This window comes from Polyodon spathula, chromosome 22 (genome assembly GCF_017654505.1).
Source record: "Polyodon spathula isolate WHYD16114869_AA chromosome 22, ASM1765450v1, whole genome shotgun sequence".
Classification (NCBI taxonomy): Eukaryota; Metazoa; Chordata; class Actinopteri; order Acipenseriformes; family Polyodontidae; genus Polyodon; species Polyodon spathula.
In genome coordinates this window covers 3,574,370-3,645,741 of record NC_054555.1, presented here as the reverse complement: position 1 = coordinate 3,645,741, position 71,372 = coordinate 3,574,370, and the positions used below count along the sequence as shown (strand labels likewise).

Below are 71,372 nucleotides of genomic sequence, written 5' to 3'. Positions count from 1 at the left end.
TTTTATTTCAGTAAAACTAAGTGGTTGCTTTTAAGCTGAGCTCTCACTGCTGTCTGAAGAACTGCTGTTAAGAGCAGTCTGCTTTCTGCTTGCCATGCTGATTCACAGCCCTCAGACCACATGACAAGATGGCTTCCATCTCCACCACTGTCAACAAACACTTTTTTGTTTCTAGCTTACAGCTTGATAACGATTGACAGCAGACAAACACAAGGCATCTAGCCCAATGAACTGCAGTCTCCCCTTGGTTTGTTTTATGCTCCACTATTGACTCTGAGACAATAAATTAAGCCTCAACTTAATACCTTAAGAAAATATTTCCTCTGACAGATTTATGCACCATGGTCCAAGGCATATGACTGGAGGGCTGGAAATAATTAGGAGTAAGAGAAGATTAATTTTATACCCAATTCATCCTAAGTAATGTGTGATCAGCATGCATTGAAACAAAGTGATTGCCATTTATTTAGTTCAGAGTCACGTTTTCAACATGTGATGATCATGTGAGGTAGGGTGGATAGGATAAGAACGAGGGTATTGTATGACCAGGGGACTTAGTTATGGGCAAACACACAATACAATATGAGGACTCATGTTATTTCATTCAATCACATTTCCAGACATATGAAGACACGTTGTGAACAGATCCCTATAATAATACAAAATTTAAAAAATTCAACTGATTATGTTTACATTGGATAAGCTCTTAATTGATCACACATGTATTGATTGAATATATACAGTACACAGAACAGGGGAAAAGAACTAGTCATAAAAAATGCAGCTAAATTTTTCAATTGAATTAGCCTTAAATTCTATCAGATTTACATTTTTAGCAGTAGTTTGTAAAAAGCATGTTTGATATTATTGGCACAGCCCTGAACTTTTACACAAATGAAGTAACAGTCTGATTTCAGTAGAAAATCCTTGACTATCCTCTGAGAACAGGAAACGGAGGTTCTAGGAGGTGCCAGTGTTAGCATCGTTGGATATTTGGCGCAGTGTCATTGTTAAGCTACATTAGTATGGAACACTCTGAGAAAGGAAGACGTCCACACCTTGTTTTAAAGAGGCCACAGTGATCTGTATACCCACATGTTTTTATAGAAATAGAAAAGAAAATTCTATTCCTTGTTAAGTTCTACTGCAGCTCAGTGACCACAAAACAACAAGAGCTAAGCCTAACCCTAACTCCAATCTTTTATGAAGTCGTGTTAATTTTGAAATATTTAAAATGTTTTATATTTTATTTTACAATTTGTAAGTACCTTAATCCCATTTAAATACCTTAAGAGCCCAGAGAATATATTTTCCCATTAAAAATGTAAATCCTCTGGGAGAGGAAAAAGAGGAGTCAGAAAGGACAAATTTTGTACTGTGACATTAAAATTACCTTCTCAGCTTGTCTTTGTTGTGAACACATGTAAGAGATGAGTGGTGATAGAAGACTGTGGAAGTGCCTGCAGGCTGATGAAATCATGTGTCTGTCTGAGACTCCTGGTAAAATGTCGGCATCACTAATGCTCAGCTCTTAATCATCACAACCCGGTCACTGACGTGTCATGCAAGGCCCATTCAGACATCAAAGATGTTTCTCATTGAATAGTAACACGTGAACTCAAGATACTAATGTCATGCACTGTCCACATGGTTTGCTTCTCTGGCTGGTAACCAAGTATTTGTTATCAGCTCTCCTCAGGCAGATTGACGTTATGATGATTTTGTACAGTGTTCGTGGATACGTAAGCCGACACAATCTTCCAGTTGATTAAATGGAACCCTGTTCCTAGCTGTCACATGATGGGATACATTTGAATGACTTGAACAGTATCTTAATGCTGCTGCTTTTTCACACTGTGTTAATCCTGCTAATGTTTTCCCCCAGGCCTGACCCACTTATTAACATTACATAATGTTACTACAAACAGTAAAAGCACACACTCAAAATCAGGTTTCTGTATTTTAGAGTGCCAGTATTAAGACCCCACTATCAGACAAACAGTTAACTCACTGCAGTGTTTTGGTATTTTTATGAGCCTACTCACTGTTTGCTGACTCATCTTTGGCAGGTAAATCAAGAGCACCCTAAGAAGTGATACTAACTAGTAAATAAGCAAAATGCATCATAAATTCCTTCCCTGGAAACCCCTAAGGGGTCCCACAGCATTCCAGTTCAATCGTTTTCTGTATACTGTTTTTCTTTACTCTCTCACTGGCCACTAAAAAGTATGAAACATAGTTTACTGTAGGCATACGTTCAACTTTCGTCTAATTTCAAGTCCAGTTATAGTGGCTTGCCAATGGTTCTTCAGAGACCACTTAATTTTTTATTATTTTTTTTAATAATGGTAATAAATTTTTTTATTTTTTTTTAATACGGATATTAATTTTTGTTTTACGAGTTTTATGCTGGTTTCTGTGCCCCTTCAAATACAATTTTCTGTGATTTACCCCCACAAAATGTTGGAAGTGTATCCTTTAAAAAAAAAAAAAAAATATATATATATATATATATATATATATATATATATATATATATATATATATATATATATATATATATCCATTTATAGTAAGTCTATTGAGAAAAACCACTGTAAGCTTTTACAAGCTGGAGTGAGGCCATTTTAATTATTAAAACACACAACACCACTCCTTATGCGATGGATACATTTTCATTTTATTTTATTAAACTCTGTGTGCTGTAAACACAAGCCAGTGAAAACAAATGGAAGAAAGTATCAACTACGGATATCTGTCAAATGAAATTAACCCTGAATGCAATTGGATTTTTTGGGGGGAGTTTGGTGTTTTTCCATAACGCACAAGGGCTCATATAAAATTAGTATTTTTTTTTTTCCTTTAGATAGGAATTCTCCATGAATTATTTGTTCTTTATTATATCCTCCAACAAAATCTTCAGTTCTGATTGCATTTTGACGGGCATCACAACTTAAATTATATGACCCCCAGTGACGTTGTGGGTATAATCAGTTCCTGCAATGACACGCTGGTTTCTAAATATAACATTATAAAAAAAACATTTAAAAAAGAGATGATTACCCAGGCATGGATAGCAATACATTGAGGAAGCCAGGGGGAGTAGTCTCACAGGAGGATCTGAATTGTCAGTCACTTAAAATGTTTACTCAATACCGGTGGTCTTTGACACAAGTTTCACTGTAGTTCATATGGTTAGGGTTCTTTGATAAGATGCATGCTCTGTGTCTTTCTGCAGATAATCAAATAGGGAAGGAGGTTCGGGTAGTGGCTGCCAGAAAAACAAAAGTGTAAAACAAGCCTCTGCTTTTGTTAGTATTGTTTTTTTGCACAGAGTTGTGCTGCACTTCAAGCCCATAGGACTAATTAGGCCGGTCTGTATCTCATTAACAACCCTCAGCTTGAGAACCTCATTTCAAATGCTATATGAGTGGCACTGCTTGTGTTGTAAGATGCAAAACACTGTGGCAATTATATCATCTTGCTCTAGGCTCTGGGGAACTTGGTGAGTGTGTTCCAAATGTTAAGATTTATTACACAATCAAAGATTTCCATTTTGGGAAATGATGCGGTTTAAAGTTGTATCACATGGTTACAATGGGGGGGGGTCCACACCCCCCCCCCAGCTAAGGATGGCTAAGGAGAGCCCCTAGCTATATAGAACAATGAGCCAAGGGGAGCTGAAACAACATTATAGGATAATGAAAAATGTGTGGAATAACTGCAATGAGGAGCGTTCAATTATACGTGAAAACTGTCCAGTTCAATTGTCATTGTGTGGGATAATCTTAACAACCACTATCTAAATAAAATAGGCTGCAAGTAAATCTTCCCGAACAATAGTCTTCTCCTTACCTCATATAAAAATAATTTGTAAAAATACAAAAGGATGGATTCCTAGATTACTCCACAAATCTAAAAAAAACTTCCAGAAAGACGTTCTTCTCTAATATGCTTAATAAAATATTTCACCAGGTAGTTGATAGTTGAAGTTTTCTAAGTTTTTTAAGCTTTGTGGTTAATGAAAATGGCCTTTGGGTAAAGCATGAGCAAAAAACAGTTGTCTTCCTACTGAAAAGACAGACTGAGCAGTCTGGCTTCTCTTGCAGACTTTGTGGTTTGAAGTATTTCCACTTGTTTCCATGCCTCCTGATGACTTCAGCACATGGCACAGGAAATATCTGATTCTATCGGTCCCTCACCATTTCTCATCATCCATTCTCCACGGAAGTGAATCTCAAGCATCCGGCATCAGTATTGCACAGCCCCCTGATCCAACACAAGCACAAATAGCTTACAGTTGGCTTGTCCTTTTATTTAACTGGCGCCAACTGCATAATGTTAGCCTCTAAATATAATAGTCCAGGTTTTGCTATGTGCCAGTGTAAGCATGACTTCGAGGTCACAGCAAAGTGGAACAAATTAGTCTCCAGCCTAACCCAAATAAATGCATTTACTTCCATCTAGAATGGTAATCGAAAAACACGAGGAGTTGAGACGAGTGCCATTAGCTGGATTCAGATATCACTGGGAGGAGAATTCATATCCCAGAGACCAAATCCCTAACTGACTGGACTTGAGCCAGACTTGAGGGCCTGTGCAGAACAGCTCTAACAACCATAGAACTACTACACCATATGCTGCAGATAATCATACAGAGTGTTTCCTGGAAGTATTGCACACAATGGGAAAGAAGTTAACTGCTTGCATGCCCTAAACCCTTTTCCTTTGGTGTGACATACTTGAAATATGGCTGTTAAAGTAATGCTGAACCCAAACAAATGACATACATAACAGACCCCAATCTTGGACTAGCTTTTCACTTTATTTAGTATTTCTTCCCCTTGCTGTTCTAGTTTCACATGTGCTTTGCAGACAGGAAGATGATGTCAGACCTCCTCTTCCACACTTCTTTGTGGTCAAGTCCACAGTTGTGGTCGTTTACCATGAAAACACAATGCGTCACCCTAGTTCTTACCAGGCTTTCACTTGTGAAGCGTATTGAAACCAGAACAGAGAATATACGACAATGCAGATATTAAAATTGGTTTTGGTGTGCCTCCTCTTTTAGATCAAATAGCTGATGGGAAAGAACAGAAATCCAATATAATAAGAGACTTTTCCAGCAAGTTTTTCAAGCGAATCTTCCACACTTTCTTCCCAGCAGCACATTGCTGATCTTCATTAGGCAGTTAATAGACAGTTATTAGTTAAGACAGTATAACATGGAAATATACAAAGAAGCATGAAACTGCAAAACTGGAATCATTTTGACCTCCTGTATAGTGAGTGCATGATTAACCAGGCACATCACAAGCAGGCATGCATATAAACTCCTGGATCGATGTGGACATCTGGAATGGATTTAATGAGTGGGTATAAGACTTATAGATCTCACTACATTCTGCAACAGGTTACCTGTAATCTACATGTGCATATGGTTTTGTTTTACCCAGTACTATGTTTCATTGTATCATATATTTTTTTATAACTAACTATTGTTAGTTGTTTTTCTTCGCTACAGTAATAAACCTCTTTAAATCTGTTTTGCACATTAAAGCATTGTCTTGTTAGCGGATGATCTCGGTCACTACAATTAAACATGAGTAGGCAGAGAACTGTGAACAGTAAGATAATAAATATTTCATTTGTATATCGGGTTCTACCTCATTGTTATAATACTGTGTATTGGATATACTGACCATAATATTTCAATTACGTTACTTTCATACAATTTAATTCTGTCATATTTCACACACACACACACATATATTGAGAGAGAAGAGATTTTAATTCATCGCAATGTCTCATTCTTTACTTTCTTCTGAACATTTTAAATAAAATAAAATGCTATTCCCTTTATTTAGAAGCACTTTCTGGTATTTCCTGAATATTATTTTAACCAGCAGTTGGTCTCAGTACAAGGCCTGACAGACCAGGATGTTAATTATGCTTGTCAGCTTAATTTAGGGCTGTTTTTTTGCAGTCTGCTCCAGTCTGGGGTGACCTTTAACTTCAGATCAGGGGTCACAGACTGCCACAGAACCAAATAACTTACAATGTGAATAATTAATAAAATGCAGAGCAGGAAAAAAGACCATTCCTTCCTTTAAATACAATGCTGGGTGGTTACAAGGGGTTACTTTATATACTAATACCAACACCAACACCAATTGATCCTAAAAAATGCAAATACAAATTCATAAAGAAAATGTTTATTCATAAAATATCAAACGTGACTCAAAATCACGTGTTTTGTTTTAATAATCAGGCACAAACAAGCATTTCTAAGTCCTTTCCCCTTATAAACCAGTCATGTTTATTTCCCTTTGAATGTGTCTAGAGCGCCCCCGGGTGGATTTTCTGTAAGTAATTATAACAAATACAAAACAGTTGTTTGTCGTAAAACCATTATGTTAATCATTATTCCTGAAACTATTCAGCTAAACCAAATGGGCAATGGTTTACCAGTAATTATGGTTGTGGTAAAGTGTTTACAAAGTAATTTTGTAATAATTCCCTAGCTATAGCTCTACACGGAACCTTGACCTAATCGCTATTAAGTTATTACTGGGAAAAAAGAGAAAATTGCATCAATTACTCAGTAGTTCCTGTTAAATATTAATTTAAACCATCGTGCTTCTCTTTAAAATGAGGTTACAGTTAGACTTCTGCTGAATTAAGTTCTTTTTTTTTTTTTTTTTATAAATACATTTTATACAGAGATTTGAACTTATTCGTTTTAAACCATAACAGTTTTACAAACCACCAGTGAATGTTGTGTCTCATGAATAAGGATCACATTCCCAGTTTGCAGCTGTGATATTTAAAATATATATCTGCAGAATAGTCAAGCTTATTTCTGAAAAGCTTTACTGATCTGTCTTGAAATCTGCTGGAAGAAGAAAACAGTTAGACAGTCATTGACAGTTATTGTAAAATGAATTCCAGACCTGAGCCTTTGCCATAATGGATATTTCAAGAAGTGATGAAGGGAACATGCTTTCCCCTATGCATACCGCACCCCATAAACCAGGGTGGGAGTTCCCCTATTTGGGGTCACCCCTAATTTCAGCCCCCTATCGAGGATAATGGAACTGTTACTGTGTCACATCTATATCTAAAGGAAGTGCATGGATAGTCAACGTTTTCCTTCAGATGATTCTGCTGTGCCATTATTGAATATTCTGTAAAAAATCAACGATTTAAGGGACGCATCACTTAAACAGATATATAAAAAGGTGCATTTTTTTCACTATAGAGCATGCAGTGATAGGCTCTTGAGTGGCATCGTGGACAAGCTGTCAAGACCGTATGCTGTGATTCAATGTGGTTAATGAAGAAGGCTTGGTTATGTAAGGCAAAGGGATGCGAGCGGGTTGTATTCCATATTGTGTTCCGTGTTGTGAGGCAGAAACTAAGAGATGTGAGATTTCGGGAAACAGTGACATCTAGTGGACACCTAATGCTTCCACGTCTCTTTCTTGAAGACCAAAGGGGTTTCAAAACTTTTATCATCACTGCCCCCTAGTCTGTATCAAATAATACAGCAACAGCATACATGTGCCATAGAGACCATGCTGGAGTAAGAAAAAGCAACTGAAAATATAGAAATAGCATTTCGAAATAAGTCGTTATAAGGATTTTTTTTTTTTTTTTTTTATGGTAGCAAATTTTCACTGGAGAGCTCATTTTGATGTTAACTAATAGTAATAGTGTGTACACTTCTGTATTCTATATTTGTATTTTCATTCATAAGAAAAAAAATGAAATACTGAAGTAGTAAACTGGGTAGACTAGACTAAAAAACACAGAGGTGCTATTATGATGCTTGTACTGGAGTCTGTCTCTTTAAAATTAAAATATAGGCGGTTGCTTACTTTAGCAACATATGGCTCCTGTCTGAGTTTCCAGCCCACTATATTAATAGATGTGGGAGTTCTGAATCTTCCAATCTGGTGCGAAACACTGTAAACGTGCAGACCAGCATGGTTCCGAGCGTTGAAAAGAGCCACTCCTCTCTTACCGTATATATCGTATTTTGTCTGAATTGAAAACCGTGGATTTATAGAAGTTAAGGGTGAACCTCCGCAGCCTAACAGAATAAAAAGAAACGGCACTGTCTCTTTCCACCCACGGCGGGCCGAGCGCTGGCGGGTCAGTTAAACACACCCTCCCCGCCCCCCAGACATTACACATAAATTGCGGGTTACTTTAGGGGGAAGTATTTCCCTGCGTGGCGAGTAGCAAAGAAATCAGTTAAAAAGCCGATATTACCAGAGAAAGTTCCAGCTACCAGTACCGTGCACTGGAAAGAGAGGGTAAGCGCGTCTTTCAGCCTCAGCTATCCCGGTTTAAGAAGGTACATGTTTAGGACTTGCATAGTGACCGGTTTTGGATTTGATGTGCACACAATCATAACCGATTCAGTAGAAAACTAGCATAGCACATGTGTTTTCATAAAGTAACTTAAAACATATTGTCGTTATTATAAACACCGTTATTATTATATACGTTTAATGCACGATATATTTAAATACACTTTCAGCTTTTTTTTTTTTTTTTTTTTTTTTTTGAAAGAGATTCACAAGTGAAAATGTACTTGTAACTTATAAAACATGGGGAATTCTCCGAGTGCATTCATTTATAAATTAAATGCGAGTACTGCTGGTTTTCTGATGGTACTGTATACAGATGAGGTCATTGCTTCATGATGTAAGTTCACATAGGGTTGCGTGTAAGTGAAGGTGTTTCTCATTGTGGAAATTTCTAGAGCGCTTATGCTGGTGATAGCTTCTTCATATGTGCATTGAACATGGTTCTCAGTGTAGTACTGTTGAAATATTGAAGGGTTAGTGTTCTTTTGAGTTGGGATTGGGATGTGGGTTCTGCTGCGAATGGGACTCGGCAGTCTTTACATCTGGGGTAGTGACAGTGGTCTTTAGAGGCATTCCTAATAATACTGTCATGTGCCGTGTGTAGTTCGTGTATGTTTTCAGTTGTGGGGAGTCTTACTGTGTTATAGCAGCATGTGGCGTTTATTAAAATATGCTACTAAAATATATATCTGCTTAAGAATACATGACAGAGTTACAGCTTTGCAATTGTAGGTACAGTACAGTCTGTTCTGTGGTTAACACTGTGTCTAGGGTCTTTGCCAGCGTTGCACTGCAGTAGCTCCTGCCTCGTGAAAAAAAAAAAAAAAATCCTTGCAAAATTGATCTCCTTAAGCAGTGCCCTTAATGTACAGCTTACAGCTTGAAATCAGATGCATGACTGCTTCAGCATTGCATTGTCTGTGGAAGTGCAGAAGGTGTGGCAAGTGTTCACACCAGCCATATTTAAGAGCTGTTTCAGGACCAAGGATAGGTAGATGGTGGCAATCTGTCCTTCTTTTGGTGCTCTTTATTTTTTTGTCATGTTCATTGAAGACGGAATCTGAATTCCTTCAAACAACGTGGTGTGATCTTTGAAGCTGCCCTACTCTTGTAAGTAATTACACAAATTTAATGTAGCTCTGTTACACGCCTGTGCCTTCAAGTTTAGCTGGGACGGTCTAGCACGATCTGAGGTTGTGGTTTGGTCTCCCATCTCCACTGCATGATCTGCTTATTTTTCATTACAAGTCATCATTTTGAATAACCCATTTTAAGCATAGTGTATACTGTATTAATGCTGCCAGGTATTTGTGATTGTAGTTAGAGATGTAGGCTTGGCTGAATGGTGAGGTCAGCATTCTCACTCAAGGCACGGCAGGTTGCAAGATGTAAAGATCAAAGCGTTTAAAAAATATACTAGATTATTTACTGCCCTCTGATAAAGATGTCATGGTATTCAATGAAAACAGAATAGGCGTACAGTATGGTAAGGGTTTGTTCTCACTTAATTAATCACAGTGAATGCCATAATAAATAGAAAAGGATTTCATTTATTTTAGCCGGGGGGGGGGGGGGGGGGGGGGGGGGATTGATGTGGGGGGGGGGGGGTGGGGGGGGTGGGGGGGGGGGGGGTGGGGGGGGGGGGGGGGGGGGGGGGGGGGGGGGGGGGGGAGGGGGGGGGGGTGGGGGCAACTACTAGGACACAGACAAATGTCATGGTCATCTAATCATTGAGATGACTAATATGGAATCTGAGCAGAAGCCCACTGTGAACCTCACAGAGGTGGGGCGATTCTTAATGAGATGACTTTTGTGAGACTTGATTTTATTTATTTTTTTTAATAGCATGCATCGTGAAGTATGCTGTGCAGTGTCCAGTACTTCAGCGCAGGCATGTGATCTCTGATAATGAGTTAGAGCTCACGCGACACAATCCTGAATCGTTCCCTGTGCTGGGGATTATGACTGGGGCTTGCGTTTGCTCTGGAGGTGATGCTGGTGCTGGTGCAGTGTAAATCAGCAGCAAACACCTGTCCCAGGTACTGCATCGGGTGCGATCTCTGATTTAAAAATGAAGATTTCAAATTTAAATAAAAAATGGGATCAATATGCAACTATTTTCAAATCTGGTTCAGCGTGTCAGATACCTTGCCTTCCTCTGCAATATGTTTATAATTAAACTGCTTTCTGGCAGAGATGGGGGTCGTAAAGCTGTTTTAATTGATGACAAAGATTCATTTTCAGCAATAAGCGAAGTTTCTGGAAGGCTTGTGTTTTCATGAGCAGCAACATCTCTTCCCCTCCAAAGATGAAGTTTCCAAAAACTCGGAGACAGATACACAACACAGATGCAGATATCCGGGACGTTCAGCTTCTTTCAGAGTCTTGAAGGAGCAACCATGGCTCAAGAATTCTATATACAAACATGATTTGGTGTTTATGCATCTGCTGTAAAATGCATCAGTCATGCTGGGGAGAGAAATGCAGTTCGAATATAAAACAGGAATGTGAAATGCTGAGGATTGTAGTTTACACTTGACAAACTACACTAATTAGATAATGTGCCCTTTTCTCATTTCAAGGCCATTGTCACTATTGACTTGACCATCTGGTGTGGTTGTAAATTAAGCAAAGATTGAAGGGTGCTGTGAACAGTTCACAGCTGTTTCTGCATCTTAACAGCAGGCAAGATTTGATAGCTATTATCTATCAGGCTGTTTGACGCCTGTGTTCTGACTCATTGTGCAGAATGCATTGTCAAAGTCTCTATACACCGCATCAGTGAACTGGAAACGTTTGGTTTAATTCTCTGACACGCTGGATAACAATGCAGTGATTCTGCAGAAATGCCGTTCCAGTATGCAGTGCAATGTGTGGGCAGCTGAAGAAAAAACATTTTATTTAACCCGATTGTTTTAATATTTCTGAGTGGTGGACCACTTGTAGTGGAATGCCCCATAGTGATGTATTCTAGTGTACATTTCAAGCCTGAAAGCTAAAGCTTTGATGATTTTGGAGTCCCAGTCAAACAAGTTAGTATAAACCAAAGTAAATATAAAACATAGGCTACTCCAGGCTGCAGTTACCAAGGCTTTAGCTTCAAATATACACAGTGAACACACTATCAGGGTGTTTTAAGCATGTGGCCAAGGGACAGCTATTCATGCTACGGAAGAGAAGAGTTCAAAGATTGTTCATTAGTGTGTGTGTGTGTGTGTGTGTGTGGGTGGGGGGGGGGGGGGGGGGGGGGGGGGGGGGGGGGGGGGGGGGGGGGGGTCTGTTTAGCTGCTCGTTATTCATTTCCACTCTGACCAGACAGAATCTGCACATTCCTTCATCCTGGGCTGTACTCTTGCCAAAAAAGTATAACATGATCTTTGTCTTGCAGGCCTCAGAGCTCACAGATTCAACTTATTTTAAAGTTTAGGCAAAGAGGAAAACAGGAGAAAAAGTAGAACGTTTCCGATGTATCGATTTGCTGCAAGGCTGCTTGTACGCAGTGGGTATGTGTATCAGCTTGGTATCTCTGTAGTCTGTGAATGAATCTACAGTGCTATGACCAGTTTTTAGTTCATCCTAGGTTTGTAGAGCCACAAAAATTATGCCATCAGACATTAAGTGTTTTAATTTGAAACTGTTGACAAAAGCAGTGAACATGTTTTTCTACTTGGTTGTGGTTTTACACCCACCCCCAAACCTTTTGGCCAAAATGAGTCAGTTTTCACATATTTTAGCGTCAAGTTAATGTACAGTTAACAATAAAACAGGCCACCATCTGATTATATAAAAAACAAAACAAAAAAAAACAGATTTGGTGAGAAAACAGTAAAGCGTTCTTGGCAACACTTTCGGAATGGAAGTCTGTGTTTGTTCGAGGCGCACACTGTTGTTTCTGGAGAGACAGAAGTTTTTCAGCCAAAACATAGACAGAGCAAGTGAAATTGCCAATACCAGGAACAATTTACTGAATGTTTAACCAATAAAGAGACAGCAGCTTGAAACTTGAATTAATCAATTATCATACAGCACCTGTTGTAAAACTGAAGCAGAGAGACCGGACTGAAAATGCAGGATCTGTATTTTGAGAAAACATGTCATTTTCTTTTTTTTTTAAATAATCATACCCCAAAAAGCTGCAAATAGGGTCAGTTTAAAGAGAACCTATTGTATAAAGTAAATTTACTGCATCACGCGTTAATTATGTTTTTTTCATAATTACTTAAATAAATGACAGAAGGGGTGCAATAAGAAGTGTCCATGAGCTTTTTCTTGTAACTGGCGTTCAACAGAGATTTATTCTAAATGATTAATCTTAACAGCAGCGTAGCTCCAACCTAGTGCTTTATTCACACCCAGCTTTGGAATTTGTATCTGCAGCTGAAGTCAGATTACTTCAAGTTCGAGGAAAGATAGTGAAAGCAAGAATAATATAAGGAAAACTCTTGGATAGGTTTGGAGTTGGCTTTTAAAACAGGTGCAGCAATAGAGAGTTTGAAGAGAAGTGTTGTTAGTCTGCCAGCCTGTCATGGTTTTCCGTTGTTTCTGGTTTGGAAAGCATCAGGGGGATTCTCTCATTTTCCGTCCAGCTCTACTTGTACACTTAACAGTATCCAGCATGTTCCTGTGTAGTTTCTAGCACAGTTGATTCTTTTTTAAAAGGTATAGAAGCTTTAAAGAAGTCTGTAGGGAAAAGGAGTTTGTTGCTGTAAGGAAATAGACAACTCTTTGCTACTTTACTATAAGCCACACTGCATGCATGAAATCAGTTTTTTCTAATGAAAGAAAGGGTGTTTTATGTTTATTATAAAATGCTAGTGCAACTCAACCTACTGCACAGGCTGTTTATCATAACTGCCATGTGAAAGTGTGCAGTAATCCTGAATTATTTTCAAACTTTTCAAACTTTGTGTTATGTTGTACAATTTTCTTTGAAATGACTTCTATTTGAGCCTCAGCTAATCTAGAGGTTGGTAATCCAGCCTCCGTGCACGCCACAGACGAGAGCCTTAACCACTATGCAAAAGAGCCAGGCTCATCTGTATTAAAAAGGTCAAACAAAGGGTCACAATCGACAGCTGGGGATAAAACTGTTACCCTCACTATCCATCCACTACTAGGAAGTGACTGTGGACTGAGGAACCCTGTCCTAGCTGGAACATTGCCCAGCACCAACATACCACAGATCACTAACATATCCTGTTTGTTTCTACCTTATCTAGATTGCACCAGTGTGAAGATGATGAAGTTCTGGTTATTGTCTCTCCTCATTCAGAGTTGGTGGAGTAGGTGTGCTGAGGCCGAAATCTTCACCTCAATAGGTATGCTTTTAAAAACCGATTCAGCTAATAAATGTGTTCTTAAGCTGTTCAGTAGAACATAACACATTATTTTTCATGAGGTTCAAGGTTAAAGCGACACAAGCACAGGTGTGTTTTGTGTACAGTTTAAATGGAGCCCATTATTTAAGAATGGTAAAGTGAGGGTTTCAGAGACGTCACGAACCTGGAGCTTGAAAGATTGCAAGGTTTACAGCAGTGTAAAACCCCAGACATTTTTTATATTATTCTCATTGAATATAACACCCCAGAACTGAATTCAAATGTGCTGCTTTAGAGCTTAGAATCAACAAACAAGTTAAACCCTTTTTCTTGGACGGCTATAGTGTGAATATGCCTCATGTTGTACTGAAATAATATTGAAGCAGACCTTGAGCAAACAAGCACAGATTTTTAATTTTCTTCCCTCCCTTTTAGATTTTGCCAGTGGCAGTCTTTTGAAAAACATCCTTCAGGGGAGGAAATGAATTGGTCTTAGTTCAACTGATCTGTGAATTAGTGCAAACCAAAAAATGTGAAGCGCTTCCAGAATTGAAATTTCTTATACAGTTTGATTAAACATAGCTCAGTAGGAGCTGATTTGTTCTGACTTGTTAGAGTTATCCACTGTTAACTTGAAGAGATTGGCTCTAGTTTTATTAGTTTAAGCCAATGACATTTATTACCTGATGGAAAACAAGCAACTGTTTGTAGCCACAGGGGCATGATTTCTTCTTTTAAAAGAGGAAAAAATATATAGTGATATGAACAACAGTGTTATCAATACTAATGGTAGTGGTAGTTTAAGTATTGTTTCCTAAGGTAAATTTACATGTGATGGTTTTGACTTTAGAAATGTTGTTAGTCTTCATAGTTTGAACCCTTGTTATTTGAATCCAGCTGTGTCAGACTCCTGATAGAAATGGTCATTTGTTTTCATTCTGGACAGATAATCCAGGCTGTCTGAAATTAGTTGGCTTGGACTGCTGTGCAGCTGGATAAGAGGGGAACAAAACATTCAGGAGACGTGTTTGACTGGTGTTAAACTGAGCAATAAGCATTCTTCAGCTGAACTAACTGCTTTCAGTGGAGATGTCGAAGATTCCTCTGGTTATAAAATATCTTCTAAAATAAATGCTTCGAGACAGAACATTGTATGGAGGCATTTTTTTTCCCTTGGGTTATAAAAACAATACAGATAAAGCCTGCAGCAGAGGGCAGCTAAAAATTCTGAGAAATTTTCCCACTGTCTGTCTTTTCCAGGACTGTATTTTGTTTTTTTTTAAATAAAGAACATACAACTTACAACCTATGAAGGGGAAAACAATGGATCAATTTCCTGATGGCTTATTTAACGCTTAAAAAAATCACTACGGCTAATTTGTCACACAATTGCATAACGTATGACAAGTTGTCTCCCCAGCCTGCAACCTAACTGATTTAGTTTGAAGCCTGACACGCCAGCAATGAAACACAATACTAGGCGTTGATGCTTTTATGTATTATTCCCCCCCGTTCTTTTTAGGTCAGATGACGGACTTGATTTTCACAGAAAAAGAGCTTGTGCAATCCCTGAAGGAATACATCCGGAAAGAGGAATCCAGATTGGTTCAGATTAAAAGGTAAGGATTTCAGTGACTGACCCAGTTGACGCTAACCCTGAACTAGCTAATGTTACCTTTTGAAAGGTAGAGCAGGAGCGAAACCAGTCAAGCCCAGATCGCCCAGTATATTTTAACTGAATTATTACGTGAGCATTGCATTACCTATTCCATCAGAGGAAAGGGCAAGACTGTCCACACATGCCCTGCTTCAGTGTGTCCTGAGCTTTCTCTGTTAGCTGTGTGACTTCATTATAAATGGAATGTGAAACACCTCCAGATTCATCGCAAGCTCTAAGGAAAGGTATTGATTCCATAGGTTATGAGAAAAGTGTGTGTGTGTGTGTGTGTTTATATACACTTGATAAACATGTCTGCTTTTGCCGGTCCTGGTAGTGTTCATTACTTTTGACAGCAGCATCAAGTTCACCTGCATTTGAAAAGTTAGCAGGACGTCATATGTAAATGACACCTGTGAGTCATCAATTAGTGACTTATGATTAGGGATTCTGATTTCTGGTTTCAACTGATAAGAACTGATAGAAGAAAAAAACAGTGTATATCCAATAAACACCGGAAAAAACATTGGAGACATTTACTCAGTTAACATTGACTTGACCCCTTTCCCCGTGAAAAAATGAAATAAAATGACCTCCCAGTTGGGAGCGAACCCAACTTTATTATTATTTTTTTTCTCATTTTATTTCATGGTATTTTAAAACTTTCAGTTGGGCCTCCAAGTTGGATGATCTGACCCACACCTCGACTGTTGATCCCGAGGGCTATCTGTCCCATCCTGTCAATGCCTACAAGTTAGTGAAGCGCATGAACACCGAGTGGGCGCAGCTGGAGAGCCTTGTCCTGCAAGACCCTGCTGAGGGTATGAATGAAACTCATAAACTTCTCAGAAGCCCTTAAAACTTTGAAAGTTCATATTGCCATGACTTATTTATTTTGAAGTGACATTCATTTGCTGGCAAGTCATGTATGGAAAATTAAAAAATATAATGACTACTTTCCATATACAGTAATAATAATAATAATAATAATAATCTTGTAATATCATTCTGTAATTTAATACATACTACATTTCAGCCCCTCCTGCCATTTCTGCAGTCCAGCAATATCCTAATTGACTGATCAAAGAACAGCGGTCATTTTTCTAAGCTGCCAAAACATGTGTTTGACATCTCTGAGTTGTCCTGCACAATACTGGTAGTTTGTGCTTATAAAACAGAAGCTATTGTAAGTCTTTCATCCGGGGGAAGCTGTTTATTAAACGGGTCCACAGACAGAGTAACCAGTATATACATATATTTCTTTCTTCTTATTTTCTCTCCTCCCAGGTTTCATTTCTAATATGTCTGTGCAGCGGCAGTTCTTCCCAGGCGAGGAGGATAAGAAAGGAGCAGCAAAAGCTCTAATGCGACTGCAGGACACCTATAAGCTGGACTCTGAGAGCATCTCCAAAGGCAGGCTGCCAGGTAAAAAGACCACCTGAGCTACAGTACCTGCTGTGCCCCTCCACGCTGACTTCAATCCTGCCTCCTTCAGCAAGGTGCACAATGCGATGGCAAACTGACATTCACTCCAATGAAAATTAGCTTGCATTATACAAAAGTAGGCCAGTTAAACAAAGCTGGGGGAAAAAAAGAGCTGTGCTTTTCATTATAGACGCATGTTTCATGTATGAATGTCCCACATACACACCAAAGCTGTAGAAGCACTAGTGAAAAGATGTTTCGTCGTTCATGCTATTGCAGATAATGTACAGATTCTGTTTTTTTTTTGTTTTTTTTGTTTTAATAAAAGACGAGCCGGTAGTGTTTGTCTTAGAAATAAATGTTATTTCACCTTTATTGTTTTAGCTGCAGTGCCAGTGGCTGCTTGCCTCTGCATTTGAAGGATTAGTTTTAAAAACAAATCCAGTACAAAAAAAAAGTTTGGCAGACTTTATAGTTTCACATGCACAGCAGCAAATTGTTGTGGACAGAGTCCTGTGGCAGAGCCCTAACCAGATTGAGTTTGCACAGTGAGTGACTGTAGTACTTTAGACAGTGGACCTTGGCAGACAGTGCCCAGACATAGCTAGTGTGACTGCTGCCAAGATTTCTTTCCTGTCTGTCTTATTTTTGCTAGCACAGAATATTCAATGTGATCGGCAACTACAGCCTTCCTAAAATGTGGAAGACTATGGAAATAGCTCCCGTTGCACAGCAGTTTGCACTCCTGGCTTTACTTAATAAGACGCACCAGAGCTTGATCCTTAAGGCACTAATCAAGCTTGTATTAAAACCTGGAGTGGAGCTGCTATGCAACAGGATTCTGATTTCCATCCTTGTTGGTGCTGATGCTCTCTGATCAGGCATGACGTTCAACGCCCTCCTGAGTGTGGATGACTGTTATGACATGGGGAAGACGGCCTACAATGACCATGATTACTACCACACCGTCCTGTGGATGCAGCAGGCCCTGAAGCAGCTCGATGAAGGAGAGGAAGCTGTCGTTTCCAAGCCTGATGTCCTTGACTATCTCAGCTACTCGGTTTACCAGATGGGTGACCTGCCTCGAGCCATTCAGCTCACAAGGCGCCTGCTTGCAGTCGGTAATATTCCACGCTCCTTTTACACCCTTTGTTCTGGTTGAAAAGAACAAAGCAAATATACTGTTTGGGACAGACAGGGACTCCACTGTCCTTTGTGTTTAGAAGAGTGGGCATTTCACAGAGCTTAAGCTAGTGGTGCACAATTCTGACTCTTGAGATCCGTTCTAGTCTTTTTCTTGTTGCAGTAATCCTCAGCAGGTTCTCTTAACTAATTTAGGACATGCTTGGAATAAAGACCAGGACTGGAAATGGATCCCCTGAGCCAGAATGCTTCATTACTGCCTTAAGCAAAGGGAAACGTTGTTTTCTTAAATTACCACTGGAGGGCAGAGTTTCTTGTAGAATGTTTTGCTCTCCAAACATTCTGTGAGGAGTGGGTGAAGGTATAGGTATGGGTTGTGGGTTTAAATTTCTACATATGTGAATGTTAAAGTTATATATTTGAGAATATGTTTGCATTATAAGGTTTGCATGCATGATGTGTTTTTTTTTTTTTTTTTTTTTTTATTTAGTCATAGACAATGATTTTTTAACCCATTTTTGTCCCCAATTTAGAATTGCCAATTGTGTTATTATTAATCCCGGTTCACTGTTGCAACCCTCTGGCGCCTCGGGAAACGGCGGATGACACATGCGTGCTCCGAAACGTGTCCCTGTGTCATTTTTTCGTACTGCGGATCCGCAATGAAGCCATCAGACCTACCGTGCTGGAGGACAACACAGAACTGAATGGCTCCACTGCAGTCCCGCAGGCGCCCTGTCAGCCACAGGAGGCGCTGGTGCGTGGTGAACCGTGGATTGCCCTGCCCTAAGCCAACCTACCATGGGGGGGCTCCCGGCTATGGTCGGCAATGACATAGCCTGGATTCAGACCTGCGATCTCCAGGCTATAGGGCGCATCCTGCACTCCACACGGAGTGCCTTTACTGGATGCGCCACTCGGGAGCCCCTTGCATGCATGTTTTTAATGTAAATGTAACTGAAACGAAACCTCTCCTAATCTCTCATCAGATCCGACTCATCAGAGAGGAGGAGGAAACCTGCGTTATTTTGAGAGGCTGCTAGGAAAGGAGATGAGGGAGAGCAACACTGAGCAGCCCCCAGTCAGAGAGGAACCTACAGAGTTCAGAACCTACGAGAGGCCTGTCGGTCACCTGCCTGATAGAGATATCTATGAAGCGCTTTGCAGAGAAGAGGGAGTGAAAATGGTAAATGAAGAGTACTGACGACTAGCTAGTCCAAACCTGTTAGTCCTAGCTGAACCGCGCTCCCATAATGAAATGCATGCTGATTTCAGCAAGAGAGACACATTAAGTGACTGGGGAAAACATTCCCAGTGACTTTGCTATGTTTTAATCAAAGGGTTATTTTGAGGAAATACATAAATAGACTAGAGATTTTTAGTACAAATATACAATTAGCATTTAAAACCAATCACTCTGGTCCCAGATGGTTCAGGTACGCAAGAGCCCACTGTCCTGGCATCGTAACGGGGTGCCTGTGGACAACAAGACCCACAACACAGAGGCTTAACTTTCTCTAATGACATCCACAAGTCTGACAACAAACAAACCAAAAAAAACCAACAACAAACCTAGCAATAGTGTGATTGAAAAAAGAACCTGCTTAGAGCAGTCCTGAGAAACTGGAATATGTAATAACAATAAACAGAAATAAGAGTTTCTGTTAGTTTTGTTTACTCTGCCACAGTACCAGCAGGTGGCAGTGTATCCATAAACTTGTCAGCTTTGTGTCGTATGCCTACGAGGATCAACCTGCAGACACAAGTTATATGCCTGAAAAGGCTGTCCGATTCATCCTGCGTGTAACTAGTGGACAGCAAGCGCGTACAATCATTTGTTTTGCAGACTACAGAGAGGCAGAAGAAGCTGTTCTGCAGGTATCACGATGGGAACAGGAACCCCAGACTGCTCCTCGCTCCTGTGAAGGAAGAGGACGAGTGGGACAGCCCGCGCATCGTGAGATACCTGGACGTACTCTCAGACACAGAGATCGAGAGGATCAAGGAAATATCAAAACCCCGGGTAAGTGGAGCAGCAGCTCTGTGCGTGTGTGTGTGCGCGCGCGCGCGTGTGTGTGTGTGTGTGTGCGATACCTGGCACTGTCAGACACAGAGACCAAGAGGCTCACAGCGAATAGTGCAGCATTTCATATCCTTCCTCACCTCACACATTCAAACCATTCTTACATTTGTTTTTGACACAGCTGGCACGAGCTACGGTACGGGATCCAAAGTCAGGCGTTCTTACGGTAGCCGATTACAGAGTATCCAAAAGGTAAGATTTTCAAAGTGGCAGATGGGGCGCAGGGTTTTGTGTGAGGCATCGCAGTTCTGTAGGGGTACTCTAATCCACAGGGGAACCGAAATGTTTGTCTTGCTTTGTACGTTAGATCTGCAAGTTTTGGATTATAATGACAGTCTAACCCTGGAGTGGCCAAAGGTGGCCCTTCCAGTCCTGGTGTTTGTTTCAATCTTGTTCTAAATTGTTTAATTGAACCAATTAAACTGACATCCAGACCCTGCACTAATTAACTGTCTCATTTGAAATCTCTGGAATGGAATGGCCCTCCAGGACCATGACTGAACACACCTGGTCTTACCATAACTCACTGTGGCCTTATTTCATGCCCTTTGTTTGTGATTTTTTTTTTTTGTAAATGTATGTATGTATGTATGTGTTTTAGTTATTGATTTTCTTCATGTTTGTTTAGTTAAAAAAAAAAAAAACAACACAAAAAACCCACCAAAGCTCTTATTTTATATTTACATTGCAAATGTTGGGCTGTAGTACCTGCCAGTTCCCTTAAATTAATATGAGTTTGTAATCCAGCATATTATTGTACCTATTACCTGGGGCTTTTTTTATGTGGTGCCATCAAACGAAAGGGAGGGGGCGAGGGGGGTTCTTAGTAAGCCAGAATGCTGTAGTCAGAAAACTAGAGCTGACTGGCAGTTCTAGCTGTGAGCTGAGTAAGATCATTCAAATAGAAAGCTGAAAAAAATGGAAGTAGGTCAGATCCCAAAGAAAGATAGCACCATGCCAGAGTTGAATGTGTTTATTCTAGGAAGGCAGGCTGTAGAAAAAGGGAGAACAGGAGTTTTTTCTTCATTTTTTCATGCGGTGTAAAATGTGGCTTTTCTCTTGCTGTTGTAGTACCTGGCTGGCAGCAGAAGATGACCCTGTGGTTGCCCGTGTGAACCAGAGAATAGAAGATATAACAGGCTTGACCGTGGAAACAGCAGAACTGCTTCAGGTACTTTGATAAGAAATCTTGATTTTTAAAGATGAACTGCGCTCCTATTTTGGCTTTGCTTGGGTTACAATCTCCCCACGCTGGGCCTTCCGGCGATGACCGGCATGCAAAAAGTACATGCAAGTGCTTTGAGGAATTCCTATGATGTCTGCTGACGTCAAAATTCTTGTGCAGTGACAGTGAGCGGAAAATTATGATTCACTAAAATGATTAAAATCTTTAGTATTAATATATTGAAGATGCGCTACATGCTGCAATGGTCTCCCTTTATCTACCACAAGCAGAAGGATGTGGGCTTGTCTCCTAGGCATTCAAATTCCTTGTAGAATGGCTCTGTTTTTTTATTTTAGTTTTAGTAATTTTTGTCTTTTGGGTATCGACTGACCAAGTGTGCCATCCCCTTAATGCTGCTTAAATGCTGGGTATGTAAGTTACACTCATTGTCTTTAATCTTTTCAAACAGGTGGCTAACTATGGGGTTGGAGGACAGTATGAGCCTCATTATGATTTCTCAAGAGTAAGTACACTTCCCTACATGGAGTCAAAGAGCCATTGTGGTTTTCTCCCATCTGAGATAAAGAGTCGTATTCATTTATTTTTGAATGGCACAGTTGGAAATGTGTTTGCTCTTCCTGTGCTTCAGGTTTCCTGCTGAGGACTATCTCATGATCAGGCTTCTTGTTGTAAATCAGTGGTTTTCAACCTTTGCCCTGGAGAACACGCCAACAGGAACTATTTTTTTCATTACACATACAGATTTAATTTCATACTTTTTATTGTGATCCCAATATCTATGTTCATCGCAAGACTGCAGTGCAAATTTAAATACATATAAATGAATACAAATTTGGACCGTTTGGGTACTTTGAGAGTTGATCAGAATTATCTGTCTGTATCCCCAGGAGTATGTCAGACCACATGTTCATGACAGATCGAACATCCTGTTATTGAAATAATTCTTGCATGTGGGCCCGTTACTGTAGAAAGGGCCGTGTTTTAATGATTGGACGCTGGCAGCTTTCAGATCCACCTCTGTTCTGTTCAGGTAAATTGACAGCACTGTTTGTGCTTGTGCAAGTCCACTCCACTATCACGATGACATACAGTATACACACTCTACCAAGATCAGTTCATCCAATGTCATTCAGATTGTTAGGGGTTCTTTATTTTTCCTGCTATGAGACCAAGCTCATAGTCTTGCTGGGGCTCCTGCTGAGTGTGTTAGAGTTCTGCACATTTGTTGCAGCGCCCTTTCGACAGCTCTCTCAAGACGGATGGGAATAGGCTAGCAACCTATCTGAACTACGTAAGTACCAGCATGTGCCCCGTGTCGGCACTCTAGCTTTTTGTCAATTTACCCTCCTCCAATTCTATTTTCATAGAGAGATGAACCTGAGGCTTTCAAATCCTTAGGCACTGGAAATCGTGTGGCTACTTTTTTAAATTATGTAAGTATGCTTTAGACTCGAACATTGACTGCTCGGTGCTATTTGCATTTTGCTCATGGGAGGCTCCAGCTGCCATATTCTGTAACCAGACTGCAGAGCTGGAGATCAGTAGACTGGAATGGAACTATGACTCTCATTGCATAGCTGTTTGATCCATTCCTCATTTTACTATGAGTTTAATAAGACACACCTAAGCTTATTACCCGTACACTGTGGCTAATCAAGCTAGTAGTAAAATCTGGGTTGGGTGAGACTGCTATGCAAAAGCAGTCTTGCTGCCATCCCTGTATTGCATGATGTCAGTCAATATTTTAAGGAAGCTTTTTTTTCTGTTGGAAGGCTTTTGGAATCAATGTCCTACCTATCATTAATTTACATGTCCTGCAAACTGTGAAGTGTTAAAACAGGGAAAAAAAGAAGAAGAAGATATTCTGGTGTACACTATTTTTTTTTTTAATATACAGTAATGATCTGTATCACAGATTTCACACCACATTTTAAGGATTGAGTTGGTCTGCTACTGATTTTAAACAGTTCTATCAGCACTTGTTATTATTTGATGTGTTTTTGCTGCATGCACTCTTGGCTGTATTGTGCAGAACAGTTTTTACATGTTTGCATTGCATTGTAACATGTCAATCCTTAAACCTTTTTTTGTTCTTTTGCACTAGTTTAACTTTTTTGCGATTGTGTTTCGACTGGAATTTGAATAGAACAGTCACCCTTTTACAAATCTTGTCAGTTGCTTTGCGCGTACCAAGGTGTCAATGTATATGGCAGACTATGCTTTTGATAGGGTCATCACAGGAGATGAACATAATACAAGGGCTGGTCAGTCATGGGCATTATACACAGGATGTGCACTCGTAAGAATTACTGTAAAACAGAATTGCTTGCACCCTTTTGTGTATATTTGAATTATGATGTCTCATTTACATTGGCACTTGTTAAAGACATGACACTGCCATGCTGTACACTGTGTGATTCTCTCTGTACCAGATGAGTGATGTGCAAGCTGGAGGGGCGACGGTGTTCCCAGATTTTGGAGCTGTAGTCAAATCCAGAAAGGCAAGTATTAATCCATCAGGAAAACACAGAAACAGTTTGCATTTTAAGCCCCTTTTATTCATTTGTTAAGCTAATCACAAACTTAAACGGCTGCATTGAATCTGAGAGTTGCTGTCAGAATAGGAGCCTGCAGTCCTGTGGAAATTAAGACCAGTGACATGCCAACACACTCATGAAGAGTAATGGGTTCCTCACAAGTACAAACTGTATGTGTTTTAATTCAGAAATGTGTCTGGGATTACACTGCTCTATAAAACCTATCCAACAGAATACCTTCCTGAAGCCCTCCCAGGCACTCAAAATACTCTGGCAGGACTCTTCTAATTAAGGGAGCTGTCAGTCCTGTTTCGTAATGAGCTGTTTGCTCTCCTCTGATAGGGTACTGCTGTGTTTTGGTACAACCTTCTCAGAAGTGGGGAAGGCGATTACAGGACCAAACATGCAGCCTGTCCAGTATTAGTAGGGAGTAAATGGGGTAAGTAAACAATGGCGTGTGTAAACTATTTCTAAAGTGAAGTGGCAAGAGAACAGATCTTTCACAGTGCAGCGAATGTAAAAAAAAAAAAAATAAATAAACTCTTATCCCACAGCAGGATCCCGTTTGCAAACATGACACATAGGTGGCTGTAAAGCAGCCTTGCAGTTATGTATGAAAAAAGCATGTGGTTCTATGAATGAAGTTTGAGATGCCTTGTATGTGTTTTATTTTTGTGTTCACAGTTTCAAACAAATGGTTTCATGAAAGAGGGCAGGAGTTCCGGAGACCATGTGGCTTGACAGAAGTCGACTGAAGATCTCCTGTTCTTGCTGCTGCTGTGCTCTTGGGTCCCTCCCTGAACATCCTTTTTCATTCACAAGAGTTCACGCTGTCCAGATTATTTTGCAGGTGCTCATTTTACCATCCTAAAGTTTAGGATTTTTTTTTTCTTTTTTCAAATAAATAATAGATTTTTTTAACACACGTGTCGATAAATTGTTAAATAAAAGTGTCTGTTTTCTTGGAAATATTGGTGGGGGGGTTTGTTTGTATGTTGAAATAAATTATACGGATTAAAGAAATAAAATGTCAATGATTTACTATGTATTTGGTCCAATTCAAATGTGAGGTGTGTGTTTCTAACCTGTTACAATACTGAACAATGTTAAGAGTTCTGTTTCCTGCAGTATATCTTGAAATACCAAAATGTCATGCTTGGTTCACAAATGTATTGATATACTTAGACAGTTGATCCATGAAGACAGCAAGTGAAGATCCAGATAGAACTGTCTTCACTGAGGAATTACATTGAAATGATGTAATGGTTGGTAAGTGTACTTTGAGGAAAAAAACATGCTGTTGCACATCCAGTATATCTCATTTGAAGACTCGGGACTGATTTGTTAAGGTGGTTCTTCAATGTGGTGTTTAACTATCTTGTTGCAAACAATGAAATGAACAGTATATTCATTTGAATGAAGTTTAATATGATTGTTCATTTGTGCAGCGAATGCATATGGACAGATCACAGAGGAAATTGGAGGTTTCTCTCACAATTATACAAATACCCACGTATGTACAATCAACCACATGCTAAATATATGCTGTATATAATTGAAATTGAAAACCACATGCAGTATTTAGAATATTTGCAAGCAGATTATGATACCTCAAATGTGCCCCTACCCACTCTCTAAAGTTTGTTTTTTTTTTCACATAAATAAATGGTGGAGCGAGCAGAGAAAACAACCCCTTGATTTGTCTGAGAACTGTCCGATTACACTCTTTATATTACATATTGCTTCACTGACACAGCTGGTGCTAAAATCTGCCATTACTAGTGCAGTAATAGTGGTTTTGTAACTGCAAAATACTGTGAAATAAAACCCTTATGTTATGGGAACAGTGGGGTGATTTAATATACCGTAATGCTACCCATCTATAATTATACTCTCATACCTGTTGTCCTGTGGATAAACTGGAGAAATCAGATACCTGGCCCACGGTTATCTGCTGGTTGCCCTGTTTTAGATTTTAAAGAAAAACAAATCAATGCATATTCAAGTGAATTTTGTAATCTGGATTCAGCACTATTCAGTTATGCTGTTAAACTGATATGTACAAGGTGTTGTATGTGTTCTCTTTTTTTTCAAACAGGAGTGGATGAAGTTAATGATATCCTTTGTGTTTTTTAGCTATATTTATTCCTTTATAGAAATGTACCACAGTAAAAGCAGAGCACAGTGAAAAAAAGGATACTGAAAGCATGGGAACGAACTTCTTGTAGTCAGCACTGTCACATGTGGCGTCTTGTTTCATTACTTTAGCTGAACCCGAGTGAATCATTCCATTGACTTATACTTTGTTTTTCTTTTATCAAATGCATTTATTTGCTTCCTTGTATATGCACGCAAAACTTTTAAAATATTGTACATTCCCTGCATGTACACTGCTTTAGAGTAAATACACAACATTGAGATATTGGGTGAAATCATAAGCCCATTATCCGACGACCGTGAAGAGCATGTCATCAACCCCAGATTCGCCTGGGGAGGCTGCAGCAAGAGTGGAAGAACTGGTGAAGCAGGACCCATCCCATGATAGGAAGAATATGGAATCTCAAATGCCAGTGGTAGGTTTTACAACAAAGAACCATTCCACTTGGGCACTACAATGTCATTCCTAACATATGATTTGTGTATGTGGGTCAGGCTTCGTGGCTAATTATTCTGTGAGATCCCAGTCCTTGGCTGGTGAGAGGGAGGTGGATGGGACTGCCTTGGGGCTGCTTTGAAATGTACAGGCTGCATCCTGAAAACATGCCAAGGGAAAAACAAAACACACAGTTCAATGTAATGTACTTTGCATTTAAAATATGTGGATTTTGAATCAGTTTTGTGTACTACCAAATCCTATATGCTTGAGTTGATTTCTTACCTTAAACCCAATCGGTTAAGTTTTACAGAAAATTCAGATAATAATCTGGTTTATTGAATTGTGCCCAGAGATATTATTTATTGAGTAAAAACAGCAATTGATGGACCTGTTCTCAAAACTGGTTTAACGTTGTTGGTTTTTTGTTTTTTTTCCCCCAAGGACTATTTGTAAACCATTATTTTAGTTTAAGCAGCTCTTTAAAAAAAAGAATAAACATATTCCCTTCTCTAAAAAAAAAAAAAAAAGCGTTTTAGACAATATGAGATTTACAGTTCTTCTTTTTATGAAATGACTGCACTTTGGAGATTGCTGATGCCTAATTTAGTGGATTTTAATGTTTAAATAGACCACCATCCACTAAAAAATGTGCCTTCAGTAAAGACTCTTAGAACACTTTGTGGTATAGAAATAGTAAGCAAGTCATGATGATTTTCTGTGCTATTAATGTGCAAAAAAAATCCTGAATTACTCATTGAATTCCGGTATCTCTCTTGTGACCCCAGTGCAAGCTGATCTTGTTGTTTCTCGAGTCAATCAAAGAATAGCTGATGTGACAGGCTTAGCGATGGAATCTGCAGAATCACTCCAGGTATGCCTCACTGATATTGCATCAACAGATTTCACAGCACATCCTCATCTTCAAATGACCTATAGGTTTATTCCCTCACTGTTCTTATTGATCAGATAAAAAAAAGGTTGGTTTGGTATCCATCTATAGATCAAAAAACTGCCAGTCGAAACTTTGTCATTGTGTTTATTTTGTCTGTCATTGTGTTTATTTTGTTTCTCTTAGTAACGCGGCACTGTTGAGTGTTTTTGAGGTATGAATAAAACAGTCTAGAAACGTTTTACGAATATAAACAACTCACAAGTTCAAGTTTTGTGATTTAACTCTCTGGAACTTAAACACCTTGTGAAGCAGACTGAAACTCAGATCTAGTGCTGCAGAGCACTTTGCAATGTTTACATTACATAAGTGATGTACACTGTGCTGTACTGTATTATATTGTATTGCATTATTGATCTATGTTTGTCATAACTCAGATTGCTAGTTATGGTGTTGGAGGCCAGTATGAACCTCATTATGATTTCCAAAGAGTAAGTGTTTAAATACCTAAACTGGTGAACACTTTTATACCTTAGATACTGGTGTCACAGCAATAATAATGATTTTGTGTTTGAAAACCTTTAGATTCATATGAATGACGTCAACTACAAGGTCAAAAGAAGCAGGATAGCTACCTTCCTAAACAATGTAAGCACAACTCTTACAGCTTAATAAAGTGGAACTTTAATTTATCCCCACGCATTGGTCGGCATTTCATTTAGGGTTAGTTTCTTATAATTGTTTTATACTTTTTGAGGGGTAAAGAGTGTGTTACTATGTATAAATACATTCTGGTATTAGTGTATCCTCTTTATATCGGTTCCAATTTGAAGCCAAAGTGTCTGTTTCAGATGTGTTGTGAAGGCTGGAGGGGTACAGTGTTTCCAGACACCGGTGCTGCAGTACAGCCCAAGAAGGTAAAAATGATTTGGTCGTGTTCTGCATTTAGGCACTTCTAGATTCAAATACAGATATCTGTCTTATCTATCTATCTATTCAATTACTTCTTTTTTAGGATATGCACAAAAGGTTTAAATGATTAAAACATATTATTTTATTTCAGAATACCTTTCAACCCTTATCACTCTCTCCTATATATAAAATTCCAGTTTATACCCAGCGCTGTTTTATTCAAGGGTGCAGCTGTGTTTTGGTACAATCCCTTGTAAAATGAAGAGGACAATTACCGGACATTGCATGCAGCCTGTCCAGTTCCAGTGGGCAGTAAATGGGGTAAGTTGAGGACTTCTATGAATACTAGGAATGCTCATTATATGAATAGCACGAACGCTCGTTAAATGAATTCTAGGAATGCTCATTATGAGATGATGGAAACTCTGAATTCTAAAATGCGGTGTCAGTTTTATACAGGCCTCTGCAATGTGAGATAAGTAACTGCAGCCATAGGTTTTTAATAAAACAAACGCACGTCTTGTTCTAATGTTGTAATATGTTTCTATATGTATTTGGATTTGGGTTTTGATATACAGTATTTGTCTCTGGTTACATTTCTGATTACAGTTTCTAAAAAATGGATCAGAGAAAGAGGTGAAGAATTGAGACGGCGGTGTGGCTTGTCGGTAGTGGATTGAAATGGGTTAAATTAGTCGGCCTGTTCTCCTGTATTTACATTGTGTGGTAATAAGAAGACATACGATTCAACTTACAAATGACAGAAAGAAATGTGCTGACAGCAGGCGTGCCATTGGTTATGTTCCAATAAGCACATAATAGTGTAATAAAAATCAAGAAATACAACCTAACCTTTTCAAAGGCTTATCTCTTTCTTGATGTATTTCATTGTAGATATGTCATTGGGGTATAAATGCACAGTAAAGCTCAGGAAAGGGTTCAGTATACATTTAAAAGAGCTTATATTTCCAACATAGGCTTGCTTGGTAACAACCTTCGTAAATATTTTCATTATTTACATTTTATATAATAGCAAATGTTAAAGACTATATGGGTCACAAAAAAAGCTAAACAAATAAAGAATTGACTTTAAAAACGGTCAATATAGGCACACAGCTTTTCAGCTACCAGTGTTAACAGTCTTTGTAGTTTATCTCTTAAACTAGAGTTTACAGAAGTCTGAAGAGCCTTTAGAATCAGAGGGTGGCGAGGGGGGTTTGAGGGGAGGATGTGGGGAGTAGTCATTCATTCTAGTGGAGTCTTGATGATGTCTGTTTGTAAACCCTGCTTAATCCTATTGTGTCACTTCTCTGCAGAAGACTTTTAGGGAGAGCCCAAACCAGAAGGGTGAACACCACAGGCAGGAATTACCCTGCATGGGAGTAAACAGAATTATTCCCATTTGGTAAGAGATGGTAGCCAGAGTAGGATTATAAATACAGTATGTCAGTTTAATAAATATAATCTAGACATCTAGGGTGTGATGGAGGAATTAAACCATGTGTCATAGTTTTGAGATCCACTCACACATTTTAGCTGTATAAAAAGACCAGTGATATCACATGTAGAACAGAAATACAAAGCTTTGATTGGTTGAAATGTTGATCCCTCTGTGACAGTCCTGCTCAAGTCAATGCAACATGGCTCTGTCCATATCATGTATTTAGATAAGACAGAAATTCATTGTGGGAAGTTCATTGTTGAGCACAGTGTACCGGTAAATGAGACTTGATAGCAATAATACACTTTTGCTTATTCATGTGTTTAAAAAGTCATGCTCACTGTCATGAAAAGGTGACTGGCACAGGAACCACATCAAAGACCAAGAATAGCTTAACATCTTTGTTGGTTATGTCTGACCTGATTTCCTACAGTTTCTTTAATCTAAAGTAAGATACTGAGCTGGAGAACAATGTAATAGTAGAACAATAATAATAGTACCTAATTAGTCTTTTTCACCAGGATTCAAGAGCAGTATAACAATCTTCTGCACACCAATAAATCTTGCAAGAACAACGATGTGTTTATCAGCAAATAATCTGCGGTATTTTGATTCTGAAAGGAAATATATATATAGACACAGATAGAAATTTTGTTGTAGAAAGTTTCGTTAAAAAGTCTTTTAAACAGCACCCAGTTTAGCAGGCTAAGGACTGATCTTCAAGGGTTGTTTCAAAGTTTACATGACACCTTTCAGATCCAGAACTTGCTATAATTTACTCATGGACATTAACTTTTGAAACAAACAAATAACAACAACAATAACAACAAAGACCTTATAAGATTCCACTGTTAACTTGTAAAATATATCTTTAAGAAGTGTCATTTTTCAACATTTAATAGGAACCTGCTTCAAAAGTACCTTTTTAAAAAGGCAGAAAAGCAGCTGTTTGTACAAAGCAGTAAAGAGCTGCATCTCCACTCTTGTTTCTCAGAAAGTGCAGACAGATATTCTTACCGATAGCGACACATCCTGTAATGTCACCGGTCTTCAGAGCAAGCCTGTAAGCAACTTCTGTCTACAGAATGCTTAGACAGGCTTTCCATCTCACTGCTCTGACCAAGTAAGATAACCATCTAATACCATAGCCATCTTAATTCAACACTGGTCTGGGGCTTGGGTTTGTGCACATTCCCACTTCATTACTAACAACTAAGACAACTCTTTAGTCCTATACAAGAACAACGGAGATGTACAAGGAATGTGAAGTCATCACTGTGGCTTGTATTGCTCTTTTAATCCACTAGCTGACTGAAACTGATACTGAAAATAATGAAGTAGCGAGCAGCCCGTATAAAGTCAAATATTGTACTAGTACAATGTACTGTCAGTGTGGCCTTAACAGTGATTTCACTGAAGTTGTGAACCATTTGCACTGTGAGAGTCCCATATTTTTTAATGTTACCATTCCAATGTAACAAAAGCTAGGAAGAGTTACTCCACTGTCATCTCGATATTTTAATAAAAACTGAGTCTGTCATAATGAAAGATGACCGCCTCTGTACTCTGACTTGTGATGTCATCGTTGTACTTTTTGTTGCATACTTTTAAGGTAAGAAATGTCACAATTCAAAGGAAAATGCAAAAAGTTTTATTTTATTCACCCACATAAATATGATATACAAGAACAACATGTACATTCTGAAACTATTAGCCAAAATAAATACTGTTTTACAAAAGTGTGTATTCAATAAGTTATAAGTTATATAATGGGAATTCAATAAGTTAGACAAATAAATAAAACAATAAAACACTAAATAAATAAATAAATAAATAAATAAATAAAATGTGTAACTCTTAATAAATATGAAATAATCATCTCAATACATAAGGATGTATCAAGGCCTCAGGGTGCATCACAGAGGTAGAGCACAGTAGATGGAAATGTAGTTGCATTTATAGATGATGTCTGTGTGAACGTAGAAAGAATAAAAGCTTCTCTCTATATGATGTTGTAACATCTTGAAGTGTGCATTGATTCTCCGGTATATCGACCTAAAAATAAATAGAAACAAGAAGGTTTTAAAGAAACACGCAATAAATAAATAATAATTATTGTAATAACAATTTTGATATCCAGCGCTGTCAGTATGGCCCATTTGGGGTGACCCCAAAACAGTACAATAATCTGAAAGTACCTGTAAATCAATGTGCATTTGTATAACATCAGTGATGCTTTTGAAAGAGGAACGAAAGTGTATGGTTGTGTACAGTGGTGTTAAGTGAGGTAGAGTGCTTGTATAGGGCTGGATAAAAAGTAATGCAACGGTGCTCACAAAAGAAAGGGATTTGCCTGATAGCCAGAAAGGATAAGAAGAGAAGTTCAGGTTTCAGTTATTATAATAATACTTACACGAGAGTAGATTACTTTTAATTCCTTTTGCTCCATTTTAGAAGCTATTATCATTAACGGTTCAGAATTGTTCTTCATAGCCATGTCCTTGAGTATCTGGAGGAAGTTTTGAAAAGAACATTTCTTATCCTGTTAGGATAAAAAATTAAAACAAACCTGTCAGCACTATATGCAAATAGAAATTACATAAAAATCATGTTTTTTAATGAGTTTAACACAGTCTTGCTGATAGTTGTGTGGTAAAGTGATTTAGTTGTTTAAAGCAACTAAAAAGATTAAAGCTAGAATCTGACCAACTCATTTTAAAATATGTAAAGCACCAAATAATTTCTAAACATGTCATTAAAAAGGAAGCACATATGTCAAGGTGTCTTACCTCGGTTGTATAGCTGTCATTATACAAGTTATAGGTTATAGGTTCTGGAAACTTCGTGGAGGACACATCTTTCAAGAGCTCTTCTATCAGATTAATTCCCAACTCAACCATCTGATTTATGGGGATGCAGCTACAAATGACACACGTGCCAAGTACTAATACCCCTAAAAACATTGTGCTTTCAGTGAATTCTACTCCAATACTCTATACCAGAGACAAAATGATATACCTTCAGTGTTTTTCTGTATTTATTTAAATAGGCAGAGGAAGTGATGTGTCACAGTATAATATAAACGACCTTATTTGGGTGATTTGGAAGATAATGTTCCAAACGGAGGTGGGGTGTAGGTGTTTTATCCTCTACTAACTGCGTATCACCTTCTGGGGTACATATTCCAGCGATGGGTATACGGGGGAGGTTGGGCATACAGACTTATGGAACACTTATCTGGAGTGTTACTTATCGGATTGTAACAAAACTGGCTAAGAACCATCTGTGCGCATTTATCTGGAGAACCCAAAGTACATCGATGAACTCTGATAACTCTGACAAACCGATGAGAGCTCTGGATTTACTTTGCAATAGATTCCAGATAGATTGGTATCATTTTAAACATGTTGGGGGAATTGAGTTGCCTACATTTTTTAAAAGTCAAACCTTTTAATATCAACTTAAAGGGGGTTGAGCATAAATAACCAATAACCTGGCAAAATAAGCATTAAAGCAGAGAAACACTCAATTGGTGATTCAACTGGGTTTACACATTGCATCAATCTCTCTTTCCTACTTTCATATGAAGAAGAGACCTCTGAGGTCTTGAAAGCTTGTGATTAATTATGTTTCAGTTAGTCCAATAAAAGGTATCACATCTCCTTCTCTTTGTCTATAGATATTATTTCTCAAAGTGATCTTAAGTGGGGTTCTATGACTGCCAATGATATTAACCAGTGTGATATTATCAGGAGCTTTTCCCCATTCCAATCCTATTAGATTTTGTCGAGGAGTGATATTAAGCAGGTTTCACTGTACTTGGAAAAACTGTAAAAGTAAAACCTTTGAAGAAGTCAAAAATAAAAGCAGATTAAACAAGTTATTTTGGGAATGTTTATTTATGTAAAATAAAAAGCTTATATATATATATATATATATATATATATATATATATATATATATATATATATATATACACACACACACATATACACACACACACACACAAATGTACTTGCCTCTGTAAACAAATAAATAAAATATTAACAAATAAATAAATAAATAAATAAATACATAATAGTTCTCTTCAATTCATTTTTCTTTCGAGAACACAAGAATCTCTCTGGGAATTCGAATAAACAAATAAATAAAATCGATCCCATCAAATAAATAATCGAGTAAATAAACAAATACATACAGTGTATTTCAAAACTTTTATAAATAATAAATCAATAAATAAATACAAGCAGTTCTCTTCAATTCATTTTTCTTTCGAGAACACAAGAATCTCTCTGGGTTTTCTGGATAAATCTTTTAAATGTTTCTAAGAACGCTGCAGATTTTTTTTTCTTGTGTTCACAGACTTTTTTGGGTGGACATGCTTTATTTACTTCCTGAAAAAAAAATAAAAATAAATAAATGTTGTGCATATAGTGGCTGACTCTAACATCAATCAATTTGGAATGGCTAACCTTTTAAATGATATATTTAAAAAAAAAAAAAAAGACTAATACCAACCTCTAAGCACATCTTCAGATCAATAATTTCAGGTATATTTCCCAAAAGTTGCATCCCTTGGCGAAATGTGTCCAAGTTTTCAGCAAGGCATTCACAACTCTGAAAAGAATCAACAATCCCTTGATTTGCTGTGCGGGTTTAATGCTCTTGAAATAACATTCAACAAGCCCATTTCAACTTTGTAAAAGTATCTAATTAAAGTTAAACCACATGACCATAATTCATTGGGGTTCCTTCATTTGCATGCAAATGAATATAGAGTGCCACCAGGTAGGTTTATATTAAACTAGGTATTATTACCTGTTCAAAATCCTGTTATGTGTGTTCTGTATGGTACTCTATTGTTGTCTTTGCTTTGATAATCATATGCCATGCTTACTAATTATAACAGAATGGGTTATTAACAGCTATGCATTGAAGCCCACAGTTAAAGCATTGCACATCAAAAACTTGAACTGTGCAACACTGAAATGCTTCCCCACATTTGGCACAGAACGAATGATACTTACAGTTGTGTTTTGGGGGGTCAAAATCATTGTATTCTGAAATGAAATTTAAAAAAAAAAAAAAACAGAACCAGAGTTAAGCCAGATTCATGAATTGAGGCTGGTTTCACAGACCCAGATTAAGCTCGGACCGCCTATTGTTACTTCAGGTGATAATTAGTGCTAATCCGAGCCTGTGAAACCAAGTCAGTGAAAAACATATTGCTTTACTTGTGTCAGGTTTGTCATGTCATCTAAGTTTCAAGTTGCATTTATACATTTTAAAATGAATAATATAAGAAGAATACTCACGTTTCCCTGTAATTTTTGGGTTTTGACCCATATCTCCTTCAATACATTAGCACAACACTGGGTAGGACTGGTGGGAACAGGAGTACTAGAGCTCAATACAAATAAATTCAACAAAATCAGGTAGATGTTCATTTTGATGGCCTCTTGTTTTTCTGCTCCCTCTCTTGTTAGAAAGATGATATTGTGCATCACTACCGTTCACCTTTATATATCTACAATGAAAGGAGTGGGCTAGTGTAATGAAACCACTAGGGGTGGAAAACACGCTTCCACCTTTAGTGATTAGCATTGGTTGATATCCCGTCAATTCATCAAGAAAAAATTTCCCAAAAAAAAAAAAAAAAAACCTAACATAATGACATTGCCCCAAAGCTGTACAGGTCTCTGTTGTAAACATTCGAAATATCACGTAATGCATTTCCACAAAAACCACCATACCCGTATCTTGATTATTCTAAATCTAGGGCACAAATACAAGCGTCACAAGCCTGTCACATCCCAGCTGAGCCATCCTGTGTTTGAATTTACTGTTTAAACTGGCTTAGGGCAGTCTGGGGACTAGAGTTGGGGTCAATTCCATTTTTTTTCAATTTCAGTTCCATTTCTAATCCCAATTCCCATTTAATCAATTCAAATTTCTGTTCCAATCATTTTACAACAAAGGCTTTATTAAGCAAACAAATACTGTATACAACTTAATGAACTTGCCAGGTAACCTGATAAAGTCAATGGCATAAACCTCAGTAAAGACTACGCTGTAAAACAGAATAGGAATTGTATAAAAGGGAACTGGGATTGGAAATGGGATTGTCCATAACTCTGCTGGGAATCAGCGGCCCCTTATCCTAGCACAGTGGGAGCTTGACTTTGTGTCACAATGAAAAACATTAAGATGCAGACTTTTGTAGTTTGTATGTTATATTCAAAATAAAAACATGTATTGTAAAAGGCAGTTCATGTGTTAATTTAAACTTTTAGATGTTCCACAGATACACACACAAATGTAAATTCTAAGTGGTAATAGAAATTGTATTTTATATAATTGTGTGTTTGTTGTGAAGGTAACCAGAGAAACAAGTAGCGAAGGCGCGTCGTAATTCAAAATGTGCCCAACAACACGTTTATTAATTTCTCTCGTTAAATGTTTTTATCTCCATGGCAACGCATGAAGCTCTCCTCATGATATTCAGAGTCGTTCTTTTCCTACTTAGTAAGCAGACACGAATATTTAAATAACCCCTCCCCTAAATGACTATGAATTGAGTAATCTGTATTGTTACTTCCATTTTTTTTTTATCCTAAATGTCAACTGCATAGCAACACATTTCCTGAAAAGTAAGGCAACCACGTCATGAGGAAAACTGTCATGACTTGTGCATGTAAACACTGCCATTGTTCCCTTGGAAACAAATTTTCTTCAGTTGCGTTTGTGTGAGGTCACACACATCTGTACAGTGGCTTGCGAAAGTATTGACCCCCCTTGGCACTTTTCCTATTTTGTTGCCTTACAACCTGGAATTAAAATTGATTTTTTGGGGGTTTGTATCATTTGATTTACACAACATGCCTACCACTTTGAAGATGCAAAATATTTTTTATTGTGAAACAAACAAGAAATAAGACAACAAAACAGAAAACTTGAGCTTGCATAAGTATTCACCCCCCCAAAGTCAATATTTTGTAGAGCCACCTTTTGCAGTAATTACAGCTGCAAGTCTCTTGGGGTATGTATCTATAAGCTTGGCACATCTAGCCACTGGGATTTTTGTCCATTCTTCAAGGCAAAACTGCTCCAGCTCCTTCAAGTTGGACGGGTTCCGCTGGTGTACAGCAATCTTTAAGTCATACCACAGATTCTCAATTGGATTGAGGTCTGGGCTTTGACTAGGCCATTCCAAGACATTTAAATGTTTCCCCTTAAACCACTCGAGTGTTGCCTTAAGAGTATGCTTAGGGTCATTGTCCTGCTGGAAGGTGAACCTCTGTCCCACTCTCAAATCTCTGGAAGACTGAAACAGGTTTCCCTCAAGAATTTCCCTGTATTTAGCGCCATCCATCATTCCTTCAATTCTGACCAGTTTCCCAGTCCCTGCCGATGAAAAACATCCCCACAGCATGATGCTGCCACCACCATGCTTCACTGTGGGGATGGTATTCTCGGGGTGATGAGATTTGTGCCAGACATAACGTTTTCCTTGATGGCCAAAAAGCTCAATTTTAGTCTCATCTGACCAGAGTACCTTCTTCCATATGTTTGGGGAGTCTTCCACATGCCTTTTGGCGAACACCAAATATGTTTGCTTACTTTTTTCTTTAAGCAATGGCTTTTTTCTGGCCACTCTTCCGTAAAGCCCAGGTCTGTGGAGTGTACGGCTTAAAGTGGTCCTATGGACAGATACTCCAATCTCCGCTGTGGAGCTTTGCAGCTCCTTCAGGGTTATCTTTGGCCTCTTTGTTGCCTCTCTGATTAATGCCCTCCTTGCCTGGTCCGTGAGTTTTGGTGGGCGGCCCTCTCTTGCCAGGTTTGTTGTGGTGCCATATTCTTTCCATTTTTTAATGACTTTAATGGTGCTCTGTGGGATGTTTCGGATATTTTTTTATAACCCAACCCTGATCTGTACTTCTCCACAACTTTGTCCCTGACCTGTCTGGAGAGCTCCTTGGTCTTCATCGTGCCGCTTGCTTGGTGGTGCCCCTTGCTTAGTGGTGTTGCAGACTCTGGGGCCTTTCAGAACAGGTGTATATATACTGAGATCATGTAACACTTAGACTGCACACAGGTGGACTTTATTTAACTAATTATGTGACTTCTGAAGGTAATTGGTTGCAACAGATCTTATTTAGAGGCTTAACAGCAAAGGGGGTGAATACATATGCACGCACCACTTTTCTGTTATTTATTTTTTAGAATTTTTTGAAACAAGTTATTTTTTTCATTTCACTTCACCAATTTGGACTATTTTGTGTATGCCCATTACATGAAATCGAAATAAAAATCCATTTTAATTCCAGGTTGTAAGGCAACAAAATAGGAAAAATGCCAAGGGGGGTCAATATTTATGCAAGCCACTGTCTCTCATTGTGTAACTAGTGTGCATGTTGGAAGGACCATGGGTAACAAAGGAAGGATGCTCTTGAGAATCTCATTCACAAAACGTTTTTGGCATCCACTAATTTTGATTACTACCTCCAGAGGAACATGGGAGGAGAAATGGACTTGCATGTTTGGGAATTTAAACAGTTTAATCCATGGTGCTTTCATTTTTACAGTGGCCCTTTTACATTAATCCATGACCTTAACATTTCATACCTTTCACACGCCCTCCAAAACTGCATCAATGTGAAACTATGAACTAGAATAAGCGTCAATGCACAATCTAAGCCATTTAGTTGTATTGGCCTGATTTGCATGTGTCAAAAATCATTGTTAAGTATTTATTGAAACAGTTCAATGTTTAGTGCAACAAATTACTCAATTTGGTGATGTTTGGCACCCTCTCTGGATCTTTGAGTTGAATTTGTATTTGTTTACAAAACACTTATTTACAGATACTTGTGGTAAGCATGGCAACAGTATAGTACAAACAAGGAAAAACACGGAAAACATCAGTTAGTGTTAGTTTACTATGAGGAAAGGGGTCAGATAAACCTGTCAGCTACAACCTGGACATTAATAAAACCTTGTTTGTTTTCATGAAGCTTTTACTGCGACCCATTCATATAGGGCATTATTCTGCTCAGTCACTGGAATTCTAACTTCAAACTCTTCCTCTCACCAAGCATGCAACAGTGACATCGGGTGGCAGGAAGACGTTATACAAACCGTGTAACAAGGAAATGCAGAACAACCAGACCCAACATTAGAACTGTATTACTAGGTCTCTCTGAAAACGTACATACGTCGCCTTTGGTATAATAAGCTCTTTGCAACACTAGGCACTAGGAGACATGCTTTGTTTAGTTTCTTATAAGTTTTGCCTTGGAGTCTGATTGTACTTAAGCTTATGGTTTATTTCATTCTATCCTGCATAAGTGGGGAAAGTTCACCTAGTGCCATACATGGCTAAAGCCAATAGGAGCACTTAATTAGTAAAACACTAAATATTTGCCATCTCAGCACAGATAAGATTGAGCTGCTGCTGCCTCTAACGGTGGTGGTGAGAAAGAACTTTGGAGTACAGTCTCTAATTACAGGCTACAGACCTTACGTTCTCCTGAAAGAACATTTAACAGCTGTTTAGATCTTTAAAATAGGCTCCTATCGCACTGCCAGACCTGTTTCAGATATGTATCACTCTGCAAGCTAAGCCAGTATAATAGGGGTGTTGTTTTTAGTTATATTTGCTACATGTTTAGACTTTAAGCTAGATCTCTAGAGTTTAAATGTCAGACTAAATGGCTAGCAATATTAAAAGTTTAAAATGTCATGTTTAATGCTAATGGTTAAAGTACAGTAAAAAGAAGCTGAAAGATGGCAAAGAAGTAACTATCTAAAATCGACAGACCGCTAGAAAGGGGGTGCATGAATCTAGACTCACAGCAGGATTGCAATAAAGAAGCTATTTAGGAGACTATGAATTTTCTTAAGGAGCACATAGTCCAGATTCAATTCCACCAGCTCTCGTGAAGTGTCCGAAACAAAAACATGACCAAAATAAAAAACCCATTCTCCACCAATCGTTAAAACAGAAACCCATACCTGAGAAACAGAAATGTTTAAGACCGACTTTATTTAAAAGAAGTCATCTTATTTGCATCCTGCGTTACAGAAAAGGACAAAAAGCTGATGCGCTCTGGGTGTATTAGGGATAATGCTACAAGTGTCTATTAAATGCAGATTGATATTGAAAAACACACACACACACACACACACACACACACACACACATATACACTCAGTAATAATCCAACCAGACCTCTGGTCCTGCAGGTGTCTCCAACCAAGTCCCACACAGGCTCAGTGCCACAACTGTACACCACTGCAAGAATACTGGTCTCCAGTGAATTTATTTATTTCATTTACGCTGCCTTCTTGGTAAAAAGTCATTTCTTAGGCAGCTGAAATCGTTCAGCCTTAGACCCATAGTTTTTTAGTTTAACAGTCAAACTTTGTGTTAAAAAAAAAAAGAATAAACTAATAAAAAGGTAGCCCCTATCCCACACAGTTATTAGGAGACTGATGAGATAGGGTTAAGAGGGGAGCCCATCTGTGTCAGTACTTTGTCCAGCCACTGGAGGGAGCCATGGAGATGAACTTCAATCCAACAGGGGGTGCTGGTGACGTCCTGACGGTGGTATTCTGCTCCCCAGCCCTGAAAAAGAGATTCATATTGAACACAATTAGGCAAAAACTTTCAAACGTGGTCACCTTGAACAAGTACGCCAATAACAACCCATCCCACACAACTGTTATCCAATTTATAAAAATGCAACTGCAAAAAACGAAATAACGTATCGCTAGGTGCATCACCAGGCATGGGTCTAAACCCAAATGATACTTTTTTGGATGTTTTTTTTTTTTTTTACTTTTAGGGGGAGGGGGGGTTCTAGATGGCCAAAAAACAGTTTAATTTAAAACACAGTATGGAGAGTCGACTTTCATGGTTCTTTCTGGTATTGCCCAAATGTATTTGGGAGTTTTGTTGGTGGGCATCCTGAGAACTTTTCAAATACATTATAAGCACAGTGCACAGCACAGGGGGGTAGTTCTCAGTGTTAATCAGTTAAAACCAGCAATGTAAATGTTCCCTGTACTGCCCAGTTGATGGCACGGTTACCTTGACGAAGCTCATGCGGATTGTGCACATCTTGGTGAGCTCGTAGACGGCCTCAAAGCCATCGTTCACGGACTGAGCCAGCAGCTGCGCAAACTCCTGGTTATTGAAGATCTTGAGGCTGCAGCCGCTGGGGATCTTGCACACAGTGGTGGGATGGAAGCCGTGGTGGTAGTTGCAGTTTCTGCTCTGAACGAAGATGCTGGTGTCACTCAGGCACTCGGCATAGACCTCTCCACCGACATAGTAAAGATGAACTCCTGTACAGCAGCAAGGAGTGGAAGAGGGGTCACAGATATATACTGTACTACAACAACAGCATTACTGCACTTTGCCTAGAATGCCTCATGCGTAGCAGTGCTTAGGTCTGAAGCAGCTATGGGGTATTTGCCCTGATTGAGAGGTATTTATTGCTTTTTATCCTGCCTTAACTCAATTGACTGTCAAAAAAAAAAATAATGCGAGTCAACAGTGTGGATTAAGTGTTTAAGGTAACAGCTGTAAATTATAACTAGAACACAGAACACGCATTTCCCTCGCAAAGATTGATAACTAACATCAATCAACTAATAAGACAACTGAGAAAGTAAAAGCAATGTAGGGAAAGAGGGAGAATTGTCAATTAAAAAACAAATGTGATCTGCTGAGACCAGCTTTTTTCATTATTATAATACGTGTATAGAACAAGATGCCCTGGCCTGAACAACAACAGTAGAACGTGGTGATCTGGTTTATTTGGCGACTGGATACAAACCTTTGCCGATGTGGCGCCGGGTGTTCTCGATTGTGGAGTTGCGGTTGACGTTGGATAGCAGGCCCAGGCAGAATCGGTTCTTGTTGTTGGAGGGGTCTGTGAAGCCATCAACCAGCACGCTGGTGGAAGAAGCATAGAAGGCCTCTCCCACTCGGTTATTCAGCTCGTAATACACAATGGAACACCAGTACTTAGGCTCCACATACTCCACTGGCTGCATACCTGCAAGGGAATTCAGACAGGAGACACTTACTCCAGGTCTCTCCAAGAAATACAGCCTGCATGCAGTGCAATGTGGGGAAGCTCACATTGGCTCCTTAATCATAAAACACTGAATAGTGGTACATTTAGAAATGCCTGTGAATCTGCTTAGTAGCATGCAAACAGAACAAAAGGTCCCTGGAAAGGATTGCTGATCAGTATGAATATCTTGCTTGCTGATGCCCATGGTGTACTGCTGCCCCCTGTGTTTTATCATGTACGGTTGGGTGCAGGGAGGACTGCCTCCGGTACTGCAGATATAACCCCCACAGTGTTGCTGCCTGTCTCTCACCTCCCCTGGGCATATTCACAGGGATAGTGCTGCTGTTCCCTGTTTCCATTGACTGGGAGCTATCCTGACACATCTGCTCATCTGGAGGCATGTAGGCCGGGGGTGGGGTATCTGCTGGAGGGAGAAGCACAAAGCCATTAAATCAGATTCTAACTCAAAACAGTGAAAACAAACAATTCTTTGTTTCTTCAAGCTGAAATACACAAACGTGTGTGTGTGTGTGTGTGTGTGTGTGTCTAAAATAGACCACAAGATGGTGCTACTAGAACATGCAGGTCATCCAAAACAAAAAAAGTATTCTTTTTTGTATGTGGCCAGTCAAAAGACCATGAAGAAGAAGCAACAGATAAACAAACAATCATGAACAAATGACAGTGCCCCCTGTAACACAAAGTGCAGTTTTCCATGATCTACAGCATGGTACAGTGCATTTAACTTGATCAAATGCTTTTTTTTTTTTTTTTTTATAAGAATGTCATAGATTTAAAACTGTTAAAGTCTTCAGAGAAAAATACATGTAGATTTAATTTTGTTTTTATGAATTCAGATGTACCCTTTGACATGCAATGGGAAATTGCAGCTGCATTTTAAAGACCAAAAATCAGCAGGGCTCTACATCACTGCTTAGTTTGCTGGGATGAAGTTTGTCATGTTTGGATATTCTTTTAAAAACACACCCAGCATCCCATCAAAACACCTATTAAATAAGAGGGAGGGAGGGATCGACACCCCTCCATACCACAGAATGTGTGCTATTTACTTCATATGTAATTGATCAATTCTGTTCTACAGCATGTACGAATCCAACATATGGTCATTATTAGCAGATAAATACATTGCATGCAGTGTTTGAGTATTCGTCCCAGCACTAACTTCTAAAACAAAACCATATACTAACCTGGCAGCTGGAAGGGGCTGGAGGGCCCTGAGCTGGCGGGAGAGCTGGTGTAGGGGCCACTGCTGGCAGGGGAGGGTGGGTAGGGGGAGTTGGGTGAGACGGAGAAGGAGTTGCCCCCGCTGTGCTGCTGAAAGGACTCCGGGAAGGTGACGTTGTGAGGCATGTGGGGTTCGTTGTGGCTCAGGTTGCGGAACTGGACCAGGAGGCTGAGCTGTGCGTTAAACTCACTGTGCCTGGGCACCAGAACCGGAGGCAACACTGAAACGGAAAGAGCGAGACGGGAATAGCAGCAATGCATTTTCAGGTTATTTTACCAAATTTAAGACATGCAAATATATCAACTACAAAGCTATAAACTACTACATGACGGTGTAGTAGCTGTAGGTCACATGCTTTGATTGCAGATAGCAATTATGCAGCAAGAAGCTGTAGTAACTTTTTTTTTTTTTTTTTAATCTGGCCTTCAGCAGAAATATGTGCATTATCCAAGGCACTAGCAAAGAATAAAAATATCTACATCAGAAGAAAAGGTGGGCCAGTGATCACATTGTTATTACAAAAAAAACAAACTGAGACATATATCCCTGGTCATGACTGTAGATCTAACACAACGTCCAAACCATTTCTCACAAATGAAAAAGGATATATGGAGGTACAGACAGTTACCCGCTCATAATTAACTGTGCTAAAGCATGTCCTTGGAAGTTTACAAGCAGTTCTCTGGATCCGTGCAAAAGACTAAACTGTGACATTCACAACAGCCTCAGTGGACAGGTTTGAGGCTGAAAACCCTTTGCCCCGCCTCACCTCGTACGTACCTGGGCTTTCCACTCGTTTGTAGTGGTAAGGGTTGATGCAGACGTCCTTCTGCTTGGAACCAAAGGGATACTCGCACACCTCAAGGGGCTTGAGCTCATGGTGGCTCTGCAGGTCAGGCCAGCGCCAGACACGGCAGTAGATCACATGAGGAAGGCCCTTGCGGTGGGACACTTGGAGCCGGCCATCCAGGGAGCGAGGGATGGTGACGCATTTCGACGGCTGTCCGGGGCTACTCAGCGCCTTCTCCAGATCTTCCATGGCACCCTTCTTCTTTTTCAGCTTCTTAACCAGTGCGTCGACGGCTTTCTCAGCCCACTTCTCCTCTTCATCCCCCTGCTTCCACCCCAAGAGCCGCTTCACTGCCGGGCTAGTGAAAGAGAACAGGCTGGACATTGTCGACATGGTCGGAACCACAGTTAGGACCTGCAGTAAATTTGGCAAAGATCAGAGAAAAAAAAACACAGCAAGGTGTTTCTCCTCCAAGAGTTTTCCTCTTTACACAGTCAAAATGCTTGCCAGCTTATTTTCTTGAGTAGTATGCACAGTTTGTCCGGAACAGACCCCTTCTAGTGGCTCAGCTAGGAGGTCATCTGCAAGTTGGTGATGGTCTGAAACCACAGTTGTAAGGCCAACTGTAGCTGGATACATCCAAAATGAAATGGCCAGAGAAACCACAGCAGCAGAGTGTTTGTGACACAGTCCACTCTGTGGTGACTGGAACCATTCACAGTATAAATGACAGAGAGTGACTATTCTTTCAGTCTTTCAGCTTCCTTCTTCCTATATTCAGGTGTCTATTCCATACCAGAGAATCAAATCATTAATATACTGTATGTTCAGTTGTCTTGTGCACACTTCAGGAGACCTGTAAGAAGAAACAGAAGATTGACAGGCGGTGTCACATGAAACATTGAAACATACACACTGAGTCTTCAATTTAATTCACCTATGATTTAATAAAATGATGATTAATTTTTTCTGTTCCAAACAGCCATACAGAAGAGAAAACAGGTAAAGCAACCAATTATTAATATTAATTTTACAATGTTCATTGGCAGTTTCATGTTTTAATGTATTTAATGGCTGGTTTCACAGAGCTAGTGATATATGGGATCAGTAAAACCAACCCTGAATGTTTAAATTTGATTACAATTATCAGAATGTACAGTTATGAAACTCACCCTATGGAACGAAACAAAAAACGCGGCTGCAATGCAACAATTTCTTGGGTTCTCCATACATTAGTAACCTCATCTTTCTCTCGTAAAGCACTTTTTACAGATTAGTTTGTTTTGTTAAAATAACACGCTTAAATACAGATACAATCAAATCACTTGTCGGTATATTTAAGTCTGTTCTTTTGCAGCTGCTCTATCTGCTAAAAAAAAAAAAAAATGTATTTCTAGTTTCAGAATACAAAAATGCAGTGTGAGGCTACAGACAGAGAGCCCACATGTACCATTTCCATTGCAATCTCTTGTAAATTAGACAACCATTAGCCCTACCAGCAAAAAGCATCACGAGGTCACCACAATAGTACATGTGCTATTAGCATTCATAACAAGTCAAATCAAAACTGGATTTTTGTTTTTTCTACATTTAAAAATGTAAGCGAGTATTCCAAATTTAGGAAACGCTCCTGGTCTGCGATATTCATCCAGCGCAGAGGGCTATAATAAACGTGTTTACACTATATATCTTGGATTCTAGTCATTGGTAAACATTACCATAGGTTTGTATATGTCGATAAAGAGACACCTAAATAGTAACACTTTGTAGAATTAGTGCAAATCGGTTGTCTTGTTGTACTCAATTCAGTTGCATCTGTGCGAAGCTAACTAACTTCAGACAAACAACATAATTAAAACTGTGGCAAGTCCATCGTACAAAGGAAATGTCCAAAAGAAAAAGAAAGAAAACGAGTGAGGGATTTGTAGAATGATCACAGAAAAGGACACAAGACGGAGTTTCACTTTCATGAAAGCACACAGTACCAAGTACTGTGCTACATCACAACCGTTGCACAAATCCACCCACACAATCTTAACATAGCACTCAGAAAGTCTACTTTAAAAAGCTGTCGACGTAACGTTGTAGAAAGACTAAGCAAAGTGTGTTGCTGTTACGCAGTTAAACAAGCGAAATACGAATTAAAAAATAAATCAATCAGAATAAAAACCAACCCGATTACATCAATAGGTCATTCACTTCACGAGATTTGTGGAACAACAACACAAACGAGTAACACAGAAGTTACAACGCAGCTCATGAGATGAGTTAAACAACCCAGAGATACTCAATACACAGTCAAGTTCAAATCAACGAGAAATCAATCCAAAACTGACGCCATGTCTGCAGATCCCGGATTCCTCATTTTCCACCCCCTTTAAAGTTTTAGGGGGAAAAAAAAAAAAAAAAAAAAAAAAAAAAAAAAAGTTTTTCAATCGCTATAACGCCATCCCCCAAAAGAAAGTGTTTCTCGTTCGTTTTAAATAATGCCGCGTTGTACTGCTAACGCGGAATGCTGTTTGATACAATCTCCTACCTTTTAGGATGCGGTTTAACTTCCTTGGTCGTTTCTTTTAGTTTTTTCTCGGCGTGGAGGTTTGGTTTGGTTTTGTTTTGTTTTTTTTTTTTTTTTCCTACGGTCTCTCCCTCACTGCTTTCTGAATCCTGGCGTCAGGGAGACTGGAGGCGGAGCGCCGAGGCCCGTATCCCTCCGCCTGCCAAGGGCTCGGGTTCTTGCCCTCTGCAGCCGAGTCTGGGAGACACTGACAAGGGCATTATACAGAAGCCTCATTCAGTAACAGCGAGGGGGCTTCGTTTATTAAGAGGTACAGCGGGTGCTTTGTGCTACCCGTATTTAAAAGTTATTTTTTCCGGTTACAATGGACTACAGGGACGCGAGGGCAAAATGTGACTTGATTTGCAGTCTTCAAATAGTGTTGTATCAAGGAATTAAATACGAGTATTACCATAAAATGTAAGTCTCTCATCCAAAGCTGTTATATTTATGTAGTTCATAATCCTGTTTATCACCCCCGTATGTTCTGTCAACAGATAGCAGTATATCATCAGTGCTACAGGGGTCACTGTGTCTGTGCTACGCCTGTATAAAACTACAATTCCCAGGATCTCTTTCAGTTGTTTGCAATCTAATTTCCTGTATGCAAAACAACCAGGAAGTGAAATGAACGGTGCTAGATGCAGCAGGCCTTAATTACCACTGGGGCAAACCTCCCAAAGCCAGCCATGTAATTAATTGTTTAGTTGAACCCAGGTCCGGAATTGTAATAGACTAATTGCGTGAGTACCAGTTTATTCGAAACACAAACTGAAAAACGGCAAATTTATATCACTGAAAGTTTATCCATTCATTTTATTTAAAATTGATCGGAGGGTGGCAATCTGCGGAAGGATACAATCCCTCTGCCTGCGTTTCTATTGTATTCCGTGGAAGGATGTACTCCGGCTGGGTGACGTCACAATTTGGCTCCATTCTGTCTGGCATTTAAAAATCCACACGAGCGATGAAGCCTTATCAGCGATTAAAACAATTTAAAAATATGTAAATAAAATTTTATATATATATATATATATATATATTATATATATATATATAATATATATATATTATGTGTGTGTGTGTGTGTGTGTGTGTGTGTGTGATACCAAGGACTAATTAAATTAAGTTGGTAAATAGAATGTATTTAAAGTCTAATATAAATGAAGTTTGACGTTTTATTTACAGTCTGCAGTGTGTTCCAATACTTTAAACACTCTTAGCTGTAGAAGGCATAACTATGTTTCTTTACAATTTCTTTTTTTTAAAGTTATATAAAGCGTTTTATAGCAGTAGCCTACAATGCAGTAGAAAAGCATATTGATACGCAGTTTCTGCATCCACATTACTAGGACTGCCGAATACTTTGTATTCAACTCTCTTCAAAATACTTAAGGACTGTTTTTTATTTTTTAAAGCCCATTTTTTTTTACTCAGTCCTGTTTGATGTTCCTTTACAGAGCTTGGTTTAACTTAAAAGAATGTTTATGAATACACACACACACACACACAAACCCCAGTCCTTGAAACAGCCTTTGAAGTTTTGTGACTGTCCCATTGTTAGCTAGGAGGGGGAACACCGTCTCTACTTGGCCACTATACCCAATAGAGGAATGGGATGCATGAAAATTACTACATTGATTAGTTGTCCCGAACTGGTCACAGCAGCCACAGTCAAAAATCACAAGTGAAATGTGTTAGGTGGTTTCATTTTGCTGCAAAGTGGTAACTGCAAAAAAAAAAAAAATACTCCTCTGTCATGCAATCAGAAGATTAACGTACACACAGCTATCTCTGCCGGAGCCTATTAGCGCATAGGTTTGCTGTTGACATAACCGTTGTTCACTGATTGAATAACAGGATCAGAACAGAATGCCTGTTTGCGAGTCATCATAGTTTAAAGCTGTCTCCAGAGCTCCCCCTCCCCACAATTCATCATGGACTTGTGACCTAGATTGTGAAATACGAACTGTAGAAATAAATACATAAATAAGTGTTTCAAATTGTTGGAGAGAATTTGGGATGAGCATGTCTTATTGAAACACCTATATGTGCAACCACATGAGACAAGACAGATTTAATATACTAATATACGTTTTCATGTCTGTTGCATACAATTGTGTTTCATTCAATAGCTTGGAACCCAGATGGACAGAAGAGAAAGAATACACATAATTAAACAGGTAATGCAGTGTTGTAGCCAGCAGAGGGCGTTATTTAGCCACGCATGTCTAATGGCTACTGTTCAAAAACACATCTGTGTTATTATTTTTTAAATATTTTTTTCTAGGCATTTTCAGTTTGATGATCAATCTTTTTTTTTTTTTTTACAGGGAGCTGGACTGCAAATATTACAAAACCAAAACACATCCTTTACGTTGGATGCTTATAAATGAACTTCCACCATCGTTCGGTAACAATACCACAATGTTGTGGCAAATATCTGTCTATTTACTTATGTATTTTAGTAGCTGCTCATCCAGTCTAGTTGCCAGCCTTTGATTTAAAGGGCTAGCTCCACTAGAGAGCCAGCGGCATCCAGTGCTGTCACTTTGAATTAAGTTTGCTTTTATTTTGTGGCCAACACACTAGAGGGCGCTGGCGCTTACTAATATAAAGACACTTTGGCCGACCTAGCCTACATCCCTGTGGCAGGAAGCAAAAACTGAAGAGTAGCTCTTGAATTCAGGTGAAAGCACCTGTTAACACCCCGATAGACCAAGATGTTGATGTAAAATTGAAACTGGCTCAGACCCTTCTTAAACAGTGAATTTCATTCACCGTAATACAGTGACTACAACTTACTTTGAGTAAAGACTGAGCTAAAGTCTAATGTGTGGGACCCAACCATTTCTTTTGTATCCTTTTAAAGCCAGTTGTAATGCATTTCCCTTCAGGGTTTTGCTGGTTCAGGTGCCACCGAGTTACTGTATGCTGTTGCGTTCCTTGGAAGGAACAGATGGAAAAATAGAATGTCTCTTCTGTGCATGGGGTTTGTCAGCCCTTAGCTGGAGTTGCTTTGAGACTTCACTGGCATTGGTACTGTTTTGATTTATAGGCTGCTTTCTGGGGCTGACCTTGAGGGTCCAAACACTCAGAACAGCCCTTTCGAGCTGCCGTTCATCACAGTCACATGAACTTAAAAACAGATCTAAACTATAGTGGCTTAAGAAGTGTCTTCCATAAAATGGATAGCGATCTTTCAAACAGACAAGGAGGTTTTACTATGGCACATTAAACTGTGAATATTTTGCAATATTAAAATATAGGCATAAATATAGTCAATATTTGACTCTTGCCGTGAATGTTTAAATTGTACACGAGTACATTTTAATGTTATGATGCAGTTCATGTGAACAGAAATACACTGCCTGGCCATTATTTGAACGTGTATCAAACATGAGGCTGAGACATCTTTTGCCCTGATCACAGCCTTGACTTAACTTGGCAAATACTCCACAAAGTGCTGGAAAGTGTCTCGAGCGATGTTAATCCATTCAATCATTATTATTTATTACTGTTAACATCGGAGCATTTTCAGATTTCAGATTGCTTGGTCCTGACGTGCAGAGTCAGTGAAAGTCATCCCTCGCCACTAGGAGTTGCCGTTGAGCTCTAGTGGGGTGATAGAAGACATCACCTGTTGTGGGTCTGCGTGCTGATTGATAACGAGGCACAGCAGGGTCAGGTGTAACATGCAGCCGGCAATCCCATCACCCCCATAAATATTCCTTGTTAACACTCTGCTCAGCATGAAACCTGAATCCGAAGAGATAAATCAGAGCGCTGCAGAACAGGAAGCTAATCTATCTTCCACATGGAGAATCTGTCTGTAGGGCTAATTAACAAGAGACTGGTTACAATACTGGTTTCTCTTGTAAATCATTGCTGCTAACTTCTGATTGGGAGATAGTGGGTTTGATAGTGATGTCTACTGTAGTTAGAGTGCAGTACTGACAGGCTGGTACTGTAGTTAGTTCAGTCTCAAAAGGTGCTTTTCTTTAGCAGATCAACCTTCATTCATCTAATTAAACAGTACCTTAGGGTTTCTGCATAACTTATTTAGCTACAAGTAATTGATCTTTTGTTTTATAGGATAAGAGCACTTTACAATTAAGAAATATTTTGCTTGAAAAGAGTTTACACAGTAATGATAGGTAGAACCCTTCATTAACTGACTATGACTATGCAGTAACAGGCTCTGTTCCAAATACGTAATTACTTGGGAAAACTTAAACCAGATAAATATCCTGTGGCAATAAATAAATGAATAAATCCAATCATTTTCACTCCCTGTATTTATTTAAATGGACGTTGAATTTAGAATGAAAACATAAAACCTACCATGTAAATCCCAGCCTTCTTTTCATATAACGGGTTGAAAAGGAGTTTGATACTCCAGCCAAACCAAATAAGCCAGATTCCAAAATTCAATTCAGTCACTTTCCGTTGCCTTTGAAACAGTCCACACATGCAGTATTTCATTTGGGGTACTTGCATGCAAAATGAAAAACACTGGGGAAATAAAAAAAAAGATGCAATTCAAGATACTGCTAATAATGAAGCCTACAGCCCTGTGTTCACACCATGCCGTTGTGTGTGTTCTCTCTGTCCTGCGTCAGGGAAGATCATTGCGAGTCTTAGTGTAGTTTGGATCAGTTTAATTAATATGTTGAATGCACCTTTGTGTGTATAGTGTACAACACTGCCTAATAAATCAACACAATAAAGAAAGCAATCTCCCTGGTATCCAGATTAGCTGCTATGTTCCTAACCATATGGTTCCACTTCCTCTCTATCACCCAGGGCCCACTTGCACAAGATGTTTTGTAACAATGCGGGTTTCCTAGTAAAATGTTTCTTTGCATAAATACACATCGTTTCCTGCTAGAAAAAAGAAAAATTCCAAAGACATGTTAAAGCTGGAAGAAGAAGAAGAAGAAGAAGAAGAAGAAGAAGAAGAAGACCATCTTTCTTTTGATAAAGCAGGGTTGACCTGGGTGACAGGCGCAAGTACACAATGTGTGTATCAATGCTCCGGAAGCAGCGTGTTACGGACGCTTCCATCCAAGCTTCTCTGGATTGAACCTTCGGCCCAAGTGTTGATTAGAGCAAATGTTTCTTCATCCCTGCTGCAGTCTGGCTCATGGTGTGTCTCAAGCAACAAAAACATGGCTAAACAGAATAAACAGAAATGGTCTTTGTGGAAGTGAAACCTTCACAAGGCTGTTTGTTAATTTGTTGGCTTACAAACAGCTGGCGTGCATTTTGTCTCACTCAACCCAGGTTAAAGTGTGTCGACCCACATCCTGCAACCCGGGTAAGACCCACATATGTGGTTTCACACTACGCAGGATTGTGACCCAGGTAGCCAGAATCTGGGTCGGGACCCTGGTAGGAATGCCAGTGTGAGGTATTGCATTCTGTGAATGGAAAATAACATATTAATCTTACAGAAATAATTTCATGAAGGGGGCATTCAATTACTTGAACCTTTAAATTATATACAGTGTTTGTACACTGATGAAATTGAAACATACATCAACTGGACTGAAAACTCATCCGTTTTTGAAACCATGGGTTAGGATTACTTTATGCAATGTGAAAAACAGGGCCAACAGGCTCACTCCAGTCATTGCTGGTTTCTTAGAAAGAACATTCCTGAGGACCTTATTGATGGGTAATGGTAAATGAATAGTTTTACCATGGAAACAGCTGCAAAACCCAGTACAAAATGAGTGTGGTAAACTTTTATAAGGCTATACTGTCACAATACTTTTCAAGATTACGAAATAGTTGATAATGCTCTTTGCTATTTAAATTCTTATCAGGCACAAATATGTAGTCCTCCCAGATTTTGGTTCATTTTACACAACCCTCTGTACTCTTCCCCCTTCCTGGAGAGACCACACAGTCCACTATAGGCTGTAGGTCTTTTGGCAAATGCTTTACCACATCTGTACTGTACTTCAGTTTAGAATTTTTATTGGTGGTTTTGAAATGGTTATTCATTATCATCAGTGTCTTGGCTAAAGCACAGCAAATTAAAGCAGGCTTATGTGTTGATTACAGTGTGCAGTTGCATGGAAATGTACCAGTTGAAAAAGGTACGAGAATTGTCTTGTTCATTAGCTTGACACACGCATTTTTTAATATCTGTAGGCATGTGGTTTACATACTGCAAAGAAAGTGCATGCAGCTGTGCTCCAACTCCGAGACAGTTGCTGAAATTCCAGCTGATATAGATTAAACTGCAAACACAGGGCTAGGTTTCAGGCAGATTACACTTCATATAGGTGCTGCTTTTCAGCCAGAACCACATGATATCTGGAGAGCCACCCTTTCAGTGATTTCCTCAGCTGTATTTATTACATTTGCAAAGTGATTTACAGCATTGTGGAATCCAAACCTCCCTATGAAGATTAGCAGCAGTGTGGCCCTGTGAGCACACTCTGTCCTGGGCTGAGGGTAACTGTCTCCAGACAATCCAAGTCCTCTTCTGTATCATGCATATACCATACTTTGTGTGTAGCAGGATCACCTTTTATAGCCAGCATGACTTCATCATCACCTACTTATATTGTAGCTAATCAGTAAGACTCAACAGACTAACCAAATGTCTCAATAGCATATTATTAATCCTGTGGTCATCTCTAGAAGCATGCTGTCCCTGTCCTGTAGCTGTAACAGCTGGTGCATGTCTGCTGCGTTATTAAGGGTCAGTGATCTTCCCAAGCTACAAACAGAGTGTGAAGTGTCCTGCAGTACCCTGGGGTCATCTGCATTGGAAACAACAGCCTCTCAGGCCTTTACTGGATTAGGCCATGATTTCATGCCACATATTCACTGAAAGCGAATGGTAAATGTATAACCATTATGATTAAGTAACATTTGCCTGGCCCTTCTGCAAATTACTATGGGAAAACCTTATAGCATGGAATTAGGTAAACAATATGTACCCTAAACCTCACAGAGTACCTCCATTACAATAGAACTTGAATACATATATACAACACATGTTCAACAAGACCTTATGCAAGTACCCAGCCCATAACACCTTTGTTACAAAATGAACTATTTATTTGTATATGCAGGTAGAAGGCATGGCTAGTTTACAAAAAAAGTTGATTTTACAGTTTGTGAAATCGAAACGGCAGCATTCGTAAAAGAGTTTTTGGATGGGGTCACCTAAACATTTGTTGACACAGAAATTAAATAACTTGTTTTGTTCTGCTTTAGCTTATGCCATGCAGTCATGCTACATTTATAAGAAGAAAAACGTTAACAGAACGAGACAGCCAGCAGATAATGTATACTTACCTCAAACATCCAACCAGTCTGTACAGTTTTAGTTTTTTTAATGTGGTAAAATGAGTCAAGTAAGCATTTTTCTTTTTTAAAGGAGCTGATGTGGTGATGAATAAAAATGAAGGAATACACATGGACATTTGAGAGCAAGAATATAAGGAATCACTTTCAACCGCAGCAATGGGAAGGGTTGGTCCAGAGTGGTTCCGATGCATTTTGTCACGATGGAAGTTACTGGGTGCGTCTGACTTGTTTGATAGAGCGATATCTATGAGCTAAATCACCTAAACAAAAGAGGAAAAGAAAAATAAGTTCCACACTTACTTGAGTTTCTCATAATCATTTTTGATTTGGAGTTTAATGGTATTGAGCAAGGCAGGGGTGGCCAAAGTTGGTCATTCCAGTCCTGGTCTTAGTTCCAACCCTGTTCTTAATCATTTAATTGAGCTAATCAAACCTCCATCCAGACCCTGAAGTAGTTAATTGTATAATCTGTTAAACCTGGGATGGATTAGTCCTCCAGGAACGTGATTTGACACCCCTGTTTTAAGGCTTTACAGGATCGAATAAATATTTTCACGCCTACTTTAGATGAAACTACTAACATAACAGTAACTATGAAATATGGACTGTAAAGGAAATATGGGATCCATCTCACAAAGCTTTAACCCATGAGTTACATAAAGACATACAAACGTCTTAATATCGCTTCATTCTTTTAATCAAAAATGTTTTTATATAAATAAATAAAAGCTTTGTGAATATGGCCCATGTTATTTATATATGAATATATAAATATTTACCTAGTCTGATTGTTTTGATTGGAACCTGCAATCAAAAACAAAGGGTCATAGATATAACAAGAAAAATCCTCCAAATAGTACATGATGAATACTGAATCACCTTTCTCTCAATTTTAATCTGAATAAAATGCAAAGTGCATGCCATTTTCATCAATAAAACGTATTGTTCTGGTGAACATTTATAAAGCTTTCTTTATGACACGTTTCATATGTGTTTTTAAACCATCCATGTTGTTTCTAAAGAGAACTATTGATTTGCAGCAAAACCCTTACTGCCCTTAGCTGAGGCACTGTATAAAGCGCACATCATGATAATAATATCTGATAACCATGACGGTTTGATATCGTTTTAATCTGCTTCCCACTCATCAGATTCATACTGTCCAGGTTTATTTAATCTCTAGCTATTGGGTCTGTCATCTTGTCTCTTCACACTCTTGGCTGTCATGTGACAGGGTCCAATAAAGAACAACTCAGTATAGCAGTAGTAATAATACCAATGTGAATGCTAACTCACCCTCATAGCTGAGTCTTCTACAGCCTTGTCTCCTGCAGTCCTGACTGTTGATGGCAAGAGAAAACTTGTGAAACCAACAGCAAAGCGTTTCTGTCAACCTGTCTGAAATCAGCTAAACCATCTAGTACCAAAGTTAAGAGGGCAACAGGAATGTTATCTCAGGCTGTTGCACCTGGTTTAACTTCCCATTTTTCATTTCAATAGATTTGTATGGGACACCACTCGTTTCCAGTCAGGGAGAAGATGCAGGTCACCATGCAACTACTTCAGCCACAAAACCGTCATCCACAACATCCAAATGCTCAATCACAATTCTAATGTGAAACTATGAGAAGTCAAGCAGACCTAGAGGATACAGAACGAGGGGTTTTATTCGCCTTCGGAGGATGCCCCAGCAAACCGCAAGCCCTGACAGCACAAATCAAACTAACAACAAAAATCTGAAATTATTTCAGATATTTTAAAGTTGTTATAAAACTCAGCTCTGTCCTGAATTTCAGCAGCATGCCACTGGATTGGAATGTAAGCAAAGACAAACTCTAAACTAGTCCCGGTCAGCATGCTATCCCACTCATGTCATTCCACCTAAGTGGAATAACAAAAATGTATCCCACGCTAGATATAGCCCCGCTTGTGGTATAAAAACATTTACTCTAGTTCCTTCAACAGTGTTCTCATTGAGAACTGTACATGACCCTTCTGTAAAAAATGACTGACAGGATTCCTTACCAACAGGCTGTATGATTGAGTTGACGGCAAACACCACTCCATTGGTAGCCATCATGTCTGCTTCAGCCACGGGGACCCTGTTAACATTCACAGTGTAATTCCTCTGAAAGAAAATGAAATGTTCTCTCTTTAGGACAACTTGTCTCTTTAGACACAAACTGCAGTCAAAAAGCACCCCTGAGACCAATGTCATTTATAGTCGAAGTGGCTAACTGTAACACTCTCTAACTTAACACAGTGCTACATCTACAAATACTAAAAGAAAGGCAATAATTTCAATGGCAGACATTTCAAATAAAAGTATTTCACCCCGAAGAGATTCACATTCTCCCATCAGTGGGTGATGTGGCCACCACTCCCAAGTGCCAAAGTGTGAAGGATCTTTTAATGGTCTTTAGAAGTTTTTTTACATTTACTTATGGAAAGAACTGCATGATCAGAATATCTATTTTGTTAATACTGTTTATATATATACTGTACAGATCTGTATGATATAAAGAAAACGAATCAACGTATTTTTCCTACAAAAGTAAATAAATAGACGAAATTCACGTGTTATATAAGTAGTGCTAATACTGTGTAATTGATGCAGTGGGCAACTCCTAATTCTTACTGAACAAAATATTCAACGTCTTTTGAAGGAAGTGTGACGGCAAAGAAAAAAATATGTCATTTTAAAAGATGAAAACTAGCAGGAAATCCTATGAGGCTTCAAAGTAGGCCTTCGCTCTGCTGACTGGAGCTGAGAAAGCCGAGGCAGAGATGCTCCTATGCTGTGCTGTCAGTCCTGTGAACGTACCATGTTCAGTTCAAGCTTGTCACCCTGGAGAGACTTTAGCCTGGTGTAAGATACCACTCCCCCACTGACCAGGAGCTCATCCCCAATGTGGTACTTCAAGAGGTCAGCCAGCTGACGCGAGTTACCTGTGAGAGCCATGACCAAAGAGAAGTCTGAAACCACCATCCTTTGAGCTGTTTGTCGCTTCTGCAGTTGAAGAAATGTACAAAAAAAAAACTCCAGATAATGGTAAACAACATGCTTGCTTAAAAAAAAAAAAGACCCCTAGTGGTGAACAAAGCACACACATCTCTTGAGACTTGGCCAGTTGGATAGTGGTAATGAAAGCTGTACGTGGTTGTGGCAGAGCAAAGCTCTGCCCTTTTTAAATTGGCAGGGATGGGGTTAATTTCCCCTACCTGTCTGGGTTTATTATGTTCAGGTGGCTGGGGTTGATTAGTTGATTAGGTTAATTAACGATCAATCAGCGCCCAGCCACCTGACATAAAAGGAGGCCTCTGCTTCTTATTTAAGAGGAGGGAGCTGAGGAAGCAGGTTGGTGTTTGTGAAGTTTTTGTGATTTGTGAATTCTACATCCAGTGAAGGCATTGCCCAGCCTGGAAACCTTTATTTTTGTAAGTTTGTTTTTTGTACTGTTTTTTTTTTGTGTTTAAATCCCTTTATTTTGCCCTTGTGCCCTTTTATTTTGTGTTTATTTATAATAAAAGTATATTTGTGAACTGTAGACTGTCTCTGGGCCTCTTTCCACTCGCCAGCCTGCCACATAGGTACTTATTTTTTTTCAGGATGCCAAGTTAGATTTTCCTTCTGCAGTATTACTACAGTGTGAGCAGTAATAAACACCTTGAGGAGTTAGTCACATGACAGTAAAACGAATACTTGAAGAGTCTGGACTGCAGTTACCTAAACATCTTCAAGAGCCTCTGTTCATATTTGTTCACTTCATCATCATTATTTACATCTGCTTAAAGTCACTGTTGTATGGTGTTCCTTGTTTATAATGCCAAACATAGTTCAGGTTAGTACACCATGTTTCCACATCAATAAGAAAAAAGGCCATTGATGGTAATGTGCTAGAATACAGCAGAGAAACAGACCAAGGCTCCTATTCTTTACCTGATAGCAAACACAACATTTCTAGCAATTCAACACAATACACAAATTTAAGATCACCCTGCAAATTCAATAAGAGGCTCTATTAAAAACTCAGCTGATCTGATCAAAGCATTATCTCTTATCTATGATCCATGTCACCTTCTTGAAGAATGCTGTTTTGGTCAAGTTTAGACTTAAAGTCTAAATATCTAAAGATACAGAACACTGAATCTTAACTAATTGTACTAAATATAAACAGCACTAACTACTCGCACACGTGCTTGTAATTGCCTTTAAGAAGTTCACAGCTTCAGTACGGCAGTAAAAGTGGTCAGAGCAAAATTAGTTTCCAATCAGCTTTTGAAACACTCAATGTGGAAATTAATTACCCTTGATATGAACTAAATTGTAAAGGTGAGGGAAGGTTTCTTGTTTTGAAATCAACACGTTAATGAATGGATGTATTTAATACCTGTCGATAAATACTTCTGAAAGGCAATTCTGAGTATGAACACCGGTTGTCAGCAAACCCCTACTAAATACATAGCATAAGAAGACCATTGAAACCACTGAATGGTATGCAGTGTTTAACAGAAGGCAGTGTGAAGAGTCGTTACCCATGAGCTTGTTCAGCTCCCCCGGAGGCATGGCACTGAAGGCTTCATTGGTGGGAGCGAAGACTGTGTAAGTACCCTTCTGGTTTAGCATCTCTGTGAGGCCTGCTCTCTGGACAGCACCAACCAGCTTGCTGCAAATTCAAGACATTAAAACTTACTAAGATAAACAGAAACCTGTCTAAAAAGTGACTCAAACTGCAGTAGGAAGAGGCAGAACAAGCACTGGGTGTTCCACAGTATTTGGGCCCTCTTTAAATTAAGCCTTTTTTTATGAGTGTCATATCATAGTTTTGCTATTCCTTTTAGAAAACTTGAAAAGGAGCTATTAACAACCATCGCCCAAGCATGTGGACAGTCTCCTGGATTTCTGCCGGACAGACACTGTATTCCTGCCTGTTAGCATGCCTGGAAACACCAGCCTCCTTTACCTGAAGCGATTGTCTCCCTTCAGAATGTCCATGACAGTGCCCACAGGTGGGGTGAGGACCTTGTCCATGTGAAACAGGCTGCCATAGCGCCCTTTCTTGTCATGGGCTGCAATGCAGGTGTTCTCAATGCACACAACCTGGGGAAGAGGAATAGAAAAATACAGCACAAAATAAACATTGTGTTTTGATTAAAAAAAAAAAAAAAATGAAGCCAGAATACTGCCCCATGTGTTAAATCGTGCAAGCAGGGTGTAATTCTGAAGCTCACATTGCGGTAAACAAAGACTCTAAGCTTCTTTCCTCCCAGAGTCTCTAGGACCTGCCCATGGTACAAGTGGTTGGAGGACAGCTGCTTCTTCACAATATGGTTCCTGAGGAGCTTCTTCACTTCAGAAGTAACTCTTAACGTGGTATCTGTAAAGAATGGAATAATAATAATAATAATAATAATAATAATAATAATAAATAATAATAATAATAATAATAATAATAATAATAATCACGTTTTCTGAAGATATACTCATTAATGCACCAATGCAACTTGGATAGTTATAACATCCCTACCTTTGAAAGCATCGTTGGTGGGTGCCAGCAGGGTGATAGCCTCTCTGCCAGTCATGTGGGAGCTCAGGCCAGCTTGTCTGAAGAGATTCAGGGCTGTGCTCACCGTGGAGCCTTCTGCCAACTCAGCGAGGGTCTTGGCTTCAGAGAAAGATTGCAGGAGTGTGAGAAGGTGCTACCAATTAATACTCAATGTTCTTTTCAAACCTCTCTAATCCACGTGCTTGCTCAAAGCTTGGGAAATTATTTTTAAATGTACTCCTTTCATTCTGTGCTGTAGCAACGAATTCAAATCACTTAAGAGTTGTACCTACAGTACATTTTGTCATATCCAGTCCATGCCCACCAAATGGAATAGGTGCTTCAAGACACAAATACACATGTGCATGTGTGACCTAAAACTTGGAAAATATATTTTAAAATGACCAACAAATTAAAAACTGCTTGTGATCTTATTCTCAAATTTACCAGCATGCAAAAAAATAAAAACAAGTTTCAAAATAATAACCAAAACCTTCCTTAGTCCCACAGGTTTCTGTTCCAACAATCTCTACAAGGCTAATTCTTACCTGAATCTGGGATGAGGAGCTCATTGATGTAGTGGATGACACCGTTGGTTCTCAGATGATCTTTGCTGGTGATGATGGCTTTTCCGTTGAGGGTCATCTCAGATCCATCGCAGCCCACCTCCAGGGAAGTGCCTTGCAGGGTCTCCATGGGTGTGCCTGCCACGATGGATTCTGAACACTGGACTGTCTTCAGAATGTGGTAGTTCAGCAGGTCTACAAGAGACAAATGCATAACCATTTAAGTGCAGCCGTCTCCTCCTATAGGAAAGCTTCCTAAGAGAATGCTTCGCCTAAGAGAACAGCCTTGTGGAGAAACAGATTTTTCACATTGTAAATGCTCTGTCTAAAGAAACAGGAACTTCACTTAAAAGAACATCTTTTTGGCACTGCCAGCGATTCATTCACAACTGATACAGTAGTGTTTTGTAACCTGATAACTCATCATCGTCGCACTTAAATTCAAATGTAATCTTTTCAAATGTGACTTGTCAACGCAAGAGTGTCTTGAGCCACAGTGATTGGTTTATTTCATATTTTCAGAATTCTACAAGAAGCTGGAAATTGTTTGAGGTCCTGAAGAAAACCTGAATCAGACACTGAGCAATTTGGGTTTTCTGTTCTGGTGTGTTGCTTCTCCATCCTGTTATAATTTTGTGCATGTCTTGAATATTGCTCCTGTACAGGTATTCATAATTAATCTAGAGCTGCTGCTGCATTTTTTAACATGTGTAGGGGTGCTGTATTATTTTAGTTTGGTTTATTAACGGTACTTAGTTTATTACTATATTATTATTATTATTATTATTATTATTATTATTATTATTATTATAGCTTATTAACATACACTTGCATATTGCTTTTCTCTTACTTATTCTGTTAATTTAATATGTTGGTGCACATGCGTCATGACAAGTAATGAATATATATTTATTTATTGATTCATATTGTGCCTGGTGGTCAACTCAGTCTTAAAGAACACTTCGACTAGAGAACTTCTCTTGCTTCCCGAGGGGTGTTCTCTTAGCCGGAGGCCACTGTACTCCTTGGTGTACCGCAAATATGTCACCCAGGTAAGACTTTACACTGAGTGTCTCAAACTACTCTGTTACTCCACTTTAATTGCACATGTGCCTTCATAGTAATTACATTGTTCATACTCAACCACCTGTGCAAATACATTGTGTCATTACGCATGTTATTGCATTGTAACTACAGTACACATCCATATGTGTAATTACTGTGTTCTTACAGCTAATATAAACTCTTGCTGTTATCCATTTCACCCTTTGGGAAACACTTGAGGTGGTTGTTCCATTTGATGAATCACAAACCTGCACATTTTATCCACAGTTTCTTCTACAGTTACACCCATAGACCTTATGTGTTTGTAATCCTTGTTGAAGCAGCTACCTTTATTTATACTTTAACTTCAATAACAACCCCACCATCAAAACAGCTCCAAATGTGCTCTCCTCACCTTTGAGAGCCACGGGGTCTGCCAGGATCCTGTTGAGGGTTTCTGGATTGATCTTCTCAAAGGCCTCATTGGTTGGAGCAAAGAAGGTGTACTCTCCCTCTTTGTCCAGGACCTGTTCCAAACCAGCTGCGGCCACAGCGGTCTGCAGCACATTGGGGGAAGGGGGTGGGGGAGGGAACACAAAGGTATCAGTTGGTTTAGTCATCTGTACAGCTGACCCAGTAAAGCTACTTCGTCTGTGAAATAAATAAAACGTCTAAAAGAGAGTTTGCACCCAATTTGCTGGTTGCTTGTGGAGTTGTGTATGGAGGCTGGCTGGCATAAAGGCCTGTGTGCTTCTTTCCCTGCTTTTGGATCACCAGGAGCCTCTCTGCTAAGGTTTGCTGCAGGTTTGCTGGGGGGGTGCTGTAAGGGGGAGATTGGTAAACTCACGCTCAGTGTCTCCAGCAGGTCGTTATCTACGATGGATTGCTGGATGGTGCTGGTGATGGCTGTGATGACCCGGTCAATGATGTGAACGACTCCATTGGTAGCGTGTTGGTCGGCCTTCATGAGACGGGCACAGTTCACCGTCACAATCTGCAGGGAGAATAAGACCTGGTAATAACCCTTCCTCTGTTGAGCTTCGTGCTCTGTTGCAGCAAAGGAAGCAAAGCCACAAACCGAGCCCTCTACTTGACCATGCAGTCGAAAGCAACTGAGAATTTTGTTCGCTGAATGAGTATGGTGGGACTTAATTCAGTATACAGTTGCAACAGCAAAGGATACAACAGTCACGATCCTGATTCAAAAAGACAATGCCATAGGCACTTGAATAGTAATGCTGTTCTTGTGAATGTACTGTAAAAAACTGTTGAGGATGGCTGTTGTTGGTTGAAAAACTCATCTTTTGTCTTGCCCCTCTGTACTCCAGGCGATCCTTAATTTGTCTGCTTAAAAATTGATGAATTAATCTCTACACGGCTTGCAGGATTCACTAATGATAGTTATCTATTACATTAAAGGATTTTCTACCTCTTTTCAATTAGAGATGAAACAGTGCGCCCTGTGCTCAAAGCTTTAAGTCATAAATAATTTACTGAATGAATAAAACATGAATATGAATACAATGCAGTTTAATATTCATGAAACTGTTCCGGGCTGTTGTAAAGACGTCAGCCTAGAAAAGATTATGAAATCTAAAACTGTGTTATACTGATAAACAAAACAAAAAGCCAATGATAAACGCTGTGAAGAGCAGTTGTAAATGAGTAATACTCACCCCATTGGGATAGTGGTGAATGAGCACGTTCAAGTCCTGGTACATGGAAGGCACGACCATTCCGTGTTTCAGGTCGTCAGTGGTCAGGCGTCTGTTCACCATGTGGTAATGAAGTGCATTCAGCAGCTCAATGTTCACATTGCTGACAAGGGCATCCAGGATTTCCTATGGGGAAGAGCGAAGCAGAAGCTGAGTTACAAAATGTATTGGTCAAAGCTCACCAGAAGGTTCAAGTGACGACAGGCTGCGTGGCACTTTCAATTCCGTTTTTGTTTTCTAACGAACAGCTTAGAGCTTTTATAAACAGACATACTGAATTTGTAATACTTTAGTGAATTAGTAAGCGTTTGATTTGATGCTTTTATATGATCTAAATTGGGAGTTTTAATAGTGACAATCGTTATATTGATCTACAATCGATTCATCGATTAATCACACCGTTTGTTGGTCATATTTGAAATTGTATTGTAAGAGATATTGTGAAATATTGGGTATTCCCTCCACCATTTTTCAAGTTTTTTATGGATTTTGATACTGCGCTGAGGTAGACAAGATTCATCGATCGATCTTTTTTTCGATCAAAGCCCACAGGTGTGATTAATCGATTAATCATAAATCCATTAAAATCCCTAGTCTAAATGCATTTGCAATGTTTAGCATGAAAGGTGTAACTGGATCTCGTGTGTGGCTGCTGCCCAACCTTCTAAACGAGATGCCGCATCTTAAGGGTTATGTCCTGGATAATAATATGTACAATTGCAGAAAAGTGCAAATTGTAGATCCCTTCTCTTGATTATTGTTTCATATCTAGTTTTCCCAGGAGTAAGATCCAGCTCTGATGACAATAGGTACTGGCTGTTCGACACTGACGAGAGAGGAGAGCAGGGGAACAGAGCAGCTCTTACAGAGGGCAGGGTGGACCAGGCTTCATTGCTCGGGGCAAAGATGGTGAAGCTCCCGGGCCCCTCGATTTCAGGCTTCAGTTGGGCTCTCTCTGAGTACATCTTGGTGGTAGTGGCTCCTGCTACTCCCAGAGTGTTGTAAATGTTGGAAAGGGGAAGTGCTGGAGAAACCACAGAGCAGGGAGGATTTTAAACAAGGACAGTGAGAGACAGACTCACTAAGATGAGCTCAAAGAAACTGTTTTGAGAAATCAGTTAACAGTCTGCATCAGGTTTACTCCAAAATAACCTGCAATCAAAGAGCAGTATAAATACAGCTGCCGTGCGCGGCTCTCCCTACCTGCAGGACAGCCTTTCTCCCCTTGGATTTTTTCATACCCTGGACAGCATTCATAGGTGATCACCCTGCAATGAAAAGTCGTCATTAAATGCATAGAAAAGTGGGGAAAAGAAAAACATTTTAGCATACCTTTGTCAAGGGAAAGTGGTGGCTTTTGATGCCAGTGTAACTACTCTCATTTATTTCTACTGAAATCTATTAATGTGCTTGTGACGTGATTTACTTCATAGTTAATGATGTAACAATCTGCTGCTCCTTTCTATTTAAACCTTCAAGCGTCATGGCATTGAGTTTTTCTCCATTTATTTTCCTTTATGCTTCTACATTCTATTAGGTAATCCATGTTACGTTTATTTAATTTTTTATTGGTTCACTTTTTTTTTCTTTTTTATGTTTATTAGGTGATTCTTTAGCAAAGACTGTAATGAAACACTAATCTATAACCAGGTTTTTATAACCAGTCTCTATTAAGAATCTCGATGAGAGGTGAAGTTGCCATTAAAAAATCATATTGGGACACGGTTAGAATTAGAACTACATAAACATCACACATGTATATTTTTTTTAACAAACTGAAAACCAGCGGTCTATGCCAAAGTCAGTGTGCATGTTTATTTCACAAAGTTTTTGTTTTTGCTTGGCTAATTCTATTTCTACCTCTGCAGGCTCAATGAATCGCACGCCACAGCACCAGATAATGAGGGGGCAGTGTGGGACGGAACCAAGCTCGTGGTTTGTTCGTTCTGTATTAGGCAATGCAGCTTTATTTGTATGACAGCAAGTACTAGAAATGTTGAAATGACCCACTGCCTTACGAACATGTTAACTAATGGTGTTCATTTTTTTTGGTTAGTTAATATACATCAACCTGTTTATAAACTAATAAAAAACCTAAAATAAAACCTGATCCAGTTTGTTAACCGTTACTACAGTTACATCTTTAATAAACACCGCTGTTAAATATTTTACTAAGCTAGTTGTTAACAGAGTGAAAAACCCCTTTAAAATAAAAGTATGACAACTTTGTATGGCTTCGAGAAAGACGCTGGTAGCTAAAATGTAAATAGCATGAGAATGAGAGCACTTCGGATTCCATTCAAAACTATTAGTCAGCCGGAAAGTAAAGCATTCCTCTGTCCACTTGGGCTGTGCTTTACTTGCCATAAATTCCCGTAAATCACTTTGTAATCTAAATATTTAGAATTAAGGAGCTCCTTAGCACAGTGCAGGGCCAGCACATGCACTTCAACATGTAGAACTTGCCAGAGAACACATTAGCAATCCAAGCTCCCGTCTCTTGAGGTTTTACTCTTTACTGTAAGAGGTTGCTCGCTCTGTAAGAACTGCACGCATGCCACTGAGCCTGGGAACCCCATATTTGAGCACCCTGCCCATGGTTTTCATTTCACACTGAGGATTCCACTTCACATTTGTCTCACATCTACAACCAAGGCTGTGTTAAGATGGTCCTTGTTGAGGTAGAAGAGGTGAAGAAGATGAATCAAGGCACAGCTGAAATGGTTCTCTACCTGTCAATGTTTCTTTTCAGTGGATAGTGTTATGTAACAGCCACGTACAGTAGATTAAAAAGCAGTCCAGCCTGAAGAAAGTTGTGTTCTCTTAGCCACAGCTGATTAACATTCACCTCCTACGGCTTTCCCGTTAAAAAATGCTACAGGGACAATTACAGTAACTTAATTGCTTTTTTTAAAAGTTATGGAGTCCGTTTAGTCAAGCGGGTGAGAACAACTACTGTGGGAGCACTGGGTCTCACTCAGTATCAGCTGGCATGTTGGCTCAGTCACACTGTCGGATTTTCTTAATGGAGAACATTTATTTACAATGAACACTTTTCTGGGGTTCACCTTAATATACAGCTCTGGCCAAAGGTTTTGCATTCTATCACCCTATAGAATTAACACATTTTGCTTCATAAAGTCAGATGAAACCTGCTGAATAATGTTATGGTAACACAATTAAATACCATTTTGTAGTTTTCCATAAACTTACAAAACTGATATAAATTGAAAAAAAGTGTACTATTATGGTAGTCTGTACATATATATATATATAAATTATGTCACAATTAAAAAATTCTAGGTGATGCTAAACTTTTGGCCATAGCTGTAATGTACAAGTGGAAAAAATGTTCTGGATTCACAAAAACACGAAAAAAAAAAAAAAAAAAAGTCTTGATTTTAGATCAAGAATGAAGCCTCTATTTACTGCAAACCTTGCCCTTATAACCACACCAACCTGCATATACGGACAAGGCACCCTCAGCATGCCGAATCCTGGAAGAAAAGCAGCTTGTCTTTGTAAATACAGAAATGCATTGAAGGTGGATAGCCAATGGATGGTTAAGTACCATTTACTGTAAAACCTAGAGTAAAACTAAGCAGGGATTATGTGTGTGCGTGTGTGCATGTGTGTGCATGTGTGTGCGTGTATGTATGTGTGTGTTTGTGTTGGGACCCGCAGGACTGCATGCAACTGCTCTCTCTAACCATTTGACCTGAAACTCTCCAAACCCCACCTCCCAGCTCCCATATAAAGAGAGCGATTGTTGGGACTTCCACTCAGCAGGACTCCTCACCACAGCTTCCTGCGCTCTCCTTTGAAAAAAAAAGGGTCTAAGGAAAGCTTAAACTTTTACAGCCAAAAATAAAATTTCCAACAGATGCAAAAATGCTTGTTTTTGAATGCCAAGTGAAGTCTGCAAGACGCCATGCAACTGCTTTTATGGGAGAAAAAATGAAATCCCCTCAGGAATTTCTCCATCCAGCCACTAAACCATCACATTAACAGCTTTAAACAAAAATAAATAAATAAACGCATGGGGTCTTGCACGGGAACATACCATAACACTATACAGCAAGAAAAACACCCATTGAAAAGCCATTTGAAAGCAATTCTGAAATCTGAAAACATGTGGCTTTGCAATCATATCCTCCAATTCTAGTACGTCACAATTTGTACCAAGCAGGAACATTCCAGGGTTTGGCAACGAACACACAATCCTTTGTCGTCATTTTGATTGGACACGTTTTCTCTGCCACGTAGTGCTGAGCACGTTCGCAATATAACAACAACATAATCAATGGAATTATGCTCTTTGTAGTTATAGAAATCAAAACCTACTGTACAACCAAAAAGTCCCTACCGTAGCCACCTAGACAAATGAATTGTGTTGAGTGGGGCTTGATACACAGAGGATGCATCCCAAACGTTCATAGAGCCCTAAAGCCATTTCACCAATAAACCTGAAATGAACATCTGAATTCAGAGAATTACGCTGCTTAGATCAAGCTTCACTTCTCTTCATCAACACAATGTCATTTGGAAAAGTGTAAATCTATTGAAAAGATTGTTTGCTCACGCGCAGGTAAAAAGCCACACAACCTTGAAGTTTAGATTCATTTTCCCTGTGACACTGATATTAGAGTGAGACATGTATCTCCATAGATGAGTCTTCTGCATGATTGTTTAGCAAGAACGGTTTCATTGCATTTTAATTTGTTAACCTCAACTTGTAACATTCATTTTACAACCACAGTTAATGCTTCAATATAAAAAACCTTCTAGTTTACTAGATATTTTATGCATACAGTAATAAGAAATATCCTATACCAAGTTTTATATTGAAATTCTCTTTACAAATTATTCAATACAATTAAGAAATGTAAACTTTTTTATTCTTATAAATGCAAATGGCTGTTTGTATATTTATTAGTAACCATTGCTATGCTGTGCTGCTGCAGTGGAAGGTTCTTTATGAAAATGCTTTGCTTAGAGCAGGGGTCTCCAACCCTGGTCCTGGAGAACCCCTGTCCAACAGGTTTTATAGGTGTCTTTACATCATCAGAGGCTAAAGATCTGGAACACCTGTTCATCTTGACTAATTAAGTCAATAATTGGTTCAATTAAGTAAATGAGAGATTGGTTGAAACAAAAACCAGCAGCCACAGCAGCTCTTTGGGACCATCTTTTGGTAAAATTGTTCTATAAACTGATGACAGAAATGTTTAATGTGAAATGAATCTGCTTTTTGTAAACCTATCTTTTTCTTTTTTTTGTAAACTAGCTCATGGAGAGGTCAAAGAGGTCCCAAGCCGAAACCACGAGTCTCTCGACAGAAGAGCAGCCTATCGCAGTACTCTTCAGAGCTCCATCACCTCCTGCAATAAGGAGCCTCAAGAAAGCTGAAGAATGTCTTGCATGGTTTGGAACAGTTTCCAATTTCAGTCCCAAATTACACTGAAAACAAACTTCTGTGCTTTGTTTTATTTCATTTGAAAAGTCTCTAATAACCAGACAATGCAATAAACAAGCTTCATGAGATAATATCCTTTATGACAAGCCGCTTTGGTTACTTCAACTAACTTCCTTGGATTACTGTTGCTTCTGATGTTTAGCAAGATTAATGCAAGTTTCAAGTTTGTAAATTGTCTTGGTTTTCCATTGAATCACACAGCCACTTACTTAATCAAGTTTAATAACTTCCAGCACTGTGAAAAAGCAAAGTCAGATTCCTATGTGGAGAAATTCAAATTAGTTTTTCTTTTAACTTTCCAGAGCTCACCCTGCCAGCACACCCAATGGGGCACTGATGAAATCATATACCTAATGCAGTTCTTGTCTTGAGGAACGACTGTCATTGTTTAAGCTTGTTGAAAGTTTTGTAGATTAATATTTCTGGTGAAGGGGAATGGGCATATGTAGAAAATGACACATTCCTTTTAGGATGATTGACAATATTAGAGTTCTACCATAACAGTAGGATTATAAAAAGCACCATGGTATAACTTCTTATTCAAGACACCTTCTTCTTCAGGCGTCAGCAAACTGTACAAAAAGGTAGTCACCAAACATAATGCTGCTGTACTGGTTCAGTTCTGACCCAGAACAGAACAAATCCACTTAATATAGCACCAGTGGCTCCTTGTCTCTGATCCAAGAACAAACAAAAGCAATATTCTCTTGAAAACATACAGAATTCAATCACCTGTACTTCTAGTGCAGATCTACTCTTACAGAATACTTATGACCATTTCTCTGCTTCTTTGGGTTCAAGACTAAACTAAAATGGTTACCTTATTTAAGGAAGTATAAGAAAGCTGCCTCTTCATTCCTTTCCATAATCATTTATAATGTGTTATGACTGCTAGATATAAATTATATAAATGATTATCAAAAAAAAAAAAAAAAAAAAAAAAAAAAAAAACAAATATGTACTAGAATGCCCTGTACCATCCTTATCTGTAATAAACCTTATCTGCAACTACTTACGTGGGCTTGCCACAGATCTTCCGGTAATACCACTGTTTGCAGTTTGTGAAGTATTTCTTATTGCTGCCTTGGAGCTGCTGCAGGGCGCACACATTGGGGCTGAGTATTAAAGCAAAACAACAATGAGTATTACTATTAGGTTCACAATGCTTGCATTTTTAGAAGTGTAACATGCAATATGAACCCAGTATCATGGAGCAGCATTACATTTGTGTGCTAAATTATAGCAGAATTCACACAGTCCTTCTGATCGCGCAACCTTATGCTTGCCGTCACATTCCAAGTTAAAAAGGTAACGGACACCCTAAGTATGCGACACCAGGAACCGTGCATTAAAAACGCTAAAATAATTTAAATGCACACAACGGGATAAAACCCTGAATTAAAGAGTTTCCTACAAAAATGTCAATCAAAAGTATCAATTCAAACAAACTAACAATGAAGTTGTAGGGAACAAGGTTCACGTGAGCATATTAACAACAACAACAACAACAACAACAACAACAACAACAACAACAACAATAATAATAATAATAATAATATAATAATAATAATAATAATAAATACCACTTTGCGTCAAGCTGAACAAGAAAACGACAATAACATTTTTAAAAATGTGGATTCAAAACCGGAAATGACATGAATAAAATATAATATTAAAAACAAATATTTTTCATATTCCACCAAAATATTTATTTAATTCAGTGAAATATAAATTTAAATACCAGCTTGTATTGCAATAATAATAATAATAATAATAATAATAATAATAATAATAATAATAATAATAATAATAAAACTCTGTTTTAAACAATAAAAAGACACCCGTGCATACCCATGCTGTTTTCCTCTGATCTGACTGTGCTGGAGCACTTGTTGGTAGGGAGCCTTTGCAGTGGTAAATGTCACATAAAGCGCGAAAGTTAACAATGCCAAATGCTTCATGATTCTTCTTGTCCCTGGTTTCAACCTCCACACCGACACAGTGCTGGGGCTCTATATACTGTAGTGACAAAGGCTATAAGGGGCGGAGAGAGGTTGGACTAAGCAGAGGGCAGAACACAAATATTTTGACTTAAGCTTCCTCAGGCTATAATGACACCGTGCTGTGTTTTCAGTTGTAGGTTTTCAAGGGAAGAAAGTTTGGACGACTACTGTAATTTAGCAAAACTCAGTATTAAACCACAGTGTAATTTATTTTACAAAAGCTACGTGCTTTCTGTAGTATAGAATTTAAAAAAAAAAAAAAAGATTCTTCATAACGGGGTCCCTCCACTTACAAGGAGCGTTTGTCTGTTCCTGTTTTCCAGAACGGCAGCGCAATTATTATGCAAATATTTAGTCAAACATAAATATGCATTATTTAAAATGAACGTTTAGCAATGACATTTGTACTGTGATGCTTATTGCGCGTTCAGAGTGTAACTGTATAACGTGAGCCCAACATACGTCAATCAGTAGACATATTCAACCCTCATGTTATTATTCATAAAGCTTTTATTATATCTTCTTGCCGGGCAGGCACCGTCCTGCTTCGTATTTTGTGACTTTTGCTGTCTTATTTCGTTCTCTTTTGAACACTTTCCTCTGTTATTTTCTTCCTGCTGCTAGTGGCTCTGTCCTCTCTCCACTCATTCCTCTCTCAACACCAGGAATACAGAGCTGCAGCCTCCCCTTTCCTCCCACTGCGTTCTGAGTTATTCTCTTTACTCTTCCGCTGCCCTTAAGTTGTTTTTTTCCCCACCATGCATGCTTCACGCTTTGTGGTTTGCAAATTTGCTATAATAAAAAAAAAAAAAAAAAAAAAAAAAAAAAAAAACTTTGTCACTATTCTTTAGTCACCTTCCACTCTAACTTGTCCCAAAGAAGTAAAAACAAGTAAAAACAAAAAAAAGAAAAAGAAATACTCCAGATTCTCAAGTTCTACTCAAAGCTCCGTCCATTGTCAGGAAGGAAATTCCTAAAACACCAGCATTGGTCGCTGCATTGTAGCTATAGGTGTGTGCAAAAATGTGTTACTTATACTGCAAATTGTCGTAAGAAGTATTTATCAGAAGGTATTCGTGTTGATTTCCAAACAAGAAAAGCTGTCCTCCATCACATTTACAACTGAATACTGAGGCAGTGAGCTGACTTTTCATTGTCAGCTCCGAGGGTGAGAGGCATTACACTAGCTAGAACTCCCCCCCCCCCCCCCCCACCCCCTCAACCCAACCCTAATCCTACCCCTAACCCTAACCCTACCCCTAACCCAGCTTGTTTGCACTCATGCAGTTGCATTTGGTGATCTAACGCTAAGAGCATTGTGGGAAGCTGTTCCAAGCATTTCCTCCACAAAACACTGCAATGCATGTTGAACTTCACTTCACACCACACAGAAACGGAGCTCTCAGGAACCTTTGGTTGAATAACATGCTTAACCAAATTCAATCAAAT

The 71,372-nt window shown here is 39.0% G+C and overlaps 3 protein-coding genes and 2 long non-coding RNA genes across 9 annotated transcripts; 2 read left to right on the top strand and 3 right to left on the bottom strand.

The window, feature by feature from the left end:
- Positions 1–8,140: 8,140 nt before the first annotated feature.
- LOC121296872 (prolyl 4-hydroxylase subunit alpha-2-like) lies at positions 8,141–24,756 on the top strand. Of its 3 annotated transcripts, none has more exons than XM_041222750.1 (15): positions 8,141–8,321; positions 13,598–13,696; positions 15,219–15,315; positions 16,023–16,174; positions 16,641–16,778; positions 17,660–17,899; positions 18,911–19,107; positions 19,768–19,944; positions 20,126–20,196; positions 21,076–21,175; positions 21,639–21,692; positions 22,558–22,623; positions 23,623–23,691; positions 24,070–24,166; positions 24,412–24,756. In XM_041222750.1, exons 2-15 carry the CDS (start codon positions 13,615–13,617, stop codon positions 24,480–24,482), a joined length of 1,611 nt encoding a protein of 536 aa, XP_041078684.1. In that variant the 5' UTR covers positions 8,141–8,321; positions 13,598–13,614; the 3' UTR covers positions 24,483–24,756. The 3 variants fall into 3 exon arrangements, with proteins under 3 accessions (XP_041078684.1, XP_041078686.1, XP_041078685.1); XM_041222752.1 differs by lacking the exon at positions 22,558–22,623 and adding an exon at positions 22,422–22,481; XM_041222751.1 differs by lacking the exon at positions 8,141–8,321 and adding an exon at positions 9,327–9,488.
- A 14,837-nt stretch (positions 24,757–39,593) lies between these two features.
- On the bottom strand, positions 39,594–46,316 carry LOC121297214 (mothers against decapentaplegic homolog 5-like). 2 transcript variants are annotated; one of them, XM_041223360.1, is made up of 7 exons: positions 46,224–46,316; positions 43,678–44,543; positions 42,860–43,117; positions 41,962–42,075; positions 41,409–41,630; positions 40,658–40,914; positions 39,594–40,192 (listed from the first exon to the last, which is right to left on the bottom strand). In XM_041223360.1, the coding sequence occupies exons 2-7, from the start codon at positions 44,078–44,080 to the stop codon at positions 40,049–40,051; spliced, it is 1,398 nt and encodes a 465-aa protein (XP_041079294.1). In that variant the 5' UTR covers positions 44,081–44,543; positions 46,224–46,316; the 3' UTR covers positions 39,594–40,048. The 2 variants fall into 2 exon arrangements, with proteins under 2 accessions (XP_041079294.1, XP_041079295.1); XM_041223361.1 differs by having other exon boundaries at positions 41,962–42,072.
- A 257-nt stretch (positions 46,317–46,573) lies between these two features.
- LOC121297216 lies at positions 46,574–49,646 on the top strand. Its single transcript, XR_005947144.1, has 3 exons — positions 46,574–46,661; positions 48,377–48,424; positions 48,575–49,646. It is a non-coding gene; the product is annotated as an uncharacterized LOC121297216 (long non-coding RNA).
- Positions 49,647–49,729: 83 nt separating this feature from the next.
- On the bottom strand, positions 49,730–51,162 carry LOC121297215. Its single transcript, XR_005947143.1, has 2 exons — positions 50,586–51,162; positions 49,730–50,000 (listed from the first exon to the last, which is right to left on the bottom strand). It is a non-coding gene; the product is annotated as an uncharacterized LOC121297215 (long non-coding RNA).
- Positions 51,163–53,303: 2,141 nt separating this feature from the next.
- LOC121297296 (transforming growth factor-beta-induced protein ig-h3-like) lies at positions 53,304–69,941 on the bottom strand. 2 transcript variants are annotated; one of them, XM_041223535.1, is made up of 17 exons: positions 69,772–69,940; positions 68,937–69,035; positions 63,648–63,712; positions 63,311–63,468; positions 62,406–62,570; positions 61,577–61,723; positions 61,145–61,286; positions 59,668–59,880; positions 59,102–59,239; positions 58,806–58,951; positions 58,538–58,674; positions 58,110–58,240; positions 56,398–56,522; positions 55,599–55,701; positions 54,870–54,913; positions 54,353–54,377; positions 53,304–53,833 (listed from the first exon to the last, which is right to left on the bottom strand). In XM_041223535.1, the coding sequence occupies exons 1-17, from the start codon at positions 69,879–69,881 to the stop codon at positions 53,781–53,783; spliced, it is 2,001 nt and encodes a 666-aa protein (XP_041079469.1). In that variant the 5' UTR covers positions 69,882–69,940; the 3' UTR covers positions 53,304–53,780. The 2 variants fall into 2 exon arrangements, with proteins under 2 accessions (XP_041079469.1, XP_041079470.1); XM_041223536.1 differs by lacking the exons at positions 53,304–53,833; positions 54,353–54,377; positions 54,870–54,913; positions 55,599–55,701 and having other exon boundaries at positions 56,497–56,583; positions 69,772–69,941.
- Positions 69,942–71,372: the final 1,431 nt, after the last annotated feature.

Bases quoted from the DNA above. Each gene is read 5' to 3' on its own strand.
- LOC121297296 (XM_041223535.1), bottom strand. From the start codon at position 69,881: ATGAAGCATTTGGCATTGTTAACTTTCGCGCTTTATGTGACATTTACC. The intron at 59,240-59,667 runs GTAAGAATTAGC...CTTTCTCTGAAG, and splicing joins GCTCCTCATCCCAGATTCAG to CCAAGACCCTCGCTGAGTTG. The intron at 56,523-58,109 runs GTAACGACTCTT...TGGCTCTCACAG, and splicing joins GGAGCTGAACAAGCTCATGG to GTAACTCGCGTCAGCTGGCT.
- LOC121297214 (XM_041223360.1), bottom strand. From the start codon at position 44,080: ATGTCGACAATGTCCAGCCTGTTCTCTTTCACTAGCCCGGCAGTGAAG. The intron at 42,076-42,859 runs GTTAGTATATGG...TTCTCCCTCCAG, and splicing joins CAGCCCCTTCCAGCTGCCAG to CAGATACCCCACCCCCGGCC. The intron at 40,915-41,408 runs GTTTGTATCCAG...GCTGCTGTACAG, and splicing joins CCGGCGCCACATCGGCAAAG to GAGTTCATCTTTACTATGTC.
- LOC121296872 (XM_041222750.1), top strand. From the start codon at position 13,615: ATGATGAAGTTCTGGTTATTGTCTCTCCTCATTCAGAGTTGGTGGAGT. The intron at 15,316-16,022 runs GTAAGGATTTCA...TAAAACTTTCAG, and splicing joins AGATTGGTTCAGATTAAAAG to TTGGGCCTCCAAGTTGGATG. The intron at 17,900-18,910 runs GTAATATTCCAC...ATCTCTCATCAG, and splicing joins AAGGCGCCTGCTTGCAGTCG to ATCCGACTCATCAGAGAGGA.